This window comes from Zingiber officinale, unplaced genomic scaffold (genome assembly GCF_018446385.1).
Source record: "Zingiber officinale cultivar Zhangliang unplaced genomic scaffold, Zo_v1.1 ctg74, whole genome shotgun sequence".
Lineage (NCBI taxonomy): Eukaryota > Viridiplantae > Streptophyta > Magnoliopsida > Zingiberales > Zingiberaceae > Zingiber > Zingiber officinale.
Window position 1 is genome coordinate 1 of NW_024589970.1, and position 70,516 is coordinate 70,516.

Genomic DNA, 70,516 nt, shown 5'->3' on the forward strand with positions numbered 1-70,516 from the left:
AATGATCTTAGAACCCAACAAAGGCATCAGGTCTGTACCTTTGTTTCCTTCCTTTCTCAATAGTTTGCTTATTTCATCTGCAATTTTGTTGTATTATTGCAGTTGTTGTTGTTGTTGTTGTATTGCAGTTGGATGCATTTTCTACTGAAGGAGCAAAGGTATCTCCTACATCCGAAAACACAGCTCTTCTAAACGTGGAAGCAATTGAACGGGTTGAAGTGAAGGTTATGCTTGCTGAGTCTAGTTCTTTCAAAGAAGTGATGAAGAAGGAAACATTGCAAGATGCTTCACTAGGTTATGCTGATTCATCCAAAGAGATTCCATCTGAGTCTCCTTCCTTATGCCAAATAATTGATGGAATTGATACCAAAAGTATCAATTCTAACTCTAGGGTGGCTAACACCGTTTCAGAGGTTAGAAAAGACCGCATATTAGAAGTAGCAGTGTCTGAGCAATTTAAAGTGTCAGATGATTCATCAAAAGATCCTAATGATTTTGAAGTACTTCCTTCATCCACACATTCAAAATCTTCTGAACATGTGAATGCAGTTGCATCATCAGAACAAGAAAGCCATGTACGAAATTTTGGAAAAGTGAGATCTGGTCACTATGATAAAGTGATTGACAAACTTCTAAATGACTCCACTAGTGATGTTGGTAGTGAGATGCAGGAAGAACGGATACTAAATCTACAAAATAGGCCCACTACTGCGTATCTGGATGCGGCTGACTCCGAGACTATAATTAATTCATTGTCAACTGAACATGAAATGAAATCCGACAAAGATATTGATTTAATTGATTCTGGTGTGGCCTGCATGGAGACAGTCAATGTATGTCTTCAACCTCTTTCTGTAGAGCATAAGCCTGAGCTGAAACATTTGGATTTAAATAGTGAATGCAAGCCAGAGTCAAAACCTTTGGATTCATGTAGTGATGCATTGGTTTCTGCAACAGGCTTGGGACAAACAGAGAAACCTTTGTCAGAAATTCCAAAGCCTAAGATTAGTACTGGGAAAAAGAAAAAAAGGGAAATGCTATCTAAAGCAGATGCTGCTGACACATCTGATCTTTACACTGCATACAAGGGCCCAGAGGAAGAACATACTGCCAAAAAGTCAGAATCTATAAATAATTCAACAGTTGTAAAAAATATCACGCAGATTGGCAATCTTAGTAAGGATGCTGCTTCAAATGAGGAAGATATGCACAACAGAGCTGAGTTGGATGACTGGGAAAATGCTGCTGATATTTCAACTCCAAAACTAAAAGCAACAGATGATCAGCCTCCTATTAACGATGCAAGGAAGCAACACAAAAAGGTTGATGGTTATGAAGCCACTAGCCGAAACAAATACTCCAGGGATTTTCTAATGACCCTCTCGCAATATTTTACTCATCTTCCTATAAATTTTCAGACAGGTTCAGATATAACAGATGCATTGTTAGTCAATCTATCAGGCCATTCACCTTCTGCAAGTACAGGAAGGGTCAATGATCGGCCATCAGGTGCTTCTCGAGTAGACCGACGGATAGTTGCCTCTATGGATGATGAAAAGTGGTTGAAACCACAAGTGTCATTTGGTCGTGACAATAGGACAGATTATGGACATGGAAATGCAACTGTCAGTCTTCGTCCTGGGCAAGCTGGCAGTCATGTGATTTTGAGGACTCTTCCTCGGCAGACATCAAATCAAGGAATACTTTCAGGTCCAATGCCATCTCCGGTAGCTCAGGTAGGCTTGCCACGTGGTAATCCAGATGCAGATCGGTGGCAACGCGCAAGAGGTTTAATACCCTCTCCTCATACACCCTTACAAGTAATGCACAAAGCTGAGAAGAAGTATGAAGTGGGCAAAGTTTCTGATGAAGAAGCTGCGAAACAAAGACAACTAAAAGCTATTCTTAACAAATTGACACCTCAAAATTTTGATAAACTTTTTGACCAGGTCAGAGAGGTTAACATAGACAATGCAATGACCCTTACTGGTGTCATATCACAAATTTTTGACAAGGCTTTGATGGAACCTACCTTTTGTGAAATGTATGCTAATTTCTGTTTCCGTCTAGCAACTGTGTTACCAGATTTTAGTGAAGACAATGAAAAAATAACTTTTAAAAGGCTGCTCCTGAACAAATGCCAAGAAGAATTTGAAAGAGGAGAGAAAGAGCAAGCAGAAGCTAATAAAGATGAAGAGGAGGGTGAGACCAAACAGTTCAAAGAGGAAAGGGAAGCAAAAAGGCTCCAGGCCCGAAGGCGAATGCTGGGCAATATACGCTTGATTGGAGAATTATACAAGAAAAAGATGTTGACAGAGAGAATTATGCACGAGTGCATCAAGAAATTGTTGGGTCAATATCAAAATCCTGACGAGGAAGATATTGAAGCATTGTGCAAATTAATGAGTACAATTGGTGAGATGATAGATCACCCCAAGGCAAAGGAACATATGGATGCATACTTTGACATGATGGCCAAGCTATCAACAAGTCAAAAGTTATCCTCTCGTGTAAGATTCATGTTGAGAGATGCAATTGATCTTAGAAAGAACAAATGGCAACAGAGGAGAAAAGTTGAGGGACCAAAGAAGATTGATGAGGTTCACAGAGATGCAGCTCAAGAAAGGCAAGCTCAGTCTAGCAGATTGTCTCGTGGTCCTATCATCAGTAATGTCCCAAGACGTGGTCCAGCAGCTGACTATGGTTCCCGTGGTCCCACTCTATTAACCCCTCCTGGTATTCAGCAGCAGGTTTCTGGTATTCGTGGATTGCCATCTCAAGTTCGCGGCTATGGTATTCAAGATGTACGGTTAGAGGATCGACATCACCTTGAGGGGCGAACTATGTCTCTTCCCCTCCAACACAGATCTGCTGAGGATGATTCTATTACCCTGGGTCCTCAAGGTGGCCTGGGCAGAGATTCAAAGATCTCAGACCGTACTTTTGAGAGATCTTCTACGGCAATGCTTCCTGCTGGGCGTACCCATGGCACTTCTATGAGCAGCCAATCAACAACTCCTGAAACAAGAATATTTTCAGAAGAAGTTTTACGAGAAAAATCCATTTCAGCAATTAGAGAGTTCTACAGGTATTCTTCTTTATCATGACCCACGACAGTTATGATTATGATATGTGTTTTTAATATCTATTTACACAATTTATAATTCAAGTTGATCTAGTTTATTATTATGTCTCCCTTGTTTATTGTTAGGCAATTTAACTGTGTTGATCAATATCCAATCATTATCGCCAATATGGGGGGTGTTTGATTGCTTGTAATTAGGAACATGAAATGCAAATGCTGTAAATGGCATCTGCGTCTATGTATTTTCCCTCTTTCCAATTGCAATATTTGTTTTCGCTAATTAGTCTTTAATCAACACAAAGACAAGTCCATTATAATAGTTCCAAGTCTATAATGAAACATCAAGGGAAAATTGTCTTAAAATCCCCAATCACAACTTAAACTTTGCATGTAGTTCTCATGTCAAAAAAACTTTGTTTCCACTCCCTAACCAAGTATAATGGATACCAATTTGCCTAATTGCTCTTATTTTTTTAAGGCACAAAAAGTCCAAAATGAGACTTAGAAAATGAGGAAGAAATAATTTCTTATACAAAAGAATAGGTACACGACTTTGTTTATATAGAGAATTTACAATAGAAAGGAAACTAATGAAAAGGAAATTAAATAATAAGGAAACTAATTAAAGCTAATAATTGACAAATGATCCTTTCCTATTTTTCTTGATTTGTATATCTTTGATTTTAATGATGACAGGATTTCCAACACTCCCCCTCAAGCTGATTTGTAGATATCTTCCATAGCCAGTTTGTTAATTAGCTTATCAAATTATTTCTTGTGTTGTCCTTTCCTTAATACATCAACTAATTGTTCATTTATTGGAAGATATGTCATGCATATTACTCCAGTGTTAGATTTTCTCCTTGATGAAATGTTTATCCACCTCTATATGCTTTGTGTGATCATGAAGAACAGGATTATGAGCTATGGAAATAGCAGCTTTATTGTCACAATAAACCTTTATAGGAGTTGAAAAAGAAAACTTCAACTCCTCAAGAATTCTTTCGATCCACATTACCTCACAGATTCCATGGGCAACAACTCTGAATTCTGCTTCAGCACTACTTCTGGCTACCACATTTTGTTTTCTACTTCGCCACGTAACTAGGTTCCCACCAACAAAGGAACAGTAGCTTGATGTTGATCTCCTATTCATAACACTCCCTGCCCCGTCTGCATCTGTGTAGACTTCGACTTGAAGATGTCCATGTTTCTTGAATAATAAACCTCTTCCTGGAGTTCCTTTCAAATATCTCAATATCCTATAGACGGCCTCGAAATGTTCTGCTCCTGGTGAGTGCATGAACTGATTTACCATGCTAACTGTGAAAGCGATATCAAGCCGCGTATGAGACAAGTAAATCAATTTTCCTACGAGTCTTTGATAAAGGTCCCTGTTCTTACTTCTTCAGTTCTAGCAGCTTGTAACTTCAAGTTAGGCTCAATTGGAGTCTCAACCATTTTACATCCTAGTAAACCTGTTTCTCCAAGGAGATCAAGAATATATTTTCTTTGATTAACAAATATACCTTCCTTGGACCTTGCAAATTCCATTCCGAGGAAATACTTAAAGGCTCCTAGATCTTTAATTTGAAACTCTTTTGCAAGTCTCCTCTTTAGGTCTACTAATTCTATTTCATCATCACCGGTTAAGATAATGTCATCAACGTAAACAATTAAAACAACAACTTTACCCCTTTTTGAATGTTTATAAAATATTGTGTGATCTACTTGACTCTACAAAAAGTCATAACTAATAACAGTCTTTCCAAAGCGTTCAAACCATGCTCTTAGTGACTGTTTAAGTCCATATAATGCCTTGTTTAATTTGCACACTTCTTCACTGCCAAGTTCTTCTCAAATCCTGGCAGTAGACTCATGAACACCTCCTCTTCTAGATCACCATTGAGAAATGCGTTTTTAATATCAAATTGATGTAGAGGCCAATCTGAATTTGCTGCAAGAGATAACAGAATTCTGATAGAGTTTATCTTAGCAACTGGAGCAAAGGTCTCTTGATAGTCAATCCCATAAGTCTGAGTGAGTGAAGCCTTTAGCCACTAGTCTAGCCTTGTACCTTTCAATGCGTCCATCAGCTTTACATTTTATTGTAAACGCTCATTTACACCCAACTCGTTTCTTGCCTTTGGGTAGATCAACTATCTCCCAAGTGTCACTTCTCCTTAAAGCATTCATCTTTTCCATGACTGCTAAATTCCAACTCGGATCATCCAACGCTTCCTGTATATTCCTTGGAACAAACAAGTGTGAAATCCTAGAAGTGAAAGCTTTATGATTTTTTGACAGTCTTTGGTAGGAAAGATAATTTGCAATAGGAGGATTAGTGCAATTTCGAACACCTTTTCTAATTGCTATAGGAACATCAAGATCGAGAATAGTAGGTGAAGAATTAGACACAGTAAGAGGAATCAAAGCTGGAGTTGTGATAGGGTTACCTGAAATTTCGAAGGTACCTGAAATTTAGCTTATAGTCCGTGATTTTAGACATCGCAGGTATCCCATGTCAAATAAGAGAAGAATCCAAAGGAACATCCAAACCAACAAGTACAGACAAACCCACGTGCGCTTAGGTGCTACTTGCGTTGAGGAAAGCAGGGTGATAGGTTAAGGTTGGTGGCAAGGATCGATGGAGGCCGAGATTGGGCGACGTTGGTGATGATTATGATGACGCGTATCTGGAGAGCAACGACGGTGGTTGCCGGGGATAGGGCTAACGGAGTGGTTGCTCGGCGGTCGGAATCTAAGACGACGACATCGTGGAAGGAGAGTCAGCACCCGATGCGGTGGTGGGTTAGCACAGGAGCAACCTTGTGCGTTGTGTGCTGGGGAAGGGGAGGCACAGTATCCATCGGTGCGACGACGAGTAGCAGCTGACTTCTTGTGTGGACAGAGAAGGGAAGGAAAGAGTGTTAGTGAGGAGGTCGTGGTTGGCCGGTGGAGGCGCACATGCGCAGGTGACGGTGTAATTAGGCTACTTAATGACAATTAGTTAATTGAGAGATATATTAACTAATATATATGATAATATGGTAATTAATATATAAAGATAATAAATATAAAGTATAAAATAATTGAGTTTTTATAATTTACACTTGTAGTTACTTTACATCTTTAAAAAACAGAAAAACTAATTTGTGTATTAAATTTTTAGTTTTGTTAATTTAAGGGTGACACTACAATAGTATAATGAGATCTGAATTTTTTTTAATGAGCTGAATAGCATATTTAATTTTTTTTATATTTATATTTTAAACAAAAAAGTATGAACATGATGCTATCACCATACATTTAGATTTATTTGTTTAACTTACTTTGAATTCATTAAATTATTATTATTAAATTGTAGATATATTCTCTTCCATAGTTATTTTCTAGATTTAATATTTTCATTTTTTGTTTTTTTATGCTAATGTAACTTTGATATTGTAAATGGAAATTGTGGCCATTTGAAGTCACAATTGCCTTTGCAGCTTAAGGTCCATTTGCAAATTGACTTGTAGCTCGCTAGTCATTTCCAGTCAGCCAAACGCTTGCAATAGGCCAACTGCTGAAATGCTTTCAGCCACCTATTTGTTGACAATCAACCAACCTTTTGTGGATCCAACCATTGTATGCTATGTTCATCAGATGATTTGCTACATTGGATTACATGTTGCAGTAATGCAAGAGTTTATACGTCACTATGCTCTGTTCATCAGACAGATGATGATCCTGTATTTGGATTACTTGTTCTTTAAACTGAGCTTATCTATTTTAGCCCTACTAACATATTCAGGAAAATCAAGTTCTGGTCTATAACATGATCTCCTGATAAATCTGAAGTTACAATTTAGAAATATAGAAAAGGGAAAAAGCCATGTTGCTGCTTGCAAGTTGAGACAACATAACGGACAGAAATGTTAGAAATGAACAAGGAAACAAGAAATAGTCTTACCAGAGGTCATAGTGCCCAACAGTTTTAAGCCTTTTGCAATTTCTGTTCAACCATAGAGATAAAGGTTTGGTCAAAGTGGAGTAGTTTCTAGGTCTAGTTCTGGGACCCAATGTTAATCTAACATATCTATCTTCCCAATTATTCTTTGGAAGATAAATAATTGAATTTTCTGCTTATTTGTTTGGGGTGTTTTTTGACTTTGTTCCTTAAGCATGCCCAATTAACACATGTATCTTATTGTAACCAAATTGAAGTCAGATTGTTTGTTTTAGTCATCTATTTAGTTGGAGCAGCCTTCAATTTTTGTGTTTCCAAAAACCTACCTCTTTTAGTTCATCAATTTTCATCTTTAGAAAACTTCAGTGTTTTTAACTAGTATTGCTTATGATTTTCATTGGTTGTTCAGTGTTTGAGGTTGTTGTATTATTCCTTCAAAGGTGCCACATAGGACCGCTTGCCTTTTCTTTATCAAACTCTTTTTGATCTCGAATTACTTCTGATATAAAACACATATTTCCTGCAGTGCCGAGGATGAGAAAGAGGTTGCATTGTGCATCAAGGAATTGAATGCTCCTGACTTTTATCCTTCTATGATATCATTGTGGGTCACCGACTCCTTTGAGAAGACAAACACAGAAAGGGATCTCTTAGCAAAGCTGATTATCAACTTCTGCAAATCCAGAGATAGCTTACTTAGCCAGGCACAACTACTCCATGGGTATGAATGCAAGAATGAAAATAATTAATATGCATTTTTTAAACCTTCTTTCAGTTTTTCACAAACCATTGTACATTATCATCAGGTTTGAGTTGGTCCTTTCTTCGTTGGAAGATGCTGTTAATGACGCACCACGAGCAGCTGAATTTCTTGGTCGTTTATTTACCAAAGTTATTTTACAAAATGTGGTGACTTTGAAAGATATAGGAAAACTGATACAAGAAGGTGGTGAAGAACCAGGGCAACTGAAAGAAATTGGGCTAGCAGCTGAGGTACTTGGGAACATCCTTGAGAGCATAAGGTCAGAAAGTGGAGATGCGTTTTTGAACGAGATCCGAACAAGCTCCAATCTTCGGCTGAAAGACTTTCGACCACCTCATCCATTAAAGGCTAACAAGTTAGATGAATTTCTTTAGGTTTGTTCCTCTTAGAGTGAAAGATGATACTATGTACAAGGCAGTTGTTCATGTATGTTGTTGGAATCCTGAGTTATTATTATTATTATGATTATTATTATTTATGCATGCATTTTAGTCGTCTTCTAGACCAGTGACATTGGTCTAACCAAGGCTCTGTTTGGCATCCTCTGAGCGCCGTTGGTTCGATCATTATTTGTTAGGGATGTCCTGTGTTTCAGGTACTCATGATTATTCGATCTATTTAATGGGTTCAGGTATTCAAGTGGATTTGAATATGAAAAGTGAAAGAATTCATAGAAGTTCTGTTTTTTTAGTGCTGTTTTGCTTTCTCCGCCTCATCCAGTCATGCATTCATTCATCAGGTTTGTTTGCATATTTCTGCTAAATACTGGAGCATTTATACTTTGAGACCAATTTAGAGCATTTTCCATGCAAGTTTTTTTAAAAGTTCGTAAAGTTAAAAAAGCTCAATAAAAAAAGTTTTAATGATAAAAGGTTTGTAAAATTTTAAAAAAAAACCTCAATAAAGAAGTTTTAATAAGTGTGGAGATGAATTTTGAAGTTTGTAGTTAAAAACAGATTTTTTAAACCTGTGTTTTTTTTTTGTTTTTTTGAAGATTTAGAGATGGAGCTATTAATTATTAAAAAATTAATATTACATGTTTAATTTTTTAAATAATTAAAATATTTTATTTAATGATCAAAGTTATACGTTTTGTTTTTTTGTTAAAAAAATAAATATATTTGATAAGTTAAAAAAATATAAATGATTATAATTAAATTAAAATTCATAAGTTAATTAAATATTAAATTAAAATTATAAATTAAATTAAAAATCACAAGTTAATTAATTTATTAATTATAAATTATAAATAAATTAAATTAAACATCAGAATTAATTAAAATATTAAGTAAAAATTATATAGAAATATTAAATGAAAAAATAATAAATAAAGATATGTGATTTTTAATGTAGGACATGTAAAAAAATTGTATTATGAGTTTTTTAATTATGGAGAGAATAGTAATTTTTTCATGATATGATATATTAAAAAAAAAAAAAAAACTAATGGAAAAAATTTAACTATCTAAGATGCCATATGCATCCATCAATATCTGCTGGCATAATTACCTTCGATACTGGAGCATTTATACTTAATGAATTGAGTAGACCAAGCGGATTAAACTTTATACTTAATGAATTGAGTAGACCAAGCAGATTAAACAAACACAGTAATTCAATAACTTTAACAATTTAGTGACCAAACAAATAAGCATAGAGGGAATAAGAATATAAGATGATCAATGCCCCTCGGCCTATGGTGCGGCAAGGAACTTCCGCAGTTAACTCCTAACTGTGGCGCATAATTTGGATTTTTCTTTTTTTTTTTATGATTAGTAACTATTTTCTATTATATTTTTTTTATTTAATCCCTTATTTGGAAAGTATAATAATAGGAATTTCTCATGGTCATCTCCTTGGTTCCCAACCGCTAGTTTTGTCTCCCTTGTCCCACTTGTCCAATTCCCCACCAACCCATTGCGCTTGAAACCTACAACTAGTCAAATGCATTATCCTCCAGCAACTCTTCATATTCCCCAAAAAAAACTCGCAACTTTAGCACTCCTTTCACTTCAATTTTTATCCTTGTGAAAATTGATTGGACTCGTGAAATCACCCGTTGGAATTCATAAGTAATTAATTCATTTATGAGACCCACAAATAACAAGTTATTTCCAATTTAATTAGTCTACCTATGATAAATACTTTATTAACTTGTTTATACTTAATGTAAACAATTATGATTTTGAAAATATATGGTTAATATTGATTACATTGAATTATTAAAATACAATATTATTTGGCAAAATCAACTATTTTTAAATATAAATGACAAAATCAAATATCAACTAGATAAAACTATCTCCTAAAAAAACGGCAACATGAAAAAAAAATTGAATGTTTGATTTTTACTAATCGAAATAAAATAATTGGAAAGTGTGCGAAATTGGGAAGGAACAAAATAAAGGGACTCCTTTGCTTAATTCTCCCGACCACCATTGGTTTTATGCCTTGTGAAATATTTTCATTTTTTTTTTTTACATCGTTATGTGTAATTCCTCAAATTTAGAGGGGGCTCGACGCTTTGTTGTCCAATTTCTCGACTCTCCTTTTTAATTTGTCTCTCCAAGAAATTGAATCATTCTCTCTCTCTCTCTCTCTCTCTCTCTCTCTCTGTTCGGGTGTTGTGTTGTTGCTGCCCGCTTCGCTCGCATCTCACCGAGCGGAGACCTAAAACGGCGAGATTCCATCGCGTTCTAGCTATCAGGTGGGCGAATCGATCCGCGCACTAGTCGTCGTTTTCGATTGTAGGTTTCTGTATTGATCGTATTTTGTCGGTAAGTTTGCTGTTCGGTTGGATTTCTTGTGAGATGCGCGACAGAGGTGGAAGATTTAGGATGTGGATCTGCCGATTGTCTTTCGACGCGCTGGATTTCTAATTTAGTTTTTTGGGCGGTGATTCTTATTCAGATTTGGAGGAGGAACTGCGGCCGGGATTTATGTCCGTCAATCAATCCAGGGTTGGGAGGTCGGAGGCGCAGCATAGGAAACCCGTCCGATCGGGCAGCGCTGGCCAGCAAAAGGGATTAGTCGGTAGCGGCTGGAAGGGTGGCGATTCCGTCCCTCGGCCAGCTGTCCACTCGCCCTCATCCTATGCTCCTTCTGCTTCCTCAGTCGCGCCGCCATTGTCGACTGATCGAAGGTGACGTCCTTTTCTCCTTTTTTCTGATTAATGCTCCCAATGCTTGATGGAATCGGTGTTGTCTTTAGTTTGATGGACTGGTTGTGTAAACCTAGGGTTTTTTCCCGATGGTTTTTACGCTTTTCTTTTATTTTATCTTGATCGAGGGCCTCTGTTTCTCGATGAGATAGATAATTTTAGTTTGTGTCGAAGCACAAATTGGTGAATAGGATTTTTGACGGATTTGTTTGATTGTGATTTTTATAGCTTCAAGAAAGCAGGTAATGGACACGGCATTCAATCTGCAGTAAATGCATCCTCAAGTTCTGAATCAAGCGGTGCTGCTATTTCTCATCAAACTCCTGTTGAGAATGGCGCTTATCCTCATATACGTTCCGGTATTCTGTTCAGTTTTACTGTGTTTATATTTCTAATTGTCTAGGTCTTTTGCAGCGCCTACATCCATTTTAATTAGGTTTTTAGGGTCTGCGTGCATAGAGTGTTACGATTATAATAACTATTAATTGTTCTTACATGGCATCACATGCTGATGATGGCTCTCAGGATATTCGGAATCAACATCACCAGCTGCTACAAAACCTGCTATCCCTAAAGCTCCGTCTTCTCAATCAGCTTTTGGACCTTCAACTTCTGCACCATTGCAATCACCTAAAGGTTCATCCTTGATCTTTTGTTGAATTCTATGTATTCATTTTTGTGTAGGTTCTTAAGATAGTTTTTTGAAAGTTATGATGCTAATAATGTATTAGAGAAAACTGTCTTCCATAATGCAGAACATATATTTACTTTAATAATTTTTTTTTTTTTTATCTCCTTAGTTGATGCATCCAAGGCTTTTACTCTTCAATTTGGCTCCATAAATCCTGGATTGATGAATGGATTACAGGTAATCACTGTTGGCTGGTTCAACTGATAAATTTGATATTTTGTTTTTCTTATTTTCCTTGTGATTGATATGGACAAATGAATTTTGGTTATTCAAGATTCCTGCTCGGACTAGCTCAGCACCGCCAAATCTTGATGAGCAAAATCGCAACCAGGTATGGTTGTTTTCATGCAATCACAGAGGTCATAGTAACAAGTTTTCAGGGGTGTACACCTAACGAACATACCAATGGTGCTTATGTTAATCATTTTTATCGAATTGATATTATATTTGAGATATCTCTGTTTTGTCCCATGGTGATGATAGCATAGATTAAAATCTCGGGGTGTCTTGGTTGGCATGATTTTGGATTTTTTATTCCTTCGCCACATTGAGATGTAGAATAGGTTGTACTGACAAAGGCAAAGGCTAGAGATGCTCCCAGATCGAGGTATATACCAACCTCAGATGAGGACAACAATGACAAAGGTGTAGGTGATGCCTAGGAGAACAGTAGAACGACACATCAATGTTGAAGAAGGAGAAGGCAAGTGTGCAATTTGGTCTGATAGTGGTGCAACAAGTCACGAGAAATGCGATGGATAGAGAGAGCACGATTGAGAGTGGGACAAAGAGTGGCAAATCTATCAGAGAAGGGAAGGAGTGAAACATACTGATGGGTCGATCCAATGCTGCAACGTGATGATCGAATTAATGGCAAGTTGATCTAGATCTGCACAAGAAAAGGCATTGTGAGAAAGATCAGGTAGGAGAGAGGAATTGTGTGTGTGAGAGAGAGGATTATAAGCAGAGCAAAAGAAATAAATGAAGATCTCATGCCAAAACTCCCAACTTAACCAAAAAACATGACATTTAAACCAAAATGAGTTTACTTCTACCTTAACCTGATCAAATCGAGCTTGAATTGGACACAATTTGATTGCATTTGTCCCAAACAACAAATTCTATCCAAATGACTCAACGAAATCCCAATTAGACTCCAACAAGGTTCCCTTAAGCCTATTAAATGGTTTAGTTTTTCTTAAATAACAAATAAAATTTATAATTAAATAGCAGTGATATTTTGAACAAAAGCAAAACACAAAATATAAAAGAAGTTGGAATTGTCTACATTCAAGTAATCATTTTTGTACTGAAGGAAAAGTTTAGTGCAATCAATGGTTTAATAAATATTTATATTTGGAAGAAACAATGTGCAAATACAACCGCGTTTTCATTTTCTGGTTGATGCTTGGTATTTTTATCTTGCTCATACTAAAATTTAACTTTTTTCTTATCTTTATTGGTGGGCCCAACTATAAGTTATGCTAAATGGGATGAAAAATGACATGAAACAAGAGAGCTATGTTTCCAATTATGTATTTTAAACAAATAATGTAAATTGCATAAATTTTGCTCTAGGGCATGTATCTATATTTGAAAGCTATTTATTATTTGACATAAACAAATTATGTATTTTAACTACATGGCTCTTGGGAAGCTTGGGCTAAAGACTTGAAGATTATTTTTATTTATTTATTTTGAGGAAATGAAGCCTTTACACATAATTCTTATTCCAGACCTTTCTGATATTGAAAATGATGAAGAAAAGGTAAATGGATATTAATCTTTGTATATTGTCAAATGGTGATAACCACTAGACGAATAGGTAACAACATTTAATAGTGTTTGGTTATCAATATTTTTTTTTTATGTGAATTTTGAAAAGGTAAAAAAAGATAGATTTTTATTGATTTCTCTTTTGGTTCAAAAAGTTACAATAAAAGATTTTGGTCTCATTTTAACAATTCTCACTTTGCAAAAATAATGCAACTATTAATGCAAGCCTTAATTTAGATGAACACTATTACACTGATTTTTGATATAGAATACACATGAAATAGATGGTGAAATTCTTTCTTTAGTTAGTTGGTGGGTTCCCACCTTACAAAAAAGAAACAAGTAGAAACAATTAGCTTTCTTTTCAACCAAAAAAAATGGAAATTTTGTAATTTGTTTGTCAAAAATAGATGTTATCAAACACGATAATATTGCTTGTTGGTGTACATCTTTAAGGAAGGCTGTCGATATTCTTACAATAATTTGTAATGTATTGTTCTAATGGAAATGATTTTTTGAATTGGTATACATTTATATTTGATAAGAAGTGTCAATATTCGTACGGCATAATATGCATCATTTTGGTCAAAAATTGACACTCTAGCAACACTGTGGAATAGTAATGTGGATTCATGAGTTTGTTGCAGTACCATTACTACAAGTATACTTTGTTTCATCATTTTGATAAGGAAGCTGCTTGTCCATGTAACCAAGTCATGCCAATTAGTGAAATTTGAGCATTAGCTTTGTATCACTTGTGATTTGAAATTTGGGACTAAGGTGAGAATATGAAATCAATTTAGTTTAACATAGGAAGCGGGAGGCTTCTTATGTTGTCCAATTTAGTTTAACATAGAATGTTTGAGGCTACTTATGTTGGACGATTTAGTCTAACATAGGAAGCAGGAGGCTACTTATGTTGGTTAATGAAACTTGACGAAGTTCTAGAGTCTTAATCCTGACCTTTGTGTGAAGGGACCATTGTCATTAAGGGCCCAGTTCAGTCCAGTTATGGACGCCAATGACTTTCTTAACTTCTATGCTGTCAGCTGTGTGAATTTCAATCAGGATATTAATCAAGACTATGGGGTTTTGTTATTTTGCTTTATCAAAAATGCGGGCTATTTCTCTAGTTCATAGGTCTTAATGGGTCTATTTCCACTAAATTGCAGCTAGATATTTGTGATAATATTGTTTTATCCTGATAAAGTTAATATCAGTGTTCCATCAGGACGTGTATGGCATGACTTATATGGAATGCTTTATTCACAGTCCATCACACTGGTACTGGTTCTGAGTTCTGACAATTTTTGAACTGGTATAACATTCATTGATGCATATATCAATTAAAAAAAAAATCAAAAGAATTTATGTAATTGATAACTGATAGTTTATTCCTTTGTAAATTCCAAATGGGGAATAATGTTTCAACTACATCATAAAAAAAGAATTATAAGGTTGGCTTGAAGTATCAATTCGTGTAATTGTGTACATTATGTCTTGTCTATTTGGTGCATAATAATTTGCTTGAAATTAAAGCTAAGCTTCGATAGATAAAAAATTGCTGTGTACTTGAGGTTGATAGCCTGATGATGCTCCTTGTGGGTAACTTCTGCAGGCCCATACCAAGTCAATGGGAGCTATTTCTTCTATTTCTGTATCCTCTGCGCCTAAACCACAGAAGCATCTAGCAAACAGAAAAGATGGTGATGTTCATCAATCCAGCAGCGAGGAGTTCATCTCTGTGCCACAGATAAAGAGGGATGCTAGTGTCTCTGTCCCGTCTGCCTTTGCTGTACCTGCACCAAATTCATCTGGTCTGCCAATTGCTGGGATGCCTTTGCCCATGCACACACAATTTCAACCTCAGAAAACACAAGTTCTGCCAAAATTTGGTGTACCTAGTGTACAGATGCATCGGCCTGGTCTTGCAGCCAATTCATTGCAAATGCCAATGACATTACCCATGGGGAATAACCCTCCAGTTCCACAGCAAATTCTTGTTCCAAGTATTCAACCTCATTTTGTGCAACAACAGGCAATGATGCACCAGGGACAAGCTCTTGGGTTTGTTCGTCCAATTGGTCAACTGTTGCCTCCACAATTAGGCAGCATGGGAATTGGCATTACTACACAGTTCCCACAGCAACCAGGTAATTATGGTGGTCCACGAAAGACCACCACAGTTAAGATTACTCATCCAGATACTCATGAAGAACTGAGGCTTGACAAGAATACTGATTTGAGCAAGGATGGTGATGCTTCTGGACAAAGGCCACACCTAAATGTTATTTCTCAGCCTCATCCTTCTCCGTCATATCCTCATCAAACAAAATTTTCCCAAATACAACAAAGCTCTTATAATCAGTCTCAGATTATTTTTCCAACTTCTGTTCCTCCGGGGAGTGGACAGATACCCACAAACTTACAGACTCCAAGGTATAGTTATCCTCTCAATCAAATTGGCCCAAATTTGAACTTCTTAAACTCATCTGCAATCAACAATATTCCGAGTGGCAAAAGTCCATCTACAGCTCTGCATGACATTTCTGAAGGGCTTCAATTGGATGCATTATCAATTTCTGCCTCACTGCCCCCCACAGTCCAGGTAACTATGAAACCATCTGTTGGTTTGCAAAGTGTTAAAGCTGGTGCACCTTTGCCCTCACCTTCCGTGGTCATTACCATGCCTTCCACCAAGGTAGAACCACCTATGCTAGTGAAGACTATTGCAGATGAGATTACTCTTAATCAAAAAAGGACAGAGATCAATCCAGGTGGACCTGGCCAGCAACTTAAGTTGATTTCTGGACCATCAACCAGTATCTCTGTTCCTGTCACCAATACAAGTACCACAACTCCTGAAACACCAAACAGGGATTCTGGATCAGTTCTGGATGGAAATGATGGCAAGACAAGTGAAGATGCTCGAAGATGTGATAATTTAAAAGATAATGGGAAGACGAGCAAGGTGTGTGTTCTTGGTTCTATTGCTTTCTTGTTTGGCTGCTTATTTAACCTGTAAAAATATGTTTTAATGCTTGCAGTTAGATGCAACTTCTTCTAAAGGTGTAAAGACGCCTCCTAAATCTGAAAACATGACTCTTCCAGACATTAGACCTACTGAGCCAGTTTTTGGTAGCGGAATGCCTTTTGCATCTGTGTCCGTACCAAAAATAGCAGGTAATGCTTCATTTGGTAATGGTGACTCATCTTCTGTGGCACCTGATGTTTTCTCTGGCAAAGAAAATCTTCCTTCTCAAGCTTCTACCTCACTTAACACTATGGTTGGTGAAACTGCTATCTACAATCTGACGACTGCTAACTTGAGGGTGGGAAGCACAGGTTTGAATGCTAGGAAAGAAAAAAAATCTGAGTTAACAGAGGATAAAAGCCTTGAAGCATCAAATGATTCATTAGGAGATTGTAATGAAGCTAAAGTAGATTCATCTTCTACTATTGCAAAACCTTCTGAATTTGAGAAAGTTGTATTGACAAAACAAGATGACAAACAGGCAGATTACTTGGAAGGGATAGTTATTAAGAAAGAAGAGATAGACAAGAAACTGCTTAATGGCTCTAGTGGTGATTTTGCTGAATTGAAGGAAAGTAGAACCCAGAACCAAGAAAATAACTCTACAGATGCATCTTTAAACTCAATTGATTCTGAAACTGTAGTTGATTGTGATCTGTATGCAAAAGATGCCAATGCCCACCTCAATACCTTCTCAAGCAAACCAAAACTGAAATCCAGCAAGGAGGATGATTTAACAGATTGTAGTGGAGCACACATGGAAACAGCCCCTTCCTCTATTCCATCTGTTTCCGTGGAACACAAACGAGATCTTAAAGTTGATTTGCCTAATGATAGATTGACTTCTTCGACAATCTTGGGGAAAAAGAGTAAACCTGTGTTAGATACCATGAAGCCTAAGATTACTGCCGGTAAAAAGAAAAATAGGAGGGAAATGTTTTCTAAAGCTGATGCTGCCTGCACATCTGATCTTTACACAGCATACAAGGGCCCGGAGGTAAAAAATGAGGTGGCTGTTAAATCAGAAAGTTTACATAGTCCAACAGCTGCTCCAAATATAACACCGATAGGGTGTCCTGCTAAGGATGCGGTTTCAAGTGATGAAGATATGCAAAATAAAACTGAGTCGGATGATTGGGAAAACGTAGCTGATATATCTACTCCAAAGCTAAAAACACCAAAACATTGGCAGCATGCTGGTGAGGTAAGAAAGCAACATGATAGTGATGTTTGTGAAGCCACTACTTGGAAAAAGTACACCAGGGATTTTCTAATTAAACTCTCACAACATTTTACTCAGCTTCCTGTTGATTTTGATACTCGTATGAATATATCAGATATCTTGCTTATTCCACAAGGAAAATCATCATTGCCAAGTCCTGGGAAGAACAGTGATCGACCATCTTCTCGGGGTGATCGACGTGCTGTTGGGCCGTTGGATGATGATAAATGGACAAAATCACATGCACATGGACCTTATGGTTTTGATGGAAATGCAGCTATTAATCTTCGTCCTGGGCAAGGTGGTAGTCATGTGGTTGCAAGGAATCTACCGTGGCAGGCATCCAATCAATCTGGAGGAATTCTATCAGGATCAATGCAATCTCAAGCATCTCAGGGAGGCACACAACGGGGTAATCTTGATCCTGGAGATCGATGGCAACGAGCCAGAGGTTTGATACCCTCTCCTCAAACTCCCCTACCGGTAATGCACCGAGCTGAGAAAAGGTATGAAATTGGCAAGGTTTCTGATGAGGAAGAGGCAAAGCAAAGACAACTAAAAGGCATCCTTAACAAGCTGACTCCTCAAAATTTTGAAAAGCTCTTTGCTCAGGTTGTGGAGGTTAACATAGACAATCTTGTAACCCTTACTGGTGTCATCTCACAGATCTTTGACAAGGCTTTGACGGAACCCACTTTCTGTGAAATGTATGCTAATTTCTGTTTTCATTTAGCAAGCAAATTGCCAGATTTCAGTGAAGCCAATGAGAAAATAACTTTTAAAAGATTGCTCCTTAACAAATGCCAGGAGGAATTTGAAAGAGGGGAGAGAGAACAGGCCGAGGCTAATAATGTTGAAGATGAAGGTGAGGTCAAGCTCTCCAAAGAGGAAAAGGAAGAGAAAAGGCTCCGGGCCCGCAGACGTATGTTAGGTAATATACGTTTGATTGGAGAATTATATAAGGAGAGGATGTTAACTGAGAGAATTATGCATGAGTGTATCAAGAAATTACTGGGTCAATATCAAAATCAAAATCAAAATCCTGATGAGGAAGATATTGAAGCACTGTGCAAATTGATGAGTACAATTGGAGAAATGATAGATCACCCCAAGGCAAAGGAACACATAGATGCATATTTTGACATGATGGCCAAGCTTTCAACAAATCAACAGTTATCTTCTCGCGTTAGATTCATGTTGAGAGATGCAATTGATCTTAGAAAGAACAAATGGCAACAGAGGCGGAAAGTTGAGGGACCAAAGAAGATTGATGAGGTTCACAGAGATGCAGCACAAGAAAGGCAAGCTCAGTCTAGCAGATTATCCCGTGGCCCTGTCATTAATAGTGTCGCAAGACGTGGTCAAGCAGCTGATTATGGTTCTCGTGGTTCTGCTCCATTAAGCTCTCCAAGTCCCCAGCAGGTTGGTGGTCATCGAGCATTGCCATCTCAGGCTCGTGGCTATGGTACCCAAGATGCACGATTAGAGGATAGACATCAGATTGAAGGACGAACAGCATCACTTCCCCTCCAACATAGATCTACTGATGATGGTTCTATTACACTTGGTCCTCAAGGTGGCCTAGCACGGGGAATGTCTATCCGAGGACACTCATCAATATTGAATGTCACTTCTGAAATATCTGCAAATATTGAACATCATAGAGTGCCATCTTGTACAAACAATACTATTTATACAGCAGGAAGGTCTACTAGAGCAACATATGATCAACTAAGTCCTCAAGATCATAACAATCAGTACGGCAGCAGAGATGTAAAGATTTCAGATTGTACATTTGAGAGATCTTCAACAAGTAATCTACCTGGTGGGCAATTGCATGCCACTTCTAATAGCAGCCTAGCTCCAATTTCTGGAACAAAAACCTTTTCAAAAGAAGCTTTGCAAGAAAAATCCATTTCAGCAATTAGAGAGTACTACAGGTTCTTTCATCAATCATGTTCCTATAATTTTATAGGCTAAGCAAATTTGGATTTCTATGTTTAGTCAATAGCCTTTGTTTTTGTGTTGATATGGTATCTTATTCACATTGCTCTATTTGTGTGCCTAGTGTTTATCTATGTTCAATTTTTTCACACTTATAACCAATATTAGAAAACATCTAAAATATAAATGGATAAGTTATATGTTCTATGTTATTCATCCTTATTCTGGTTGATTATTTGTTCCACCATTAAAAGTTCTTATTTATGTTTGATTCATTTCAATCCCATGTTTAGTGGACTCTTTTAGTTGGATAACTATTAGCTGAACATCTTGTTTTCTGGTTGCACTTGCACTGATAGAGAAAAGACTCATTTCCACATGCCTGAAGTTTAGATGATTAAATATCAAGTGGGGCAGGATTTGTGTTGTTATCTTCACAAGTTCTTATTTTGTTTGGTTAGATACTAAAGTGGATGTGTGGAATCACTAGAAAGGATAAAAGGAAAAAAAAAAGTTAGGTATAACTTTCTAATGGATGATAAAATGAGAAAATAAATAGAGTATAAACATGTTGAAAGACTTCCTACAGATTCTATAGCTAGAATAATGGTATCAATTAGTGGAAAATACAAGTATAGAGGGATGCACAAATGACAAATTAGTTAGTGTAATAAAAAAAATGAAATTGAACATTGCCGTTGATATAGTTTTGCATTGAGCTCAAGAGGGATAAGATTCATGTAATTGACTCCAAACATGTAATTGACAAATTGAGCTCAAGAGGGATAGTCAATTATTCTTGTACAATTTTTGTCTGTTGACCTTCAACCTAAAAAAGGTTGTTGAATAAAAAGTATTCTAAAAGTTTCTTTCGGTATAAAAAAGTTTGTTGAATAAAAACTATTCTAAAAGTTTCTTCAAAGTTCTTGTCCCTTAGGCAATTACAAAAATGACAATTGTGATCTATGGTCTTGTAAATCAAAACAAGGCTATAAGTTTTTTTACAATTAGGTTCTTGGAGGAGAATTACTTCATTATGAAGATGAACAAATTTAGTACTAAGCAGAACCTTTGCGAAACTAAGTATTGGAAATATGTAGTTACCACGTAAAAGTTTCCCGAAATTGTGGATGAGAACCAAATGAGATTTGAGTCCAAATATTCAGGACTAGAAAATTTTCTTTTGCAAGAAATTAGGCTATTTTGATTATGATCTCATTTATAATAACTGAGTTGCTACGAATAAAGCAATCCAAGAAATAAGAAAGATGGAGCAAGAAATAGTTGCACAGAGGTTCTCTGGATATCATAGTGCATTATTCAATGCCTCTTGCTAGTTGTAGTAACCAGCATAGGGGAAAAGCACTGGGAAGGCTGCCCCTAGGTTTGAGCATAGGTCAAACTTGAGAGAATTGCAATAGTAGAATAAGTACTAGTTTAGGAGAAAACTTAAACCTAGCATCGGTTTCCCAACGTCTTTCTTGAAAGTGATGTAGGTTCTCTTTTTATTTATCAAAAGAATGTTTCCTTTGTAAGTTAAACTATTTTCAATGTTGACGATTCCTTATACCAGATTACACAATAATGTTCTTGCAAGTCCATCTTTGTCAAGTTGTGTCATGCATCTTTCTATCTTATAGCTTGTTCAGTCTTTCAAAGCCTAACAATTTCTTCAGTATGTCACATTTTGTTCACATTTTAGACATTTTTAATTTAAGAACATTAATTGTTTTCTTATATTTTGTTGGTTTTGACTTCTATCATTTGGTGGCATTTCCTGATGCCTCTTAAGTTGTTGACTTAATGATTTATGGTTGCTTGTTTTCATTTGTCAACATATTTTTAATCTTCATTTACAACTAAACCTGGTTTTTTTCTCCAGTGCCAAGGATGAGAAGGAAGTTGCATTATGCATCAAGGAATTAAATGCTCCAAGTTTTTATCCGACTATGGTATCAGTATGGATTACTGACTCCTTTGAGAGAAATAATGGGGAAAGGGATCTCCTAGTGAAGCTTATTATCAACCTCTACAAATCTAGAGATTGTTTGCTTAATCAATCGCAACTACTCCAAGGGTATGAAAGCAAGGAGGAAACTACTTGTGACGATAAAGATGCATTGTGAACTACTGGTTCAATCTTTACTGACCATTGCTCCTTTTTATTAGGTTTGAATCTGTTCTTGCTTCATTGGAGGATGCTGTAAATGATGCGCCAAGAGCGCCAGAGTTTCTTGGTCGCATCTTTGCCAAAACTATTTTGGAAGATGTGACAGCTTTGAGCGATGTAGGAAGATTGATACTTCGAGGAGGTGAAGAACCAGGCCAACTGAGAGAGGTTGGCCTAGCTGCAGAGGTGCTTGGGAACATATTGGAGACCTTAGAATTGGAAAAAGGAGTTTCCATTATGAATGAGATCCGAGTTAGTTCGAATCTCCAGCTAAATGATTTCTTACCGCCGTCTCCACTTAAAGCAAAAAAGTTGGATGCTTTTCTGTAGGTTGAATGGTGCTCTGTATAGAGCAGTATGTTCTTGTTTTTAGGCACTTTAGGAAATCGATTCATCCATCCATAAAACAGTTGCTGGGACACAACAAAGGCATTATTTATGGGATGTTTTCATATTTGCTCCTAGTCCAGTTCCAATAGGGGCTAGGGAGGCAAGCTTTTTGACCTGCAGTTGATAAAAGGTTTTGTTTGCTTTTTTTTTTTTAAGATTTAAAGTACATTAAAATCAGATTCATTCACATTCATTTTTTGAATGCTGTGATATTTTCTTTTTTAATCTTTGATTCCAGTATGGTTTCAAGCGCAACCATGGTCAGTGAGAATTCGGAGTTTTTCAACTGAGGAATGCGAGGTTAGTGACAGTGTATTGCCGGATCAACTTGGTTAATGTAGTTCTCTCTGTTCTTCTGAGTTTAACAATGCTATCTTTGACAGACAGCGATTCAGAATTTTAATATTGTTTTTTGGCTTCTCATCGAATATTATAATGTTAATTCTATTATCATCTTCACTAGTGATTTTGTCGAGTATGGATATGAAATAGGATTTGCGGTGTGTGATTGACATATGCAAAAAAGACCACTGATAATGATGAGTAATTTGATAGTATTGGAATTTTAGATGACATTATGTAGAGAAAAAGGTACAAACTAGTTAAGTTTTACTATGCATTTTGTATTTTATGATACATTAAGTATATTATCGATTTCACACTTTATATAAAGTGTTTGATCATTAGAAGAAATAAAATATATTATGTTTTAATTTTTATTAATTAAAATTTGATATATATATATATGGACTGATTATTTAGGTGAAGACCCGTGTGCTTAATATATAATACTTTTAAAGATGAAGACCCGTGTACTTTTTTGTCTTGTATTGATCTCTTTTAGGCATTTGGATCAGGATGACGTTATAATAACGCCACTTTTATCGTTTACTTCTCTTCTCATTTACCCACTGAATACTTCGACAAAACTTAGAATTGAAAGGAGAAAAAAAAAATCTCGAGGGAAAGGAGCAGAAAGATAGAAGAACGAATTGAATCACCGGGCGGCCCTTTGAAGCGACCTCGTGCGCTCAGGGTCGGCCGTGAGAGCTGACCTCCTGCACTTTGGGCGGCCGACAGCTGCTGTGTGAGGCCAACGACCGCATAAGGCGACCGCGGTGACGTGGGGTTTATTCATTTAGTAAATAAAAGGAAAAAAAATCTTTCCATCTCTTGTATGAAGTAAATAGGGAAGTCATGGACAACATGAGTTAATGAATACGCTTTCCATATCTTGTATGAAGTAAATAGGGAAGTCAGGATGACAAATTATACCTTTCGCTATCATGAATTGGAAAAAAAATTTCACTATAAAAATATCTTCACAGTTTGTATTTCCATCCTCCTAAATAAACATAGCATTAATATTACACTACATTGATGTTACAATTTGGACAAGATGCCATATATCACAATTAAATTCAATTAATGAATTTCGTAGATCCAATTCATTGAGTAAACGAAAGAAAGACATTTACAATTTGGACCCAGATGCGTACATCATATATCACAAATTCAATTAATCAATTCTTCCAACATATTTAAGTTTTTTAGAAATTAAAATCAATTTAATTTGTCCGATCTGCTTCTGTCACAGTACTAGGAATGCAGTTTCTTCTGCTTTTACTTTGGTGAAAATAAAGTGGTGTACTCGGAGGAATAATAAAAACTATTGAATTCGCGATATTCATCCCTTGTTTCTGTCCTCTCAGTCCTCTCGAGTAAACAGGCGGGGTCGGTTTAAGAGACTGCTGAACTTCCTATCACCTAAATATGCCATTCGATGCTAGTGAACACTACAATCAAGTCGAGACTCACATCATAAAATTGAAATGAAAACGGCATGGCTTAAGGTCTTGCTCATTTCTACAATCTCTCGATCAGATTCAACTGTCAACTATCCATAGGAATAAACGAAAGAGGAACGCAGAACGATTTGACCCTCAAATCGATTTCAAACAGAAACTATTCTGATCATATTCTAGCACAACGCTTAAACAATGAACAAAACCTGCAACATAAGAAACAAACATCCAATGTCTACCTGTTCATTCGTTGAAAGATCAAATTTTGTAAGAGGGTATGCACACTGTTTCATTCATATAAACCAAAGGCCTTGAATCTCAAAGAAGCTATTCCTTAAACCGAGAGTCAGTGTTGAATCTTAAAGACCAAGAGAAGCTTTTTACGAGAGTAAGTGTTGGATGAAAGAACAAGAAGAAGAAGAAAAAAAAAAAGGACATTGATATAGTGTGTTATAAGTGGGCCCAGAGGTGATGTAACGGTCAAAGTCAAGGTGAGGTAACGGTCAAAGCCATGAAGACATCCCAATTCGAGTCAGAGCACATGCAGCTGAAGCCTGGGTTGAACCCCTCAATGCTAAGGCCCGCAATATAAAGCTGGACGAACTTAAAAGACTTGTCGCTCCACTCATTGCCTAGATATACAAAATAAATCCAACTGGCCTTAATGTGTCGGTCGAGTATACCGGATAGCTCACCATTCAAAGGCAGTTTATCAACAGGAGGACGGGGTAAATCTAGTCGGGCTTAAAGTAGTCAAGACGCTCAGCATGCATCATCTCCCGGCGTATAGCCGACCGCCACGAGGGTCATACGATCTGATGGGGCATCGTCTCTCATTTCTCGACTCTCCGTTACTACAAGAATATTCAGCATGATAAAGTAACACTTAGCATATAGTCGATCACCACGAGGGCTATTCGATCTGATGGGGCATCATCTCTCATTTCTCGGCTTTTCGTTAGTACCAGAATCTTCAACATGATAAAGAAACACTCAGCGTATAGTCGATCGCCACGAGGGCCATTCGATCTGATGGGGCATTGTCTCCCATATCTCAGCTCTCCGTTACTACCAGAATCCTCAGCATGATAAAGTAATACTCAGCATATTGCTGGTCAGTCTTATTACGTCAGTCAAATGTATGAGACCCAGCTCTCCAATTCTCAATCTTCAGTACAAGGTCGATCAACCCACTTTTAGTCGGACTTATGTGGTCGAGCTTCCTTTTTCTTGAGAGTCAGTCTCTCATCATACGATCGGTCGGTCTAAGCACGAACCAGACCTATAAGACTTAGCTCATTACTTATCAGATATTCAACATCAGGGTCTACGGGCACATAGCTGACTGGCCCTATATCCGATCAGATTTATGGGCTTCAACTCCTCATCCTTATTAGTCTCTTATACATAGCCGGACGAATATGCATCCGATCGGACTACCTCCAAGGATAGTATTGTCAGAAAATCACAACAACATGTCAAGAATAACAGATATTCATCAGAGAATATTTTGATATCTAACACATACATACAACATAACCTTCTTAGGAGGGTAATTGTACAGCTCCTATCATTATTGCGGAGGTTACAAGAAATTATTCATATACATATAACAGAAGATTCCTCGGAGAAAAATTGTACACTTTCCATTATCCGACATCTTCTGATAACAAATATTCCTTGTCGCCTCATTATTGCTATGGTTGTGAGAGGTGATATAAAAGAGGGTTCTCTCTATTGGCAAGGTACGTAATATATTCTAAACCAACTTTAAATCAAGCACTCGCATTTTGCTATTGGTCTTCTCCATTTTCCGCTTGGCCACCTTAGAGCGTCGCAGGATGTACGCCAGAGATCCCTTCCCTGATTTTCACCCTAACCTTCTATTTGCTCTTTCGAGTGTGCACAGAAAGGAGTCGGCGTCATTTGCCCAGCGTCATCGTTCTTCCCTAACAGAGTCACCTCCTGGTCAACATCAACGTCATTTGTCCAGTGCGCCATCTCCACCGCTTTCAAACAGGATTGGACATATTTAAGTTTTCTAACACCTCAGAACTAAACAAGCCAAGCTGAGCCCAATTTTGTAGTGTTCAAACTTGTTTGATAAGATAATCAAGCCGAGCCGAGCCTAAAATGAACCAAGCTTTTGAAATGATTGTTCAAGCTTGGTATGGTTTCTTTTATTTTATGAACTCCAGCTTAATTCAAACTTTGTTTGAGTTTGGTTCCTGTAGGTATTATCGAAGCTTGTTTGAAACTTTTACATTTTAAGCTAGTTTAGTGGGTTATTGAGCTTGATAATACAAATTTGTTTGCTCATTTTGAAATTTTCTTTATTTATTTAGCATGTGGTTCACAGATATTATTCACGAATGTTGTTCACGAACGTTATTTATAAACATTAACGAGCTAAACACATATATGTTCAAGTTTATTTATCTAGTTTAACGAGTTATTCAAACTTATTCATTTAATTGATCTTATGTATATTGAATGAATATAAACAAACTCTTACCAAGCTAAACACTTAACAACCCTACTCAAAACTCCAAACTCCAGCAAAGAGAAGTCATGCAAAACGCTCACTATTGAAATCAAAACATTCCTTCTCTGTGCATGCGAAAAAATCAAGAAGGCGGTGCACTCTAATTGAATGATCTGAGTAGTCTTTGCATAATGCAAACAACTGAACAACTTAAGAATAGAAATTTCTACCCGTGTCTAGAAACAAACACCCAATTTAGCTTGAAAGAAGATGGACAAGATTGGAGAATGAAGCCAGAAAATTTAGATATTGTTGGATGACCACGAATTAGCAAAGCAATAAAGAGCAGAGCAAAGCAGTATTGAATAAGCTAAAAAAAGTAACACTCAAAGCCTTCTACATCAAGAAAACTAATGAAGGAGCGAGCCAGAAAGGAAGAAGGAGAAAAGACCTTATGAGTCCTCCGGCGAGACCTTAGCTCGCTTCTTTGCAGAGAAGCCCTTGAGGAAGGCATCCAGAATCCTGCGCTGTGAGTCGAGGATGAGTTCTGTGCGCTTCATCTCCATCTCCATTCTCTCTTTCTCCATCTCCCTCGCCATCTCCAGCTTCCTCTGCTCCATCCTCAGAAACCCATCGCCCAGCATCCTCACCGCCGCGACCATGTCGCTGACGGCGGTGGTCTGTTCCGTTTCCACCCGCCGCCTTCGTTTCTTCTCCAGGTTCCGTCGCATCTCCTCCATCGCGGGCTGCCGGCCGCTGCCGCCTCCGTGACCCTTGAAGAATCGGGTCGTAGGGTTAGGGCTCGTGATGTAATTCGAGGCGGACCTGTCCTCGGCCCTAGAGATCTTAGATCGCACCGCCTTCGGGATCGAGAAGGTGAGTTCGCCGATCCCTCCCCGGCCGTTGGCCATCTGGAGGTGCGCGGAGCGGCTGTTGCCCCATACGCCGGGCCCGCGGCGCGCGTCGAAGTCGTCGTCGTCGTCGTCGTTATTGTCTTCGTCTAGCTCCTCTTCGTCGTCGTCGTCGTCGGAAGGGGGTGGGGGCGCGGCAATAGAAGGAAAGGAGAGGGGGCGGCGGGGACCGCCTCCATGTTCCATGGCGTCCATCATGGGGAAGTAGACCCAGGAGGAGACTGGGGCGAGGGAAGGATCGAGGCGGAGGGACTTCTGCATCTCGCTGCGGTAGCGCTTGCGGATCTTCTCGACCTTGTGGCGGCACTGGACGGCGGTCTTGGGCGGGGAGAGGCCGCAGGGGCAGCGTCGGGCGACGTCGTCGGCGACCTCCTCCCAGTGGGGAGCGCGGAGGTTGCCGCGGCGGAGGGCGTACCACTTTTCGCGATAGGCGTCGATGAGGGCGAGGGTTTCCTCGTGGTTCCAGATGGGGGCGGCGAGGCGGCGGGAGGCGGAGGGTGCGGAGGGGGGAGGCGGAGGAGGGAGGGAGGCCGGTCGGGAGGGAGGCGAGGGAGATCTATCGGAGGAGGGGGACAGGGAGGGGGATCCAGGTTCGGTGGGGGAAGGGGGAGGATGGCTCTGGGAGGAGTTGGGAGCGGCGGCCATCACGGATGATGATGAGGAGGAAGAGGAGGAGGAGGCGGCGGCGGCGGTGGTGGTGGGGAAGACAAGGGGGCGTGATAATGAAATGGTGTGGTTTTGTTTGGTAGTGAGTCAGGGCACCGCCCGGAGATGGGCGGCTTAGGATGCGGCCCGCACGCAAGCGGAGTGGGCGTACCGCTTCCGATGAGAGAAAGTGGAGATGATCCTCGGTGATTTGATTAGCTTGGGGCGGCTGGGACTGGGAGGGCGCGGGTGGGGAGGTGGGCCGCCTCCACCGGGGCACGGGCGGTGCGCTGACCGGGGCTGCAGGGCGGTGGGGCTGACTCGGCCCTCGGCCTCGGCCTTGGGTGGAGCTGTTTGGGCTCAACGGTGATTGCGGAAGACAACAACAACCACAGCATTGAAGATTCCGTATTTACAATTAAGCCCTTCAATTTCTCATTATTCAAACCCAAGTTTTACCTTTCCAAGTCAACTACATCTGATTCAAACAAGGGACCCACATGCTAAATTTTTTTAATTTTCTTTTTTTCCTCCATTTTATTGTCACTAAATTGGAAAAAGAAAAATAAAATAAAAATGCAATAAGATGAATGAAACAGAATACTAATTAGACAGCATAATCCGTTCCTTCCGCGATAAATTTCTCCAAACATTTTGCATATTCTATAAGTCATTTGGTACTTAAGTGTTTAAACTCGGGCAATAAGAGGAGATGAGTAGAAAGGATGAAGCTACAAATGGTTAACATAGTTCACTTTGTTACATGCCATGAGCATCAATCTTGATGGCGATGAGCATTGTTTGTTTCCTGTATCGAGAAGCATAAGAACTTAGCAACAGCCAAAATGCACTCTGAGTTATTAACAACTATGTACCAGGGGCTATACAATACAGGATTAGTTAATGCCAAAGGGGAATTAGTGTTATAGTGTTCTATACTCGATCCTCTCTTCCACGCGTTACTGGAAACTCGATGATGGACCATCAGTAGTAGCTTCCTGTCGACTATCTGTTGTTGAAGCATTTAGGCTCCTTGTCCCTCTCCTTGGATGGTACAACAGTTCGGCTTCGGCGTAGTCTGCATTGGAAGGTAAATCCAGAAGCAAGTCACCCTCAGAGTAATTAGCAATGGATTGAATTGGGGTGGTAAGCATGGAGCTCCTGTCTGAAAGAGAAGGCAAAGTTGTTCTTGAGGTAAGGCAAGTCCCGTCGTGGTTAGTGAGATCATTTATGTTTGCAGTTCCTTTGAAAATTGGGTTTGAGCATTTAGAAGGAGGATTCATGACCCCAGACTCGCGCAATCTCTTGGGGGTTCTCAAAAAGGTTTTGTGATCTGCAATTCACAGCACGACAACAAATTCATGGCTTAATTCACTCGAAGAGTTATGGCCTGTTGGAAGGCGAGTTGCGCTTAAGAGAACAAATTTACAAATTCTGAAATCCTAACACCCATAGTTATGAGGTTCAAGCATAAAAAAAAAAACTTAGTATGCGAGTAGCAGAAAGGATTTTCATATATACTATAATTTGAGACATAAGATCAAAATCAAACCTAGAATGTGTTGATCTTGCTTCTCATTATCTCTTTTCAGGGATGTGAAATTTGAAAAATCAGGTATAGTTTGCCTACTTGGATTTCCATTTCCTCTGACCTTTCCAGATGCATCCTACAACAAGTGTACTCCAAATTAGTCAAACTAAATATTCCGGTGACTTTGTATTCCCAAATTAGATAACCACCCTTTTACCTCTATTTTTTCATCACACTCCTCCGACCTTTTACTGTCTGCGCGGTTAAGTAATACAAGACTCTTCGATACCCTGCATTCTTCGGCACTCACTCCTGATAAAGAGAGGTCATAAACTCCTTCGCGAAGCAGTCGCTGGAGGCAAGATAACGTATCCAAGAATTGAGGACAGGTAAACATGCTTTTTAGGCTGGTAAATCATGAAAGTAATAGAATTAGAGAGCAACTGTTATTGTACTAGAAGAATGAGCTATAAAAATGCAACAACAAACCTTTCGGGAGGTTCGGAAGTGTCTACAGCTGGTAGATATTTCATCAATAATTGTTGTTCCTCGTATGTAAAGCATTTTGTGAAACCCTCAAAGTTGATGAAAGACTACCAAAGTAAAAAACTTTTCAAATCAAACACCTTCTCGTAGACTATGTTAGAAAACACTGTTTAGCCAACAAAAGAACATGAAAGCACTACTCACATCTAAATCTGCAAAACCCAATGGAGAGCTTCTGTCTTGCAGTATCTTTAACTTCTCGTCAAAAATTTTCTCACTGCTAATGATAAAGTGTGGAGGTCGAATCATTCAATATAACTTTGCAACTATTAAAAATCTAGTGAAGAAATTACCTTTTGGCATTTTCATAATGCATTTGAGCTGTTGGCTTTATCATGCCAATACAAGAATTCATAGAAGTTATTCCTTTTCGTTCAGTGTTTATGTACAAGGGTACTGAACCTGAATAACCATTATTAGTAATGTATGATTTGTCTATAGTAAATGAGCTTGCTTCTGATTCCTCTTCTACAAATTTTGGACTTGGATGCTTGATGAGTACACCTCCATACCCAATCTCTGAACACCCAAATGGATTTCCACTTTCATAAAGCAGATCGTCTTCTGACATTCTGGACAGATTAGAAGCCTGCTCTTCAGACAATATGGAATGCAGGTCTTTCGTGAGCTTTTCAACAGGAGAAGGCTTTCGGCAGGAGACAAACATCTTTTTCTTTGATGGCTCTAGCGAATCCCATGCATTAGACTGCAGTGATCCTGCAGAAAAAAATGAAACAGTATCTCATTGATTGTCTAGTTAGAATTTCAAAGAATTATCATGTAAGACTCGCATTTCAGTGTCTAGCTACAATCCATCACAGATTAATAGGAAGAACATGAACAGCTGAAACTAATAGAATAAATAAAAGTACTATTAATATTAAGCTCAGAGGTCATAACATACACAACTCTGATAGCACTGGACTTTATATGGTTCCTCCATCCAATAAAATTTGAGCCATATATAAATTAACTCTTAAGGGTTCTATCATTTTTTTCCTCTATAGAAAAAGTATGAAGGCCAGAAGTCCTAATATTCTTTAGCTTTTAAACTGAGAGTCATTTAACTATTACAAGAAATTTGGTAAGTTAATTATGATAGATTGATAGGAAAATGTTAATAAGACTCACAAAATGACACTGTTTACCAATTACTAGTTAGACTAACTCTGATGTCTCTCTTCCAATAACAAAAACCAGCATCCAACAAGACTTGCAGATAACCACCTTAGTTGTCCCCACACAGGTGTTAATGGCATGAGAATGTAATGGAGCAAAGGCATGATTAACCATATGAACAAGGGAAAGATATCGGCCTGTCCATTGGTAAATATTACTAAGAATATATAGCATGCTATCTTGAGTTAAACAATTTCTTTTATGCCGGTATTTTATTTCACATGGTGCTTCTTGCTAAGAAACCAAAAGAATTTATATTTTATTACCAAAAAAAAGAAAGTTATCTTGTTATTGCATAAGCTAGTGAGAACAATTGATTGTATACTTTACCATAGAACTCATTGACAAATGCAAGAAAGATATCTAGATGATTATTGGAAAGATGCTAGTAACACATTCATAAAGATGCAATTGACACACCAAATATGACACAGATGCACACAGAAAGGCGGTTTAACTGTTAACATGTATGTCAATTTTACTAGAAAATTATAGCAAACAAATAGTGACCATCTTAGCAAAATCCACTTATGATCTTAAGATCATCTACCTTAAGGTGTAGTGAGCAACATCTTAGGATTGTTTCCAGATTACATTACTATACAAAAGGAGAAATTTGTTATAAGACTTCTCATTTTTATAAAATAGAATATCTCAAGGTTGATGCGGTGAGATCATTCGTAGCACAGTATCTATCAAGCTCTACATGTCCTACTGAGAAATGAAATAAGTGAGAGAAATTGAAAATGTAATTCAGTCGCTAACAACTGAGGTTTTCCTACATTTGGTACTCAGAGGATCAGAATGAATAGATGATAACCTGTTATATCACTTGCTTCGATGGTGTCAAAATGAACACAACTTTCTGAACCAGATATTTCAGATTCAGAACTGCATTGATTGCTTTGATACCCCTTAGCAACCTTGCAAAAGTTCTGGTCACAATACTGCATTTCAAATTCACTTTCCAACATATCATTTTGATGATTTCTCTTTTGCAACTTATGTTCTTTGGGCTTGAAGGATATTTTGATTTTTGGAACATTTAACTCAACTGAATTGAAAGGCTCACGAGCATGCAGTGGTGTATAGTTTATCAGCGAACCCTTAGTTCTCCACCTGGAACCACATGCATTGCATAGAACTGGCTTTTCAGGTGGTCCATTTCGCCATAGAGGAGTACCTATTAAAGGTAAGCTTCTTTCTTAGAAACACATGTTTAGCTTGCATTTATCAAGATAACAGTGACACCAACAAGTGAGCATTCTAGCCTTCCAAATTAGCAACACTGAAAATAAGGACTAACCAAATTGGAAAGATTGCGTAAAAAAAGATGTTTGACTCACTAAACGATGTTAACTATTCAGCTTACCATGTAAACAAGAAAAACTGAAGTAGGACCTTGAGTACTACTGTGCCTCCAAAAATCACTAGAAAATAGCAATATACTTAGGTAGCCATGGGAAGAATTTATACATCCCACGCAACTTATTCTTAATTTCTAGTACGAGCATGATCTTTATCATATCATCAAAATCCAAATGACAATTTCTGTTGTCTATTTTTGAACCTTTTTTATAATCAATGAAATAACTTCCATAATTTCATTAGATTTGTGAATAAAAGTGGTACAATGTGATCATTAGACAAGAAGAATCATTGAATGACAAAGTAAAACAAACAACCACATGGGTGATGCTATGTATTGATAACAGATGATCGTTTGAGTCTTCAAATCGAGTGCCTTAATAGCAGATGTTCACTATGCATAAAGACAACATACAGGGAGAACCAAATAATCAACTGCATAGAGCACCCTAACAGATGATGTTCACTAAGCAAAAAAGAAAAACCATACAGGGAGAACCAAATAATGAAATGCAATGAGCACCCTAATAGCAGCTGTTCACTACGCAAAAAGAAAATCATATAGGGAGAACCAAATGATGAAATGGATTTTCAAATTGAAATAAGACAATTCATAATATCATACTAAATTTGTAAACAGACAAAGACAATAGTTTTGTTCAGAACCAGATATAATGAATGGCAAGATAACAATTAGTAAATAATGCCTATCTGAATGAATTATTTATCAAGAAAAAAGGTATTGAAAGAGATACTTCAGAGGGCACACATTATAGTATTCTACTAGTGAATATGTAGTATAACACAAAGCTACAAAGCCACCTACTCTCACACAAGGTCAGCATATGAATCTTTCCCCTCATTACTGCATAAAATTGAAGTTAGTATTAGTGGAACTAAGATGACTTTGTTGATGGTTGATGACATTAATGGAAATGTTAGTCATGTAACTCTTGTTGCATTATGAGCTAACTATAGTTTAAATGCCTATCATCAAGAACTTAGTAGAATGGGCCAAACTTAAATCAATCTAATGAATCTGCCACTACTAGTCAGCCATTATTTACTTCATTTGGAGCAAGTAGCAAGAATGCTGCCAATGGTAAAATATATGGTCTTATCAAATATTAAAAGTTCTCTGGTAGTTCCAAACTCCCAATCAAGATGCAGGTACAACCACTCCAAACAAGTGTTATGCCTTCCTGATAGTGAACTACCGATAGATGGGTAAGAAACATAAACCATCTATCAATTAAAAACCCAAAACTAATCACAAATTTCTTCAAAAAAGGATTCAAAAGCACTCCTGCATTGTAGTCCTTTATCCTGAGGGCAATTGTTAACAGAGATATTGAGATGCTTGTAACGAGTATTCTGGATCAACAACAAACTCTCACAGGCTATTTACAGCAATTATAGAGGCAAGACTAAATATAATGAATTCAACCTTTTTTCCGCAAATAATTAACCAAAGAACAGACCCAGTGTAGACAAAGAAAACCAAACAGCTGATATTTCATCGTGCCTTAATAACGATAAAAATCTGAAACATAATCAGAAAACTGTTCTTAAGCAATTTATTCTATACCAGTTCGCACCATAAAAATGAAACAGAACAGGAGCTACAGACGAATCAGATTAGCAAGACAAAGATCCAGAACATCTCCAAAACAAGGATAAGAGCTCACTTGTAACTCCACAATGGCGGCAAGGTCCTTGCTTTTTCATTTGGAAAACTCCTTCCTTTTCCCCTTTTAATCCCAATATAAATCAGCACAAAATCATACGAAAAGTAACCGAAAACAAAAACAAAAAAGTTTTTTTATGTGAGAATTTGTCCTAAAATTAGAAGAGTTCCATGATATTCGCCGGCAGCTGCAATCCAATACGAAGTATTCTTTAAAAACTCAAAACACAGACCCAGCAAACAGCACCCCTTTCAATAACATGTAGCCCACCATTCCTTCTATCCAGTCCCAAAAAATCTAAGAGAGCGGAGTGAGAAAACACGGAGAGAAGAAGAGAGAGAACAACGAAGGAGGTGAAACTGTGGAAGACGGAAATTTACGGGTGGAGTGCGTTTCTAGGTTGGAATCTGTACAATCCAATGGAGACGAGTCCATTGGCAATCAAGTTAAATGGTAAAGAGGAAAGCAAAAGGAGAGGAGATGAATTGGAAACAAAAGGCCTTCTTTTTTTTAAAAAAAAAATTAATAAATAAATTTTAAAACTTTTTATGTCTTTTCCCTTTTTAATTTTTTTTTGTCAATACTTCATCTCTCTATTTTTTTTAGTTTTGTTTTTAATGAATATGACTTTCCACATTGATAAACAGATAAATCTAGATATTATCTCATAGTTTTATTGTGGCGATTATTTAAGAAATATTTATATATCTTACTATTTTATTAAAAATAAATATATTAAAAAAATTTCTTATTAATCAATCAGTAAATTTTTCTAATAGTTTTACCCTAAACATTCGATTGTATTTTCCAACTGAAATGGAAAATAACTACCGAAATAGAATTATACATCCAGAATAAACCTAAGAAGATATGATCTCAAGCGGATACTTGACATGGATATAATCTCAGGGGGATACTTGACATGCCCTCCCCTCCCTCCCTCCCTCCCTCCCTCTTCCAAGTCCATCACAAGGGAAACAAAAACCAAGATTTACTTTACCAGGGATCAAACGGGAACTACGAGCAAGTTCTCCTTTGTCCAACGTCTTAGGATCAAAGTATAATATTAAATTAATTTTTTATAAGGGGAGTCTGTTACAGTAGATAACTACTGGGATTCTCGAGTGTCACCCTTACATTATACTATTGCATAAGTATGACACATCCTTACTCAATTTATGGATGGTCTTTGGTTAAGATTAAGTGTAGTATTTGTTATTATTAATTTAATATATTATATAAAGAATTAAATTAATTTTTTTATGGACTTATTAAATTTTTATGAAGGATAGTACATCCTTATCCAATTTATGAGCGATCTTTTTTGGCTAAGATTAAATGTAATATTTATTCTTATCAGTTTAATATATGATATAAAGAATTAAATTAGTTTTTTTTTTTTTGAAAGTCCCAATTAATTTTTTTTTGAAGAATAGTCTTTTTACATACGTAAGGGCGACACTCAAGAATAAATCATATTATCATTAAATAATACTATTTAATTATTTGATAAAAAATATTTATTTTATAAAATTTACATGCATGCATGTATTATATTATACACGCAACGTGTATCTACGAAAATATTTAAAAACTTTGTCCAATAATAGTGATTTTGGAAAACCCGATCACCCTGATTTTGAGGAAAAAAATTAGAAAATAAAATCTCTCCTACCTAGAGAGATCACTCGATCATCATGATTTACTCCCTTTATCTTATTGTGAGACTAGCACTGAGGAGCATTTGGAATGAAGGAGTATGTTTTTGCCATATGAAATTTAAAAACTTTTAGAAATCAAAATTAATATTTTTAAATTAAATATTATTTTAAAATAATAAATAGAAATAGTTTTTCTATATATAACAAAATTCTAAAGGGTCATCATCTTAATTTTCAATTTTAAAAAATATAATGACATGAAAGTGTGAAATTAATAGGGTTGAAAAATCAATTATTGTCATTACTTTAATTTAATACAATAATAATGTTAATATCCTTACGGTGAAACAAACAGGTGAAACTAACAAGCAAATCTAACTTTCTTTATAAATTACATCCAAACTAACAAACAAACCTAATTTATTTAATAATTAAGTAATGAAAGGGGGAAAGATAAACATGTGGATTAAGTCATTCTTATTATTTTCTTGAGCTATAAAATATGAATCAACTAGTGCGATTCTTATTTTGAATTGAAAAATCACGAAATTTTGGCATTCTTCACTCAAACAATTTCTATTATAAATCTCAGTGTATCAATCAATTCTATCAAGGTCTACAATCCAACACAAGAGGACAATTATAGAAAAGCATCGAAGAGAGACCGTCGAATGGGAGAAGAATAGCAATGGGTAATGGTTAAGAGTTTGGCAGGTAAAATATCAAAGAACACGGCAGTAGAATATTTTCCGCCAATAAATCTGAAATATTAGATTACTGGGGACACCCATGGCATCGATGAAAAATTTCCATGAAAATAGATAAATTATCCCAGATTAATCGGTCTGAAAAAAATTGAATATCTAGTGTTAAGACATGAAATTTATAATATGTAATGTATACTATAAATTTTTCAATATAAACCCCTCCTCCATTATATAGGTGAGGTTTATAATTTTTTTTTATAAACCTGTATTAAAATCTTAGGACCAAATTTATAAAAAAAAAATTAGAGGAGAGAGGATAAAAAAAAATTTTAAAAGAAATGAAATTTTTAAAAAAGAAATTTTATGATAATAAAAAATAATTTTTAAAAGAAATAAAATTTTTAATTTTTGATATGATAATGATGTGACAGAACATAAATATCTTAAAGAGATTTATAACTAGGATGTCCTTGGCTAAAAAAACAAACGTTCCGAGACTCTGACCATTTCTTTGCATTATCTTTCATGGAGTGGCTTGCATACACATGAAAAGATGTCACTGCCAGAAGATTGATGAGAATGCGTGGAGAATAACTAATTATTGGGAGAACACTATTCCAGAAAACATGGACCGTGAAAGACAACTTACTATCTCAAAATGAATAACACAGAAAAATCAAAAGCAGGCATTAACAAATTTGAGCAGGAGCAATCACAAAGGAAACAGCTGAATCGATGTGTTTTGTGGCTTCCGGGACTAGAAATGTTAACTGAGAGGGTGCTAGTCAGCGAGTAAGAAGGCTGTAGGAAGGTAAATCCTCGACTCGGCAGACATCTTCCAGTAGCAACTCATGCTCCAGCTGACGACGTGTTGATTTCATAACCATCTGGGGAAACCAGGAAAAAAAATAGCCTTAAATGAATACAAATCCATAGATAGGATCGAATGAAAATGATAATATTGAACAGCACATAACATACATTGAAATCCATGTAGGAGGCCCGCATGGCAAGCCATTGCTGATCCATCAATTTGAAAGTTATGCAGTATAGTATATCAAAGGCCCGGTCATTCTCTGAGACGCAGAGATAAACGTTTGAAATTGAATTCCAATACTGATAAGCCACCATTTTCGCTGATCTAAAACTAAAATTTGAAGATGCGCCAAACTTGTTAAGCATGAAGGCTTAGCCTAAATTAAACTACAACATTCATAAAAAGTTACAAACCATCATAAAACTAGCAACCTAGATAATGAATCATAGCCAACGGATCAACTGCTTCCGGATTATTTTTTTTTTCCAAGACCATGAACATATCAAACGTCATCATCGAGCTGTGTTAGTCCCAATCATTTGGGCACAACTACAAATGCTTCTAACAAATAATCTTAAGTAAGCCTCCTGATGAGCATTGACCAAAACTAAAAGATGTAAATCTATAGGTAGTTAGCATTTTAGTCAGTCTCGTGTTGTTAGACATTTAGAGGCAGCACCAATATTGATATTGATGCCCATCTAACTTCCTATACTGACAAGCAATTCACCTTCATATAAAATTAAAATGGCATACTAACGAGTCAGGAGCAACTAATTTTAGTAACTCGATATGGACAAAGCAAATAAGAAAGACTATGTTGATAAAAACTTACCAGAAAGTAGCTTCAGAAAAATAACTCCAACAAGTGACCTTGGTTTCACTGCAGGATATCACTGTAACTTATAAGTGATACACCTTATGACATGTTGAAAAAAGTCAAGATGCAAGAAATTTTATTGGTTTTAAGACCTTATAAACATCTATATTAAACTAAACGGTTCCTAAAAAAACAGTAGAACAAAGTTTATAAAGAACAGACCAACTTGAAGATCCAGCATCTGTATAAGCATGAATGTTATATTTACACCGGCAACCGCAAAGGGGTATTCCCAAAGAGCTCTGTTACCATCCTGCTTTCTGAGAAGATCGTTGAATGATTTCTGCAGAGATTTGAAGTATTACAGTTAGCAGGTGTAAACAGTAGGGTTGACAATGATGGCTAAGGATAATCATAGTCAATTATAGCCGATGTAAATCTGTAAGTACCCTGTGACAGTTTTGATATGATCAACCAAGTAAAGTTAGGTCCTATTGGTATTTAACCCCTGTGTCTAAGTGTGCAAGAACTTAAGAGCACAGAAAGTTGAGCGAAAGACGGAGCTAGTGAGAAGAACGACATGGGAGAGAGCCGACGGGCTCCGTGCGTCCAAGGTACGAGTTGCTGTGAAAGAGTACGTGGGCGGACGAGAAGGAGGCGCGCGGCATTTCTGAGAGACGAGAAGCCGGAACAGAAGTTTGCTCGAAGACCGGAAAATGAGTTCGGGTGATTCCTATTCTAAATGACCGAAATCACCCAAGCGAGCGGAGCCGGAGCGGAAGACACGAACTAATGAGAGGAGCGGAAGGCCAGGACAAAAAGTCAACAGAATGTTGACTTTCTGAATCCAGGCGCCCAAAGCAGGATTTTATCCGGAATGCGATGTGACACGTTTCATTGCGACGGGGATAAAAGTTTATCCCCCAGACGCCTGGAATCCTTCCAGGCTTCACGATCAGGGCTATAAATACAGTCTTGGTCATAGAAGCTAAAATAGAACACTTGTAATTGATTTATTTTCAGTCTTGTTCTGTAATTGAATGCTTCAACTACTGTAAGAGGTTTCTTCGCCTGAAGGAGACATTAGTGAGCTTTTCATCTTCCGTGGATTAATAACCTTTCCGGTTGTAACCAAGTAAACCTTTTATGCCTCTTTTCCTTTCTTTATTTAGTTTTTTATTTCTTTTATGCAAGTGTTGATTCTTATAAAGCTATAAAGTTCGAGGAAAATTCGTTTTCCTTTACAAGGCTATGCACCCCCCTCTAGCTAGCCGCCAAGGATCCTACACAGTTAAGCTTTAATCCCATTTTTCCATATGATTATCAGATTGAAAATCTAAGGGATCTGCCTCCTTGTTTTGGTTGATGAATTTATAGATATTACTTAAATAAATTCTTATCAACCTGGCCGCACAAGATAGGTGAATTTATAGAGTTAGACCATTTACAAGCAAAATGTGTATAAAACCCTTTTATGCATATAGAAAATGACAAGGTTAAGAACAATTTTGAAGAGTTATCAAAATTTTGGTAATTGACTAGAGACAGTATTGGTTAAGTACTTTAAAAGAAATTTGGTTTAGGAACTATTCCAATTTGTCCAACAAGAATTCGGCAATGTTTTCTTCCATGTGGCTCTTGCATTATAGTTTCATCCAATCACATAATAAAAGGCAATGCTTCAAGTTAAATACTTCTCTTTCAGATGCCTTTTAATACAACCAGAATTGCTTGATTGCACAAGCTGAATGAAATATCATCTTCCCTCATGATGTGGCGGTAAGGAGGAGCCCACCTGGCACGGGTCAACAACCACGGTGGAGGTCAAAGTCGAAACGGTCAACGTCAAGGCTCAGAGGCTCAACCGCATCGCTCGAGAGAGAGAGGGCTACATAGGCCAATCGGAGGAACCGCTGTCCAGTCGGCTGTCTGGATGAAACAGCGTCTGGTTAGCCCGATCGACAGGAGAGCGGGTCGAGCGAGCCACTTGTCCGGCTCGGGATATGCCATTGACAATGTAATGGACCGATATAATAAAAAAGGAAATGACGGATACTTAATAAGGGGAAGAGAAAACAAAAGAGAACACTTCATCTATCATTGAATGCGGAGAAGTCAAGATAAAGATGTCTTCTGTCTGCAATTAATATCATTAAACAGGAGCATATGAAAGGTCACCAAAACAGGTATAAAAGAGTATGATAGGTATGAAAAAAGGCAAGATTGATCTCGGTCTCTAGTGTTTTCACTTTCTCTTCTTCTGTTTCTAACTTGAGCGTCAGAGGGCCAACGTCAGGGACCCCTTCCCTGTTTGATTTTGTTTTGCAGAGAGGAGCGAGGTCTTCATCAGTCAGCAGAACTGCCACCTCCCCGGCTTTCTAACTTCACGCTTTCGGACAAGAACACCTCATATTTCCAAAAATTGAATATCAAATATTAATAACCTTCTTGTGCAGCATCTCTTTCAGTAGCATTTGGTTTTGGACCCAAGTAACTATCCAAGTGAAGTCCTAAGCAATTGAGTTAACTGTTCCTGTCGGGAATCTGAGAAGATGGACCTATCGGTGTGACGTACCTGGAATGTTGACCGCATCTCCATGACCCGGATGATGAGTTGTCTTTTGTGTTGACCAAGCCGCCCGAAGCTCTCTAGCAAACAGTACTTGTATCCAGCGACCGGTCCCTGTACCCCGATGCTCGAGGCGGGTCCCACGAATGTATGAGCAATCGAATAATAGCAAAACAATGAAATAAATATAAGATGGATACGATGACGTACCCTGACCCCGGGGGGCGCCCTTGGATGGATCGGTGAGTTGGTCGCGATGCTGATTGAGTCGTCGTAATACGGAAGGGATATGAATGTGTCAACTGAGAAGCTGGATCTACCTGGAGCCGAGCGTGACCCAAGTCCGGAACACGACACGCCGGTCGAGAGATAGTAGTGACACGTAGGTCGAGAGGTGACGGTGGCATGCAAGCCGGGAGATAACAGCGGCGCGCAGGCCGGGATATAATATCGGCACGCAGGCCGAAGCACAACCATGGTGGCTCGAGGGCCAGATCAATGCCGAAAGCGCTTGTCGGCGTGGATCGGAAACCAGCTCAACGTCCAAACTGTACGGCAACGCGGATCGTGGGATGACAACAGCTATGAAATCAACAAAGGCCGTGAATCGGTCAATGGATGCCACTGGACGCGACGGTCGAAAGGGGGACGAGGACGAGAAACGCAATTTGGCAGCCGACAAAGGCGGCGGAGTGGCTGGCCAGGAGTGGTGTTGATGGTCGGAGGTTACCCGTCGGAGGCTGTAGAGAGGGCAACAGCGTTAGGAGGCAGAGGCGTGGCCGGCGGCGGCGCCCGATGGCATTGCCCGCTGGAGGTGGAGGCGGAAGTGCCTGTTGGAGGTGGTGCCCTCTGAAGGTGATGGCTGCGGGAGGCGCCAGCCACCGGAGGCGGCTGCGGTAGCTGCTAGAAGCGGCGGCAGCGGTGGCAATACTCCTTGGCGACGTCTACGCCAGAGAAGAAGGGGGAAGCGGCTGCCCAGTGCGCCCTTGACCAATGACGACGATGGTTTGCGTGGGGCGTAAGAGAAAAGGGGGCGGCGGTAGACATTAAGGACTGACTACGTCGAAGGAGGCCGGCAGCCGACCCTGGTGGCCTCCTGTGCTCGGCGGCAGTCCTCCCCAAAACCACGAAGCTCCCTCTCCTCCAAACCTGGCGGCGCTCCCCCTCCTCGAACCACGAAGAACAGGGCCCCCTATAAACCCACACGCCCTAATAGTAAAAAGACCCAAACGCCCCTCTCTTCCTCCTTATTTACTCCTATGCCCTAAACTACGTTCGCATCACTAACCATTTTGTTCCAAATTGGGAATTCGTTTCTTAGGAGCAACGTGAGCTATCCATTAAGACAGGTGAAAAAGGTAACTCCACCATGAACAGAAAAACGTAAATCCTTCAAGTGATTGGCTTTCATGAAGACAAAAAGGACAGAAGTGGGAAGCTAGTTTGCATATAGTTTCAGATAAATCCCACATTTGGCACGATGATTGATATAAGGGTGTTATATCTATAAATTAATGTTGGTAAAGAGACAATCAGGAAGTGAAATAAACTCTACAAGGGAAATTTCAGTCATATCAATGTTAATATACAAATACACACGGCGAGAAATCAAAAATATAATTTACCTTATCATGGACCAAAAATTACGAATATTCTTTATGCAGTAATTGTCAACTAATTCAGAAAGACAAAAGAGGAAAAACAACTTACAGGATAATTCCTGGCAAAGAATAATAGGTTTTCCAAGGATATGAAACCACCACCCCTGCAACACAACAGAATGGGCAATTACTGGTTTGCCTACCAATGGAAGGTAAAATATCTCAACAAAGATTCCACTGTTAAGTTTAAAGAACCACCAATACCTAAAATCTGTAGAAGGATCCTTTCCCTGCCATCCCATTTCCTTCCACTGTTCGGATATTATATCACGAAGTTCAACTTCAGGATAAGCAGTGTACCAGAGGCCCCTCAAGGCTTCCTAGGCAAAATTTAGTGGCCAAAATAAGATCATGAACAAATGCTTCAAAATCAAAGGTTTCTTGGTCAAACTACAAGATAGAAGCAAGGATCAGACACCAAATGTTTTTATTAACCCTCTTAAGATTAATGTTTACTATTATATCTTGACTTGTTCTTCTGATACATACTGTATCATAAAATTATACCAAACAAAAAGTGAACCTTAAGGATTCCTTCAGAAATATTCCAGCAAAATGAAATTATAATAATTAATAGATTAATAGTCATTGCATGAAAAACATCTATCAAAGCTATAACATTAGAAACCATAAGAGAAGAGCTGTTATAAGACTAGTACCTGGTGCTCTTGTTTGGATCCATCATAGGTAATGTCAATTCTGTTTTGTAATCTGTGCAAGCATTCCTCCTGCAAATATATGAAATCATGAAATATTTTCTTTTCATGATCGCAATGTCTAACAGAAGAAGAAAATGTATGACATGTTGGACAATGTTCCATAATGAAGATTGCTAGCCGGAGATTACAAGGATAGTTGCTAAATTGAAATATACTAAAAAATATAACTTTAGACCTGTTGAGATGACCTGAGTAGATAATCTCAGACTAGCCAGCAAGAAGGTAAAGCTGTTAGGAAAAAATGGGTTGCCTGGAAGACTTGACCGAGATGTCCAGCCGAGACCGAGATGCCGAGATACGAGGTCGAGACCCGAGATGGAAGTAAGAGTTGTTGATGCCTGCGTAACGTAGTTTCTTTAAAACAGATTCGTCCTCCTCCGATTGTGCTTCGAGGTTATTATGAATTTTTGTTTCCCAGGATATAATGGCAGAACCACGTACACAACCAAGCACGGGTTGTTCGTGGCAAACTAAGAAAATACCTGATTGCTATCATGGGCAAACCACCGAGCAGAAATGCACGGTGGAGAGAAGATCTAGGGGAACGACGGTGGAGGAAAATCTTTGCTATGACTCTCTCTCTTGTGCTCTTGGTCACAACCTCCTTATATAGGAGCGTAAACCATTGCAGTATTCAATGGCCGAATTAAAGCCATTTATTGTCCATTAACCCATCCAACTCAAGCATTTCGAGGTTCCAGATTCTTCATTAATCATCGATTAATACTTCTGTTACGTTTGAGCAACAAGCAAAAATATTTGGATGGCAATTCGCTTGGGCAAATTTTTCTCTGATCGCTTTGGCATCAATGCACATAGATCGCACATGAGTCAACTTGGTTCAGTACAAATCCGGTCCCTAGATTTGTACCCCTGCGCACCCATGCGTGGGAGAGAGTCTCTCCCCATGCATTTGTTCACATCATACATGCATGTACAACAATATAAATCAACCAATATGTCTTGAAACTCCCAATGAAGCTTCTTTCCTCTCCACCACTTTTTCCATTCACATCTCTAACATGATATTGATTGTAGAAATCCTCATCTTTTTTTGGATAATCTGGTGAGGTATTCCAAATCATAAAAAAGAAGATATTCCAAATTAGATACTGATTTCTAGGATGCAATTGTCATTGTGCGTTTATTTTTTAGAAAATAGATATTATCAGATATTTTATTTTTTAATTAATTTGTTCTATGAGAGGAAAATCATTCCACAAAAACTAGTTTCAAGGTATCAGAGCCTTGCCCCCCCATTAGCATAACCCAGTCTCAAGTGATATCAGAGACTTTCATCAGTAAGTAGTCAAACCAGTCCATATCTGTCACGCCCCGGGGTGTAATTCCCACACATCGGGAGGTACCCCACTCAGTGACAATATAATAAAGAAACCCTATAAATCATCTATTTTATATTATTTTCAGAATTGAACGATATCACTCAACTGAACTTGATGAGTTTATTTCAAAGAAGGGAATAGTCATGCAAGATGTTCGATGTAATCCTGGTTTTGTTCACAATGTGGCTTATTTTCCTCATCTCTGTAAGCTTCTATTTGGTTTAATTAATCCTGAGCGAACTATTGCTCACTCATCTTGTTTCCAAAAAAAAAAAAGAAAAGAATGTTACAGGTGATATCAATCAGGCATGATCAGTTTATTTAACAAGGGAATAGTCATGCAAGATGTTCTTTTAAATAACAGTCTGACAAAATTTCAATAAAAATATAATAAATATTTATAAGATCTCACCTGTGAGGGTGTTAGGTCAAATGACAAACGAACATCATTTTCTCTTCTTTGAGCACAAACACATGAAAAGCCTCTTCCAATCCAGGCAGTAGATCCTGTGATAATCTCTACAAATAACAGATAATTACAAATGAAACATGAACTTCAGATTGAAAGAACTGTGATAATGCATATTATTTGAATAGGTACACGTATATGATCAATTCTCTCCACTTATTGAGGAAAAGAAGCATGAATCTTGAAAAGATTGCAATGTGTGAAAGCAGAAATAAGATAAGAGAAAATAATACAAAAACAAGCACAAGGCATATGAAAAGGATTTGTAGGTTATTACACAATTGACTTAAATGTAGATGTGAACACAACTAGTTGACCCAAAACTGTGAAATTTCAAGGATTTTTTTTCTGCATGTCTATTCAAGGAACAGCTATGGTAGACTGTCTACCTAGTTATGTAATCATATAATGCCTAAATTTTGTTGGTTTTGTGAGGGATTTCAACTAACATCATTCAAGGTTTTGTTTGATCGCACTTCTAGTAGTAGAGGAGATATATAGAGGTTTATAAAGAATCTTCTTCACTAACTTTTTGCACAAGGTATACGTTTGTATAGGTGTGAATTGACTTGATTTAGCCATACAAGCAAACATGTGGAGCACGGATGTTATATCTCCAAAAAAAATTCAAACATTACCAAGTGATAAAATCATGTTTGGAATCAAATTGGGGTAGTGTCAAAACAAGTCTAGCTCGTGCAAGGCATGACATCGGGCCTAAGTACAAGCATGTCGCTTTTTGCATTTGACAGATCATACTGAGTATACTGAGTGATTGGTTTACTTGTATTATGTATTTCTATTTTAATTTGAAATGTTAAATTGTTGAGTAATATTATATTTAATAGAGTTGGAATGAAGTTCTCTACCTATTAAGCTATGGAACCAACTATTCCTTGGAATGGGTCATTCCATCTCCAGTTGTCCCTCCAAACATTGGAATAAATCATAGGAGGAATAAAACATTTTCATTCCATTGCATTCCATCCTACTGAACACACAGTTATGCCAAAGGTCATTCTTGTTTATTTGAACTTCGACAAAGTTCAGATGCTAGATTCGTAAACCTAAGCCCAATCTTGTTACAAAATCTATAACAATTACCCAAGGAGCAAACTAAAATTAAAAAAGGTAGAAGTCGTAACTAGCCCCTGATTTCTTACCTCATCAATATAAGACGTGAACCAAATCATAAGCCTATTCATGTTTAGGTTCACAAAAAGACAGCAAATTAATGTCTTCCTTCTAAAGGTTCAACCACCAATGGAAAAGGTATTACCAAGAAGAAAGATATCTTGTTCCAAGAAGTTTTGCTTCTAAACTTGTTATCTTTTATGGAAGATCATTTTAAGGTACAGTTTGAAGCCTAGGATCCATGCTTGTTTCAACATGTCATAGGTTAGACATCCCTGAGGTGTCTTCATCCTGTATGCAGAAAACCTACTCCGGCAGGTTACAACTTTTTTTATTCCTAGTGTTTTACACTGAACTGAAAAAATATGCTTTGGATGCAATGAAAACTAGTTCTTGTCAGTCAAGCTAAAGCACCAGTACACTTTCATCATCGCAGCTATAATGAGTTTATTATCTATCCGTATTCAACTACTTTCATCTATTCAGAGCACTAAAAATAATTACTTTTAGTAATTCAGGATCGTCTCACTTACTATGGGATGGTCTAATATTACGTGCAGCAGAGCAAGCTCGTCATGATATGCACATCATGACAGACACTTGGAGCTAACTAATTTGGAACATCATTAACAGACCTCGGTAGAAAATCTAAAATGGACAAATTGAAGATTATCATGGATTTTTTTCCGTAAAAAATTGATTATGGACGAAGAAAAATACTATTGTGAAGTCTAAAATTTTGAATCCACATCATCTTTACTAGTCAAACATCATAAACGATCCTTCGGAAGTTAATTACTTAATGCTACCGATAACAGTAGCAGACTACTTCAAACCGAATTGTAATATTCACTTGAAAGCGAGGGAGAGAACATTATTTCATCAGACGAGAAAAGAAAGGGGGAAATAAGTAGGAAGGAACTGCACATACCAGGTGACGAGTGGTAGACGCTCCCTCGATCCGGCGCCTGAGATATTCTCCTCACCTCTACAAAAGACCCGCCACTCTCATCCATCTCCCCTCTCGCTCAGGTACCTCAGCCCACCCAAATGTTCCGCATCAGGTGCATAAAATCCTCCAACCAAGAGACCGAAGAAACAAAACCCCGCCTTTCTCACAAACCAAGTCCCATACACAACCTTACCAATTCATCAACTCAAAACCCCTCTCAGAAACCACGCCAATGCAGCAAACCGAGGTCTCCCCGGCTCAAAAACGACCAAACAAACGGAGCAGGAGAAGCACAGAAGACAACAATTCTTCTGCCAGCCACAGTCGATCCGGCGAAATGGAAAATTCGAACGACTAGTCGCGGCCAGGGCGCCGACCGAAGCGCGAACAGAACCGCTGCCGACGAAGAGAAATCCAAATGGAAGGCGCAGGGCAGAGGCTCGGGAGATAATCGAAGAAGATACAATCCGAGAGCGGAGCTGTGGAATCCCGCACCTCTCCTTCCCTTCGCCCTTGCTCTGGCCTCTACCTCGCTATCTCCTCTCTCTCTCTCTCTCTCTCTCTCTCGCCGTCGTCTTCTCTTCCTCTCTTTCTCGCGGCCGCTTTCGCTAGCTCTCTCCAGATATACAGCTTTCTTATTCTCCTTTCTCTCTCAACTTTTCTCCCTAATATCCTCGCTCCAGCCTCGCATATTTAATTAATTAATTAAATTAGTTTATTCAAATCCTGCGACTGCGTCCGCGGCGAGATTGACGAGAGTCAATTAGTTTGGGAGCTTGCCTCTAAATCTCATTTAATTTTGCATTAATTCACTTCTCGATGATAATTAAATCTAAAACCTCCCCAAAACAAAAATTATCAGCAGTAATCATAATCTAGGTTTAATATTTTTAGATAATTTTAAATTTTAGATAACTCTTTCTATTGCCGACGACATCGATGCATCAGGGGCCCAGCGGGGCGCACATTGAACTTAATCTGTTCCGCTTTTAGGTGTCCTTTTGCGTCAACTTTTCCCACGTGTGGCCCAAAAGTGTGTTAATTATGGGTCTCAGGGATTAGATTGACAGCTACTGAAAATTACGAGACCAAAGTGAACTTTCAGCCATTAATAAAGGGCAAATTAAAAAGACGTCCGAATTATTTTTTTTCAAGACAAGTCAAAATGCATCCTTATATGATTTTAGCTAAATTTAAATAATTCTAACTGACTTAAAAAAGTATTTTTTTAATATAAAAAGCTCTATATATAATATTATTATCAAATTAAATTAAATTATAACGTGTCCAACTTGCTGTCGAAAGAGCATTAAAATAAGAATATTGTTATTGAAAAATATAATAAAATCCTTTTTTATAATAATCCTGGTGTCGCCGTTCGGCCGGTGCCAGAGTTAATTAATGGGGTGAGCGTGGTTAGTGGCTGATGGCTCCAAGATTGGAGATTTAAATTAAGGTTAATCTTAGCCTTTTGGAAATTAGGCAAAAATTAAAGGGTTTTTATTAGAATCATTAGAGGACAGCTTCTTTTTTATTTTTTATTTTATCAAAAAAATATTTCATCCCATCTGCTTCATTTTATAAAATTACACAACAATCAATTTTAATTTTTTTGGCATGTCGATTTCAAAATTAAATGATTGATAAATTCGAATTATAATAATTATTAAATTATAGTTATTATAATATAAATATTATTGAACATAACAACTTCATATTATAATAACTATAATTATTATAATATGAATGTTAAATGAGATGAAATACGAATTGTAATAGCTATAAATTATAATGATTACAACAGAAATGTATTGGATATGTCACGTTTAATAATTATGAAATTATAATTATTGTAAATATAAATTTTATAATAACTATAAAATTGTAATTATTATGATGTGATTTGTAACTGATTTACTAAAAAATTAAAATCAACTAAATAATATACTTAGAATCACTATATTTGCAATTAAAAAAAAATCATAATCTTGATGGCTCTCCGAGATGATCCTTTACCGTTTGGATGCGAGATAAATCATGGGGCATATATAAGAAAAGATTGAAACAACTAATGGGATCTTCTATACCAGCTAAGAAATGACGTTAAAGCTATTGACAACGAATCAAATCTAAAGTGGTTAGAATCGCGATATGATTTTACTAGAGATTAATGGAATGGGGTGTTTTTATAAAAAAAAACTTTTAAAAAAATTGGAAAAAGAATACCCTTTATTCTTGATAAATCTAATTAATTTTATTGACTAATTTTAAATGATCGATCCGATCCTATAAAAAATTTTCATCTGTCAATAAGAAGCGTGCATAAGAGGTAGCCCAGAAACCTTAGTTTGGTTGCCAGTCAGTCGTTGATCCTGAACGTTAAAGTAAGGTTAAAGTAACTGTAGCATTGTATCAATTGCAGTTAAATTAATGAGATAAGGAAAAGATGGGTGGTCCTTGCGCAGCTTCAGATCCAAACCCCCAGTTGCCTTCGAAAAGAAGGTTGGTAGGAGCAGTGGAGGTGACAGTTTAATCAGTTGGATTTGATTCTTCCAGCCCATCTTCAATCACTCTCTTACATTTGAATGAGATTTCAAGTTAGATTGTTTTTTTAAATGAGAGATTTCAAACAACGGCTCTATCTTTCTAAGAATTTATATATCTAGAATATGAGTAAATTTTTAGTTTGAATATTTTTTTATACTCAATATTATAAATCAATTTCTAAATTTTTAGGATAAAATTTTAAATAAATATATCCGTAAGTTAAAAAAATAAATAAAAAAACACGGCCACGGGTCGAAATCTATAATGCTACTCCTCAATAATTAGTATTGTTTAAAAAAATAAGATTTTGTTTTCCACTTGCTACTTTTAGAAAAGAATTGAATGGTAGATATGCATGCAGCACGGACCACAAAAGGCTCCCTTTCCTAATTCTAATCCTGAAAAAACAAATGAAACACAAATAATCCTGCATTTACATTCGATGCCTACCGCACTCGCGTTGCGGCAACAGGAAGCAACCCGAAAGGTTTCGGCTCCACAGAATTGGTATTGTCTGTGGAGACGACCGTGGCTTTAATGCTTTCTTAGTTGGGCTGATTGAGATGTTAGCTGTTTTGTTTTTCAAATATTTTTTTCAGAAAGAAAAAGAAAAATATATATAATTTCTTTGAAAATTCAGAAACAATTTTAATTATGAGATTTAAATGAAGAGTATTGAATCATATATCCTGTTGGATTTATATTGTTGATGGAAATGAAGAGTATTGAATTATTTAGAATTTAATTGGTTCGGTTGAGTCTTTGTCAAGTAATATTTATTTATGTCATTTGATTTTTTTTTTTGGACTTATTAAAAATATATTTAAATCCTTGAAATTATTTTTACTGATCCATTTTTGTTTTTGAGTTTTTCTTAAATTGGGGGGATTGAAATATTTTTTTATATTTCTGATAATTATTTAATTTGAAACTTTTTAAAAGGTCGATCTAATAATGACTCATTATTGCTTTTTAAATGGATTTAAAATATTTTGAGTGGCTGAAAATTATTGTCCAGTTTAAAAACTAATTATTTGATTTTTTTTGAAATGCTAAATGTTTTCGTAATCGTATTATTATTATTATTATTATTATTATTATTAACTAAGAATCGGGACGTTTAATAATTAGTTTGGATGAATTTTAAAATTAAATTAGGTTAGTGTCTTTTAATTTTTTTCACTCTAAAAATAATTTTAATGTAGGGTTTATTTGTGATTTTCTATTTTTTTATATAAAAAATATATACGGTATAGTTTTCTTTAATCTCACATTTTATAACATTACGAGAAATTTTTATAAATATCTTGAGTTGATGATTTTAAAAAACATATTTTTCTCAACCTTTTAGCTAAGATCAAATGTAGTATTTGTTCTTGTCAGTTTAATATCTGATATAAAAAATTAAATTAATTTTTTTTTGTGAGAGAGTATTGTAGGTCCCTTTATAGTGTGACCAACAAGAAGAGATGAATTATCTTGAAAATATAGAGACTTTCTCGAACTTTTGAATTAAGTTAAATAAACACTTATATAAAAAGAAATAATAAGTTAATTGATGAAAAAAAAGAGGCACGGAATTTAGTTGATTTGTAATCAGAGGATTGTTAATCTAAGACTATGAAAAACTCACTAAATTCTCCTTCTGACAGAGTAGTCTCTTACCGCATTGACCACTCACAATCAAAGTAGTAGAACATAAGAGAAAATGAATGTGTGTACAAGTGATGATCTAAACTACTGAGACCAGTGCTCTATTTATAGTTTGTTGGTTGAAGTTGACCATTTGTTGGCATGGCGGCTCCAGGCGTTTGGGTATAGATAAAACTTTATCTACGTCGCAACGGTTCGTAACGGCTCACAGTTGATAAACTTTTCCTTGTCTGGGTGCCTGGATTGCTCCGAGCGCCCGGACCATGCTAACGTGGCTCATTCAAAGCTTATCAAGAGAGGTGCCCCCTAGGCTACCTCAGGGGGTCTGGGCGCTTAGACTTGGTTCGGGCACTCAGACAGTTAACTTGAAGTTGATCGTCTGATTTCTCCTCCATTTTGGCTCCTATCGCTTGGGTGATTTTGTTCATCCGGAATATATAAGGTTTAGGGTTTAGAGAAAGTTTCCGCTCCGGCTTCTCATCCCTCGAAAACGCTGCGCTTCCTTCTCGTCTACTAGCATGTGTTGTTCCGCAGTACCTCGTCCCTCAGACGCACCGAGCCTATCGACTCTCTCTCATGCCATCCATCTCATTAGTTGCATCTTTCGTTCGACTTCCTGGGCTCCAAAGTTCCTACACACTTAGACACAATGCATCAAATACACACAGGACTTAACTTATCTCAGTTGACCACATCAAAACTACCTCGAGTACCTACAAGTATGTTATAGTAGCTTGCTACAGACTTTCTCGAGTGGCGCCTACCAAGTTCAACTTAGGTACTAATTTATGTGAATTCATGCATTATATTACACATGTAACATGTGTGTTCAATGACTAGTTAAAGTTAAATTTGTTGAATATATGCGAATTGAAAAAAGGTGTTGAGAAAAGATGCTTTATTGTAAATGAGACTTCTCATATTAAAAAGTTTCAAGGTATTTTTGTTGGTTTATATTGATTCATAGATGTCGTGAACAAATACATAAGGAGAAGCTCTCTCTCACGCGTGGCCCCGCATAGGTGCAAATCTAGTGCCTGAATTATATTGAACTAAGTTGACTGGTATGCGATCATCGAATATCAGACTAGTCTGGGCAAAATTTGCCCAAGCAAATGAATAAATATTTTACCACCTGAATTTTTTTATTTGATGCTCAAACGTAATGACTGCATTAATTGATGGTTAATGATGAATCTATAATCGTGGATTTAAAATAGACACTGTTGATGGCCAAGCAGTTGGAGGCCATGAATGACTATTATATTAAGCCATTAAGTGCAGTGAAGACATGAAGCTCCTATAAGAGGTGGCACAACAAATGGATGTAAGAGCAAAAAGAGAATCCTCCATCTTCGCTTATTATCTTTATTTTCTATCGAAAATTTCGATCGGTAGTCTTTCGATGATAGCACTCGGGTACATTCTTAGTTCACCATGAACAATCTATGATAGATTGCAATCGTGATTTTTCCGTTATATCTTGGGAGACAGACACCCATTATAACCTCAAAACACTGGGGGGGGGCATATTTGTTTTAAGAAAACTACGTCAAACACAAGACTTGATATCTTCCTTTTAGCCTCAGGTCTCGACAGACATCTTGGCCTTGGGTCTCAACGAATATCTCAGCCTCAGGTCTCAGCCAAGGGAGTAGCTAAGTGGAGAAGAGGAGGTACGACCGCCCCTCTCGTATTTGATTAAAAAAATATTATATATTTGAAAGCTTTCACCATCACTCTGATGGGTTAATTCATCTAGATTCATTGTCGAAAACTAAAATTAATGATATATTCAGAAAATTCACGACCTAAACTGTTCATTGGTACTATTTTTATTAGAAAAATATCACGACTTGAATATTTAATATTGAATTTTAAAATAAAATATATAATAATAAATGAATAAACTAAATTGTAGTGATACGGTGCATGAGAAGGGGGTCCGGCGGATGACGTGGTCAAATGTCAAGCCCATAGGATGGTCAGAAGTCTAGCCCCTGTGGCGGTCAGAAGTCAAGCTTGTGTGACCATGGTCAAAGCCTTGGCTGACGGGGCAGTCAAAAGATAAGATTACAAGTTGGACAAGATCCAGCCTCGATGGCAATTAAAGGCAAGGCCCACAAGCCAGGTAAAGGCGAGGAAGGAAAGACCTCTAGCGTAGAACAAACCTGGCGTACAGGTCGGAACGTACAAGCCATGGATAATAGCAGACAGAAGCAGGTCGGAATACAGACCTGGCGTACAGGTCGGAACGTACAAGCCATGGATAATAGCAGACAGAAACAGGTCGAAATACAGACCTGGCGTACAGGTCGAGACGTACTAGCCAGAGATTACAGAAGACAGAAGTAGGTCGGAATACAGACCTGGCATACAGGTCAGAACGTACGAGACATGGATTACAGAGGACAGAAGCAGGTCGGAATATAGATCTGGCGTACAAGTCGGAACGTACAAGCCATGGATTACAGAGGACAGAAGCAGGTCGAAATACAAACTGGGCGTACAGGTCGGAACGTACAAGTCATGGATAATAGCAGACAGAAACATGTCAGAATACAGACCTGGGGTACAGGTCGGAACGTACGAGTCATGGATTATAGCAGACAGCAGGTCGGAATACAGACCTGGCGTACAGGTCGGGACGTACAAACCATGGATTATAGAAAACAGAAGCAGGTCGGTATATAGACCGGGTGTACAGGTCGGGACGTACGAACCAGGGATTACAAAGGACAAAAGCAAGTCGGAATACAGATCTGGCGTATAAGTCGGAACATGTAAGCCATGGATTATAGAGGACAAAAGCAGATCAGAATACAGACCGGGCGTGTAGGTCGGAACGTACAAGCCATGAATAATAACAGACAGAAGCAGGTCGGAATACAGACCTGCCGTACAAGTCGAAACGTATGAGCCATGGATTATAGCAGACATAAGCAAGTCGGAATACAGACCTGAAGTACAGGTCGAGACGTACAAACCATGGATTATAGAAAACAGAAGCAGGTCGGTATATAGACCGGGCGTACAGGTCGGGACATACGAACCAGGGATTACAGAGGACAGAAGCAGGTTGGTATACAGACTAGGCGTACAGGTCAGGGTTTATAGCCTTATGGCTCAGGATACTTGGATCGATGAAACGAGTAGGTCGTGATGTGCTCGCTAAAGATGCAGGTCAGGATTCATAGCCTCCTGGTCTAAGGTAAACAGAATTGGATGCAGTATATAGGTCGTGTCGGATGAAGTCAGACGTACAGCTTTGGAGTCGGGATAAACAGAACCGAATTAAGGTCGGGAGGCGATATCAGATCGGGGTCAGCAAGATATCAGATCAGGGTTAGCAAGCGCAAAGACCCAGCTTAGCGATCACGAGCAGAGGATACTAGGCACTACATGATAAGCAAGCAAGAGAATCGTAACTACATGTCAGAGAATAATCAGAGTGTCAGGGAATATGCCAACAGTTGGGGCTCATTACCCCTTTGGTCATGCCGCCGACCTATGAGAAGATGCTGCGTGTCATTCATCACCAGACAAAGCCTGACAGCCGACAATCTCTGACACCTGCTAAACTCCAAAAACATCTGTTGCAGTATAAAAAGGGATGCTTTGTCTCTTATGCAGGTACACTCACTCGTCATTTTTTACTCGTCTTTACTTTTCGTCCTTTCTCTGTGCTTCTGGGGAAAAAGTACCTGACTTGAGCGTCGGAAGGCTTGACCCGGGGACTTTTTTTCCTGGTTTCTGGTCTCTAACGACTCGTGGGCTCATCTGAGTGTGCGCAGAGCCCTAACGCCATCATCCTGGTCATCACCCCTTCGTCATCCGCCCGTGGGAACCCTTCCGGAGAGTGCCAGATAGATCGGACGCAGCAGCGACTTTCCGTCAACCTCCAATACATCGAAGTTCACCTTCATCTGACTCAGCTTCCGGACGGGATTATGTAGGATACGAAGTGACGACATTAAATTAAAATTGAATCAAATTTGAATTAAATCCAACGAGTAGGTGCGAAGATAAGGATTATGTTGGTTCAAATTGAGATTAATTTGAAGTTTGATTTGGTTAAATTATGGCCGAACCAATTATAAGATTTAAACAGGTTCAATCGATTTAAAATAAATTAAGATATTTTTTGAGGAAATCTTCTATTTCATTTATTTTTCTCTTTATTTTCTCTATACACACACAATGCAATCCTGCCGTACCATTGACATCCCTTTACCCATCTCTCTTTTATTTTTCCCTTACCCTTCTCTATTTTGCTTTTCTACTTTTCTTCTCTAATGATAGTAAATCTATAATTTTTCTAATAGAACTGATGCACCTCAGACAGTAGCATACTTCTCAATCGATGCTCAGGCATCCCATACATAGCCACCTAACAACCATTCCTTATACTGAGTTCTCTTAGGTGCCAACTCCTTTTTTTCGCAATAATCTAAAAAGGTTCATGACCATCGATCGGTCAGAAGGTTAAGAGTGAGATATATTACTTATGTTCAAAGTCAAGCGCTTCCTTGTATCCCACTTGGCAGTACATAAGGGGAAATACGAGAATAGACCTCAAAAAGCGGCTCTTTTGGTTTTTTTCTTTGGGTATGGTTGCCTTGATTAGAGGGTCTCCTCTTCTCAAGCACAAGAATTTTCTTTTCTTATCCTTTATATTTTCCAACAAACAAAAAACGTAGCATTTGCCCTCTTCCAATAATAAGAATATCTCTCCATCTTTGCATCTTCTTTTATTGACACTATAAGAATAATCATATTTTATTTTATCATGCTCTTTTGAGTCCTTGTCGAGCTCACCAAAATTAATTGAGATTGTTAACAAAGAATATAAAATTTTCCTCTTTTGCCTCCCGATATTTTCTATCTATATTTTTTTTTTTTTTCAAAAACAATGGTATTCCAAGAAGAATAAGTTTTGAGTTGTAAAGTATATAAAATTTAAAATAAATTTGTAAACGGTCTCCATCGCAATACGAGGATTTTTCAGAAGCCGCCAGTGCCGGTCCCTTGCATCTTCTGTCGCGCGGGTCGATGCAATCGCCGACCTTGCCGCTTCCTTAATTGCGAGCAGCCCCCTCTGCTCCGGCGAGAAACGGTAAGCGCAATCGTCAGCACCCCTATGCTCCAGTGACAAAGCGCAATAGATGCTGCTGCTTCCTCCGTATTTTCCCCGCATGCTTCCTCCAGGACCAAATTCTCTGCTGTAAAGATACCGAGACCTGGGGTTTCTGACAGAGGCAACTCCGCACCTCCCAAATGTCGTGCTGCCTCCCCTGCTGAGCCATTCGGAGACGAAGATAAGATCAACAAAACTGTCGGCGTTCTTGCCGATGAGATAGTCGCCAACAAACAAGCCGTTGATGGTTACTCCCTCCCGGCCACACTCCGAGGGGATAAGCAGGTGATCTGTGGCTTTTTAAATTTGTTCAAATTCATTCCTAGTCATTCATATAATTCTTGTTCGGTTTTCATTACCGATAGAGCAGGCCATCACTGGGAGTGTATATAATAGAAAATTCTGTTTTAACATTAATTAGCTAGCTCTTTTGTTTACTTAAAAGAAATTTTTTTAAGCCATTTGTATAGTCCTCTAATCATTAAACATTCTGTTTTAACCTCCAGCTTATTCATGTTAATACTATGGATGCTGAAGTTGGAGCCCTCCTTCCTGAACAACATTGGAGCTTTAATATATTTATCTTCACATTTCATTATGTAGTTTTCATTTAATTGCATGCTAAATTTGTTTCTGGTGGTGGTCTTACTTACAGGCTTACAATTCACAGACAAAAACTCAATAATCAATATATAGTAGAAGACATAAGAGGGCAAGTTTATACTACTGTTGCCTCCCGTGGATTAGTTTTTGCTGGTATTCAGGTATTTTCAATCACATTTTAATATAATTTTTAAATTATTTGGCGTAGTTTTTCATGTAATAAGTCTCATTTTGGATTTGCTGTTACAGGATGGATCCATTTTAGCTTGGCAATCCAATTCAGAAGAATTAATTTCATCACAACCGATAACATCTCTTGATGGGCATCTGCTTCCAGTGGTGTCACTGCTTGTGGAAGGAGACAAGCTCTATTCCGCTTCCATGGATCACACAATTAAGCAGATTGCTTTCCAGTGTTTTGCTACTAGCAAACCTTCAACCCTGCACCACTCGCCGTGAACATTTGAATTGGATGCACAAAAATTCAGGTTGGTAGTTTAATCCCATACAAATTTTTGGTTACCTAGATGTTTCACATTCAAGATTATTTATATCACTTTAAACATTGCAATTCAAAAAGTTCTTGTTGATATATCAAACCTGCAGGTTAAGTTTTTTGATGTCATGACCATCAAAATGGGATAAATTTCTGTTTGCCTTTTCTGAGTCATTTTGACACGCTCTCTAATATTATAGGCAAAATTACAATGATCAGAGAATCTATTTTATGAAATTCCTCATTGGCTCAGGAGGCTCTGTAGAGGAAAAAAGTTTATGATTTTTAGTAATGTATGCATGGAACAAGAAGTTTAATACTATTGAGGAATCACTTATCATCATGCAATGATGATTAATCTGTCAAAACTATAATTTCATCGACGTATACATCTAATTGAAGTATTCAATCACTTATAGCTTTAGGACATTGATGATTATGCTTAAGCCTAGTAATACAAATTATCTCATTTAAATAGTTGCTTTTGTAAGAACCAGTGTAAGCTGAAATATTTTCCTTCAACTTGTTGGCTGATCATATTGGAGAAAGATCAAGAGAGCTCCAAAGTAACAATTCGCTTTCACTGCTCGAATTCAAAGTTGAAGAAGGAAATGGCAGTGATACTGGTGATGTTGATGATGAGGAAGAGAAAGTGGCATTACTGTAAGTTGATGAATAAGCTGAGTAAGAGAAATTTTGAATCTCTACTTCAACTCCTCTTTCTGCCAACTTTGTGCCAGTCCCTTTTTGTTCCCTGCATGCGTTTCTAAGACCAGACAGATGATCTTCCATTTTTCCTCCTTTTCTTTCTCCTAGCTGTAGCTTCAAGTACTCAGATATGCCATTTAGAGCATACAGGGATGCTGAGACCTTCCTCTCATACTTCATCCTCTTCATTGTTGCTCTGATCATTGATGGTTCATCACTGCAGCTCTCTTGTTCTAGTGGCTCCTCAATCTCCCCCATGATCTCAAATGGCGAATAGAGGTATGACGGCTCCTGAATCTCATCCATGAAACCGAAGTCCATGGCACCCACATCAAGGCTCCCCTCTTCTCCGGAACTGCTAAATTCTGCAGATGCACTTAATTCATAGTCAGGAGCAAAATCTATTTGATTGCCTTCTTTGCTGGTGGAGCTATCTTGAGTACTGTCATACATATAATCACTGCTATCCTCTCCTACATGCAGAAGAGGAATTATGGAATTTGAAGCATCATTCACAAAGTCAGAAAAATAGTTTTCCTCTCCCTCTGGATCTTCATGTTGTGTCTGCTGCTCTTGTTCTCCTGGTTGTTGCTGCTGCAAGATTAGTTGCTGTTGGCTTTCAGCCAACAAAGCTTGATTTTTGGCCTTGAGCCTCATCAGGAGGAGATTAGTGATCTTTGGTGGCAGCACCGATGGCCGTGATGGCTGCAGAGAGGAGCAAGGCCAGAAATTGGTGCGAGTATTGGCGCCGCGAAGAATGCAAGCAGCCTCATCGTAGGCCCTCGCAGCTTCTTCAGCTGTGTCAAATGTGCCCAACCACATCCTTATCTTCTGTATGGTGTCTTTGATCTCTGCCACCCATCTACCAGATGGTCTTTGTCGAACACCAACAAAGCCCTTGTGTGCACGTCGGGCACAACCAGCTGCATCAGTAGCCATAGTGATAGAAAGCCCTTTGCCTTCTACTGCATCACTGCATTTCCTCTTCCTCGCCATCTCCTTTGTTAAGCTTTGCAAAAAATGCTGTCCCTACTACTATATTTTACAATTGTACTTTGCACTTGGAGAAAGATAAGAGGAGGTACGAGATATATAATGGCTACAGGGAGATGCTGAAAAACGAGATGACATTGTTGCTTGATGCCATTTGGACTTTGTGCTGTCAAGATTGTTGCAAAAGTTTAATTCTCCCTTGAATTGGTCTCTGCGAGCTGTTCACAATGCACTAATATTTGTATGCATATGAAGTTCTTTAAACAATATATTTCCAGGTTTGAATCAGTCATCTGCTGATCAATTTACCAATTTTTAAATTTGCAGGGATGGAGACTTTGTCTTTGGCTTGTCATCTCCCTGGGGTTACTGCTTACAAGGCAAAGAAGACTGATTCCTTCAAGCTTTGATGAAAAGGTTCACAACAGTTAAAATATGTTCTGACTAGTTTGCTTTCACACCATAGGAGATTTTTTGCTATGTGATTTTTTTTAAAATATTATTCAAATTCAAATTGTGTTTATCCCAAGTATTCGAGGTTTTTCCCTCTTAACCTCCTCCTCCTCCATTGAGCTTTAGGAGATTTATATTTATAAAAATGCTGCGTTTGCTCAATTTTTATATGGAAAGAAAGGGATAGAATTAAGAATTTGTTGCTTGCTATGACATGATATATCTTATGTTTCTTGACAGGCAAATGAATTGGGAAACGACAGCCACTTTGAAAATGCAGCCGTTGGTTATATCAGGAAGATGTGACAAATGGAGCCCTGTTTTCTTGTCAATGAACAATGGTAAGAAACTATGATCGATTCCAAGCCATGTCGCTATCAGTTTAATATCATTCTCATTGTAATGAAACACTACTTCAATTTTAATGTTCAGGGTGCAAATAAATCCTCACAAGGTAATTAGATATATTGGAGCCAGTGTAGAATTGAATGTAGTTTTTGCTGTTCTCTCTGACAAACATCATACAGATGAGGGAAATTAATCACAAAGAACATATCAAGTGACAAATAAAAAAAATATGGAGCTTGAAAGATCTTATCAGAAAACTTGTCCACAACAGCAAAGATGATTGGTAATGTGAACTATAGGTAAAGACTTCAAGTTCGCATCAGAATTTAAATATACAGCAATTTCAACTTTTCTTTGATCCAAGCATCATCACAGAGGAATTTTATATTTTCCTTCAAAGTAGTGGAATACTATAATGGTTTGATAAACATGAGAACATACAAAGAAAAGGTATCTCCAAAATGCAGACAAAATATAACTTTTCATACTCTTTCTTTCCTTGATTCTGCCATGGATTTGTATAATGGTTAGGTGAGAAGTCATAAGGGAGGAAGAATAATTCTGAACAAGTATGATTGAAAATGTAAATTTGCATGAATATGACTCTAAAGAAAGCATCTGAAACTAAATGAAAATTAAACGATGGCTTTAGATGCGGACAAACTTTAACTTTTTTTCTTATTTAATTCATGCATGCATCATCATATAGTAACTAATAGTTTTTTGGAAGAATAGTTTTGAATAAACATGGTTGATAATGTCCATCTACATAAATATGGCTCGAAAGAAAGTACCTGAAATTTAGATGCAGACAAACTCTCACTTTTCTGCTTTCTTATTTTGGTCCATGCATGCATCATAGTTTATAAATTTAATCAAGAAATACTAATGATCATAATCTATCTCCAAGTGGCTGAGCAGTTGTTAAACGGTAAGGGGGCATGCTGACACTTGGAGGCTAATCCAAGTTTCAAAATTTTGTAGGTTGCTGCATCGTTTGATTTGAACAGCAGTGTTAAAAGAACATAAAACAAGTAACTTGGAGAACTAACATATGTAGTAAGTGAAAAGGATGCATTTTTTTTCCTAGTTCATGTTTAATAACGCAATTGTTTAAAGCCATACAGATTTAAACTCACATTTACATTGTTTGAGCAACTCTTACAGATTTGGAAATTGTAGTGGTTTGAAAAGCCCAAATGAGGAAAAAGTCATGGACCAATATCCAATGCTATCACTTGCAGGCAAAGTTATTTTGGGCAAGTCTATGGTGAATGCAAATACTAACCTTTCAGATGCAAGCAGCCAGAGCACCTATGAAAGTTTGAGTAAAGATGGAAAGATTATGCAGAGGATTTGTATGGGAAGGCACTGGCAATACAGATAGGTGGTCTTAGTGTGCACCATTTCCAGGGTCACAATACTACGAAAGTACAGTGAGGTTATAGTGCCTTGATGGAGGAATGACTCAACTTTATCCTAGTTTTACTGAGGGAGCAATCCCTTTTTCACCTTGAATTGGTCAAAATACACAGAATTTCTGACTTTTTTGGAGGATTATGACGGAGAACTTTAGGAATCATTCTAGTTTATGCGACCAAATTAAACAAGATGATTCTTCACACAGGATTAGGATGATTTAGGATCGTGAAGAACTGAAGATCCTAGGTTTTCAATGCCTAATTTCAACTATTATACCTCATTTTTGCTAAACCTAATGCAAAACCTTTGCATATTAACCAAACCCGTTGAAAAACAAATGCTATAAACTCGACAACGATGATAAAATCTTTGGCTCTGACACCACTTGACGGCAAACTTTAGGAATCATTCTAGTTTATATGACCAAATTAAACAAGATGATTCTACACAAAGAATTGTGATATTATCTAAGATTCATAGCAAGAAGACATTAAAACCAGCAAATGTGGAAATTCATAAACTAAATCTGAATTCAATGATTTTGCCATAGTCTTGTTTTCATTTTTGGATGTCGTAGATGATGAAGATGCAGCAGATGAGACCTTCCAGGAGTTATGGCAGAGGTTTCTTGAATCTCTCTTGGATGGGATGATATGAGATTCCACTTCTCTTTAGGGGTGTAATTGAACCGAGCCGAACAGTAAGAGGTTCTAACTCGGCTCGATTGGTTTTTTCTTAAGCTCGAGCTCAGCCCAAGTTTGATTTGAGCTTAAGCTCAAGCTCGGTTTGTACTGAAATTAAATAGTTTGCAAATGACTCGAGCTCGGTTTAAAAATAGCTCGTTTAAAAGTTAAACAAGTTTAGTTTGAGCTCGACTTGTTAACGTACATATCATTTTCAGATCGTTAAACAAGCTTGAGTTCTAGCTCGTTAGACACAATCAATTTCGAGTTAATGGTGTTGTTTTGCTTTTAAGTTATATGATCCGGTGATAAGGATCAGGGGCCCACATGGGAAGGGGTCAACGACATGGGAGAGTCAAAGTCCCGGTTGAGCAAGGAAAGTCACCTGGCCGACCGGCCGGAGTAAATCCCGGGCCAGCGCGAAGATAGCTCGACCTCGGGTCGAGCTTTCGACGCTCGCGAGTTCCCTTATAGAGGAACCGTTGTGCCGCTCGGAAAACCGCTCGGCCGAAACGCAGATCAACCAGCTCGTACTCCCGTCCGAGTATGTGACCGAGCGGCCTTCTCGCCCGGTCCGATACGTATACACACCCGAGCGCCCTGGAGGCCGAGCGGCCATCCCGTCCGGCCCAGTAAGAGACAAAAGACTTAGAAGAGGACAAAAAGGGCAGCTAGTGATATCATTCTCGAGACACTGGCCGCTGACAAATAGCATGGTCGGCGGTCAGGCCGTACCGAGGATCGTACGGTAGAAGTTTCCACTGTCGTGACAGAGATATGCTCGGACAGTTGCGGTATGGCGTCAGACACACTTTTCTAACACAACCATTCTGAGGTATGCTTTGAGGAGCGTGCACGCCTTGAGAAGCGTGCACGCCTTGAGAAGCGTGCATGCGCCTCTTCGGGGTCTTATATAAGGACTAGGGGTGTCAAAAATGAACCCGACCCGACGACCCAACCCGAGTCGACCCGAAAAAAATCGGGTTCGGGTTGGAGGGTTGGAGAGTAAAAAAATTTCGGGTTGGGTCGGGTTGGGTTCGGGTTGACCCGGGTTGACCCGGGTTGGCTTAAATATAGGGTTTTGTGGGTTTTTTTAGAGTTAAATCAAATTTTATTTTAAAAATTTAGATGTTTTTATGTATATTAATATCATGTTTGTATGATAATGATGGAATATTGAGATAAAAGTGAAGAATTATAGGGAAAATAGCCCAAAAAAGTCGTTTTGAATCGGATTTTCGGGTTATATGGGTCGGGTTCGGGTTGATCGGGTTGGTCGGGTTCGGGTTCGGGTTGAGGTGTTTTGGGTTGAACTCGGGTTCGGGTCGGGTTTTGCCTCTGCTTCATCTCGCCGTTGCCTGACTTGAGCGTCGGACGGTCGTCACCGGGAACCCCTTCCCGGCCCGGCTTTGTTGCAGGTTCACCGGAGGTCCACGTCATTGCGGAGATCACCCGAAGGCAGCAGAGAGCACCACGTCTCCAGTTTTCATCTACTCAGCGCTCGGACAAGATCAAATTGGCGCCGTCTGTGGGAAAACACCTGAAGCCGAGTAGAGAAGATGGAAGGAGCTGGACGATCGCACACCGTGGCGCTCTCTCAGGAGGAACTCGACGCTCTAATCGAGGCACGAGCGACCAAGATCGTGGAACAACAACAGCAAAAGGCGCTAGCTGAGCGGCTAGCACAGCAGGCGACATCAGTATCGGGCGGCTGAGCAGCGCGAGAGGACCGACCGGAGCAGCTCTCAGTATGGGGGCAGTACAAAGGCCCGATCAGTACTCAAGTAGAAGCGCTACCCGCCCCGATACCTTTCCATCGGGCCTTGTTTCAAACGCCATCAGAAGTCATGCAAGCCAATCTCGACCGGGGGTCTTCATCCAACGAGGCACCCGTTCGTGACGCAAGGAAGGGCAAGGCACCTCGAACGGAGTCATCCCCCGAGAGGATCAACCGTCAGTTCTTCGAAGCCATCTTACGAGACCCGCTGCCAAAGCATTACACGCCCCCGGTGATCGGAGAATACAACGGGACCACCGACCCGGATGACCATCTGGGTAAGTTCGACAACACAGCCACTTTACATCAGTATACAGATGGTGTGAAGTGCCGGGTGTTCCTCACCACCCTCTCTGGATCGGCACAACGGTGGTTTCGGAGGCTGCCGGACGGATCAATCATGAGCTTCAGAGAGTTCCGCACGGCTTTCCTTCACCATTTCGCGAGCAGCAGGCGTCACCAGAAGACCAACGTCAACCTGTTCGCCATAAAACAAGGCTCGAGGGAGACGCTCCGAGCTTACATCCAGCGCTTCAACCAGGTGGTCATGGATATTCCGACAGTCACCTCGGAGACTATGATGAATGCGTTCACACAAGGGCTCGTGGACGGCGACTTCTTCCGCTCGCTCATACGAAAGTCGCCCCGTAACTACGACCACATGCTGAACAAGGCCAGTGAGTACATCAACGTAGAGGAAGCCCAGGTGGCTAGAAGAAAAGAAGCGCCACCCGAGCCACCGGCCACTGCCGAGCGAAGGCCGCCCACCAGCTATCAACCACCGAGAGGACCCCGCGCGGAAGTAGCACGCCCTCATCAGGGAGCAAGGCCGCACGCCATCCAACACGTGTCAGCCGATTGGCCCAAGCCGAAAGGAAAGGTATGGACTCCCATGTTTTGTTCGCTCTATCAGTCAGCAACCCACAACACGCGTGATTGTCGGAGCCTCCCCCCGATCGCTCACCCTATGCCACGAAGCTATCGCCGCCGATCACCTTTGCCGGATCGACGACACCGACAACAAAGCCCCGGTCGGCGTGGCGTCAGAGAGTCACCTGAGCGGCATCATCATCGTCAGCCAAGGGTTAATCCCTGAGCATCGCAGGAACGGGCAAGGCTTTCTGCTCGGGAGGAGGAGAATAAAAACAATGCAGCTAGAGGCGAGATCAGTATCATTGTTGGCGGACCTACAGGCAGTGACTCGTACCGAGCTAGGAAGTCACATGCTTGGCAGTTCAGGATCCATGTGGTCGGCTGCAGTCAGGAGCGGGCGAGTGGGCCTGAGATCAACTTTGGGCCTAGAGACCTCGAGGGGTCGAAGTCCCGCACGATGACGCCCTCATCATTCGAGCGGTAATAGCTAACTACACTATCCACCGCATATTTATTGATACAGGCAGCTCGGTTAACATTAATTTCAAGAAGGCATTCGACCAACTTAAAATTGACCAAGCAGAGCTACTGCCAATGAAGACCCCATTATACGGGTTCACTGGCAATGAGGTTCTGCCGATCGGGCAGACCAGATTGGCTATCTCGCTAGGAGAGGAGCCGCTCAGGAGAACGTGGACAACCAACTTCATCGTGGTCGACGCCCTCTCCGCATACAATGTGATCTTGGGGCGACCAGCTCTCAACGAGTTCCGAGCGGTCGTCTCAATTTTTTGCCAAAAAATCAAATTCCCTGTTGAAGATCGGGTGGGAGAAGTCCGAGGAGATCAAATGGCAGCTCGGCGATGTTATGTGGAGATGGTCCGAGCCGAAGCAAAGGCCGCTCGGAAAACACCACGCATCGAGGTAAACGCTATAACCGAAAAGCCCCCTACTTTAGTTTATGAAGAAAAGAAGGAGGTACAGATCCACCCGGCCCGACCGGAGGCCACGACGTTCATAGCCTCCGACCTGGAGGCAAGCTAGAAGGCGGAGCTGACCAGATGTCTCCAACAAAACCGCGATGTCTTCGCTTGGTCAACTCATGAGCTGCCGGGAGTCTCGCCGAGCGTGGCGCAGCACAAGATTCATGTCCGGCCGGACGCTCGGCCTGTGAAGCAAAGGAAGAGGGACTTCAGTGCCGAACAGAATGTCATCATCCGCGCTGAAGTCGAGAAGCTTCTGGAGGTCGGCCATATACGGGAGGTGCAATTCCCGAGCTGGCTCGCAAATGTGGTGCTAGTCTCCAAGCCTGGTAACAAATGGAGAGTCTGCATCGACTTCCGTGATCTGAACAAGGCGTGTCCGAAGGATTTTTACCCGCTGCCCCGAATTGACCAAATGGTGGACTCGACCGCCGGGTGCGAACTGATATGCATGCTGGATGCTTATCAAGGTTATCACCAAGTGCCGCTAGCCCGAGAAGACGAAGAGAAATTCAGCTTCATTACGGTGGACGGTACCTACTGCTACAACGTGATGCCATTCGAACTGAAGAATGTCGGAGCTACGTACCAGCGGCTCATAAACAAGGTGTTCCGAAATCAGATCGGGCGGAACTTGGAGGTATACGTAGATGACATACTTATTAAATCACTTCGAGCGGTCGACCTGCAAATATAGAAGAAACCTTCCGGACGCTGAGAATGTACGGAGTCAAGCTGAACCCCAGAAGTGCCTATTCGGAGCCAAGAGCGGACGCTTCCTGGGATATATCGTTACCAAGCGTGGCATCGAGGCGAACCCTAGCAAGGTGAAGGCATTGCAGGATATGCTGCCACCCAGAAATCTCAAGGAAGTTCAGCGTCTTACCGGTCGGATAACAGCATTGTCGCGATTCATCTCCCGAACAGCCGACCGAGCCTTGCCCTTCTTCAAGATTCTGCGCCGAGCTACCAAGTTCCAGTGGGATGAAGAATGTGACCGGGCGTTCGAAGCTTTGAAGGTTTATCTGAACTCTCTGCCTGTATTAGCCAAGCCAATTACCGGCGAGCCGCTCCGCGTCTATTTATCATCAACCGAGCATGTTGTTGGCTCGACATTGGTACGGCCGGACGGCGAAGAACAGCTGGTGTATTTTCTAAGTCACCTTCTAAAGGATGCCGAATCCCGCTACACTGGTCTCGAGAAGCTTGCTTTGGCGTTAGTCCTAGCTGCTCGGAGGCTCCGGCCTTATTTCTCGGCGCACACGATAATCGTTATGACGAACAACCCTCTAGGGAGAGTCCTCCTCAACCCAGAGGCGTCCGGACGGCTGATCAAATGGACAACCGAGCTCAGTGAATTCGATATACAGTACCAGCCCCGAACAGCAATTAAGGCGCAGTCCTTAGCAGATTTCATAACCGAAGTACAGAATCCCGAGCCCGCAGCTTTATGAAAAATATTTGTGGACGACTCATCCACTCGGCTCGGAAGTGGAATCAGTATCTTACTGTTTTCTCCTCAAGAAGAGCGGATGCATCTGTCTGTCCGGCTGGATTACCAGGCGACAAATAATGAGGCTGAGTATGAGGCCCTCATGGCCGGCCTGCAGGCTGCTCGACATGTGGGGGCCGGTCGGGTGATCCTCTACTAGGACTCTCAGCTCGCAGCCCAGTAGCTTTCAGGAACTTTTGAAATAAACAACGCACGGCTCAGGCTCTATGCGGACGCCTTCGAGAAGCTCAAAACCAACTTTGAGGAAGTTGACATACAGAAGATTCCCCGAACGGAGAACCAGGCGGTAGACGAATTAGCTAAATTCGCGAGTTCAATATCGTCGGTCGTCATCCAACAACCGATCGAGCATGTATCTTTGATGGCACACATCGACAGAATGGAGGGCCTCACGCTTCCGAGCGATTGGAGAACGGGCATAATGGAATTTTTGAGCTTTGGAACTACATCGTCCGATCGGGAGGAAGCCCAGCTGCTGAAAAGAAGAGCCGGTCGGTTCACCCTCATAGGGGACCAGCTCTACAAGAAGGCTTTCTCCCGACCGTTGCTAAAGTGTGTCAGCTCAGAGGCCGCGGAATATATATTGAAGGAAGTGCATCAGGGATCTTGCGGAGGACATCCGGGCGATCGCTCACTGGCGAGGAAAATCCTGTTAGCGGGGTACTTTTGGCCGACCCTTCAAGAGGATGCTGCCCGAACCATCGCCAATTGCCTTTCCTGCCAGAAACACCACTGCTTCTCCCATCGGTAAACGGAGGAGATGAAGGCATCTGCGGTATCCTGCCCGTTCGACCAATGGGGTATGGATATTGTAGGGTCTTTTCCCATGGCGACCGGACAGCGGAAGTTCTTATTGGTAGCGGTAGATTATTTCTCAAAATGGGTCGAGGCCGAGCCACTGGCGAGAATAACCGAGCAGATGATCAAGAAGTTCATCTGGCAACATATAATATGTCGGTTCGGCATTCCCCACTGGTTCGTGTCCGACAATGGGCGGCAGTTCGTCGGCTAAGAGCTCCAAGCATGGTGCGAAGGGTACGGTATCCAGTAACACTTTACTTCCGTAGAGTATCCCCTGAGCAATGGGCAGGCCGAGGTCGCCAATCGGGAGATCCTTCGGATTCTTCGCGTTCGGCTCGATTATATAGGAGGAAGCTGGGTGGATGAATTGTCGGGCGTGTTATGGGCCATCCGCACGACCCCAAAGGAGGGAACAGGCGTTACTCCGTTTCACTTAGTATATGGAGGAGAGGCGGTCGTACTAGTCGAGGTCGGCGTGGAGTCCGAGCGGGTATTGGGCTACGACAAGGACAACACCGAACGGAAGCAGCTAGAGCTGGATTTGATTGACGAGGAATGAGCCAAAGCAGCCGTCTGGCTAATGACATACCGACAAAGGATGAAGCAGAATTATAACAAGTGAGTAATCCCCAGAGCGTTCCCGGTCGGCGACCTGGTGTGGAAGAAAGTAAAGCCGGTCGGCGATGTGAGTAAGCTGGAGGCCCCATGGACTGGTCCCTTTAAGGTCATCGAGAAGCTCCGATCAGGCGCCTACTACCTCGAAGATCAAGACGGACGACGGATGGAGCGGCCATGGAGCGCTAATCATCTCCAGCCGTGCCGAGCTAGATGAAAGATGCGCCATTATAATCATTTAAGCGTGTTTTCATTTTCCTGTACCCTTTGGCTGCAGGAATGGAATCACAAAACACAAGGGTATACCGATTTCCACCGAACGACCGAGCTCTATCAAACCATCGAGCGGCGACGTTAAACTCTAGGGTCGAAGCGGCGATCATAAATACCCCGCTCGGAAGACCGTCGAGTGGCGACGTTAAACTCTAGGGTCGAAGCGACGTTCATAAATACCCCACTCGGAAGACCGTCGAGCGGCGACGTTAAACTCTAGGGTCGAAGCGGCGACCATAAATACCCCACTCGGAAGACCGTCGAGCAGCGACGTTAAACTCTAGGGTCGAAGCGGCGACCATAAATACCCCGCTCGGAAGATCGTCGAGCGGCGATGTTAAACTCTAGGGTCGAAGCGACGACCATAAATACCCCGCTCGGAAGACCCCAATGGCAACATTGAAGCCCAACGCCCAACGAGAGACGAGCGGCGATTATTAAAGGCCAGGATAAGGAGGAAATCGACCTACTGAAGTGTAGTCCGCTCGGGATGCATGATTATTTATGTTGACCAGAGAAAGTGAACCAGCAAAACACGAGAAAATTTTCATTAAACAAAAAGGGGTCTTCAGACCAATCGGTAGGATTACAAAGAAACACTTCATTCAAGAAAGTTAAAAATATCCTTGGGCATGCCGCTGAGGAGCGCCGCGTGTTCCCGGACGGGAATAGTCAAGGACTCCGGAAGGTGGCCCTTAGCCTTCAAATAATCCGTCGTGGCGGTTATAGCCAATTCAAAGGCGTGAACGAGCCGGTGGCAGACCTTTTCAACAAATTCATTCGAGCGGATGTACTTTTGACTCAGCACGGCGAATCAGCTCGGCTCGGCCTCCTGGTACTCCTTGAAAGCAGCACGGGAAGCATCGAGGGCCTCCTAGAGGGCCTTCAGCTCGTCCTTGGCAACCGCCACCTCCACCGAACGACCCTTCTTCTCGCTGTCCAGCAGCTCGGCTAATTCCTACACCGCTGCGCCAAGGCCCGAGCCTCAACATTCTTCGCGTCCAGATCAGCGATAGCGCGATTCTTCCGAGTGGTCGCCAGATCTATCTTGTGGTCATAGGTTTTGACTTGCTTTTCAAGCTGGCCTAACATGAACGCCTGATCAGCAGATTTCTTCTACTCGGGCTCAAGCAACATTCTTCGCCAGTTCCTTCTGCAGCTCGGCATATGATGGTGCCTGGGAAGAGGATGGCCCGCCAGAAATTTTGAGCTTCTTCAGCTCTTCTTTTAACATCGCCAAGCGGCCGGAGATAGCCACGCTTTCCACCCAGTTCTGATAAAAGGCCAAAGTTGTTAAGCACCGAGCGGAAAAGTCATGCGAATAAATTGCAAGAGACTCACCCTGATGGCATGCTGCAGGAAGCTGTTGCCCAGCTAACCGAGAGACATCGCGGCAGCGCGAGCGCGCGCATCCTCCCATACCTTGGCGAACGGCCCACGA

At 39.5% G+C, this 70,516-nt stretch overlaps 6 protein-coding genes and 1 pseudogene across 10 annotated transcripts; 3 read left to right on the forward strand and 4 right to left on the reverse strand.

The window, feature by feature from the left end:
• The first annotated feature begins 6 nt into the window (after positions 1-6).
• Positions 7-8,282, forward strand: LOC122037748 (eukaryotic translation initiation factor 4G-like). Its single transcript, XM_042597193.1, has 4 exons — positions 7-30; positions 129-3,088; positions 7,564-7,758; positions 7,844-8,282. Exons 2-4 carry the CDS (start codon positions 228-230, stop codon positions 8,172-8,174), a joined length of 3,387 nt encoding a protein of 1,128 aa, XP_042453127.1. The 5' UTR covers positions 7-30; positions 129-227; the 3' UTR covers positions 8,175-8,282.
• Positions 8,283-10,380: 2,098 nt separating this feature from the next.
• Positions 10,381-22,646, forward strand: LOC122037745 (eukaryotic translation initiation factor 4G-like). 2 transcript variants are annotated; one of them, XR_006127733.1, is made up of 11 exons: positions 10,381-10,507; positions 10,711-10,942; positions 11,189-11,319; positions 11,486-11,596; positions 11,761-11,828; positions 11,926-11,982; positions 15,046-16,398; positions 16,475-19,623; positions 21,510-21,704; positions 21,797-22,317; positions 22,426-22,646. XR_006127733.1 is itself a non-coding variant. In XM_042597191.1 (10 exons), exons 2-10 carry the CDS (start codon positions 10,740-10,742, stop codon positions 22,125-22,127), a joined length of 5,598 nt encoding a protein of 1,865 aa, XP_042453125.1. In that variant the 5' UTR covers positions 10,381-10,507; positions 10,711-10,739; the 3' UTR covers positions 22,128-22,646. The 2 variants fall into 2 exon arrangements, 1 of the variants encoding a protein (XP_042453125.1); XM_042597191.1 differs by having other exon boundaries at positions 21,797-22,646.
• Positions 22,647-26,804: 4,158 nt separating this feature from the next.
• LOC122037742 (trihelix transcription factor ASIL2-like) lies at positions 26,805-28,395 on the reverse strand. The gene has a single exon (XM_042597187.1). The coding sequence runs from the start codon at positions 28,031-28,033 to the stop codon at positions 26,930-26,932; it is 1,104 nt and encodes a 367-aa protein (XP_042453121.1). The 5' UTR covers positions 28,034-28,395; the 3' UTR covers positions 26,805-26,929.
• A 351-nt stretch (positions 28,396-28,746) lies between these two features.
• On the reverse strand, positions 28,747-34,812 carry LOC122037741 (GATA transcription factor 26-like). 2 transcript variants are annotated; one of them, XM_042597185.1, is made up of 8 exons: positions 34,346-34,812; positions 32,110-32,472; positions 30,404-30,827; positions 30,255-30,327; positions 30,054-30,157; positions 29,782-29,971; positions 29,586-29,700; positions 28,747-29,366 (listed from the first exon to the last, which is right to left on the reverse strand). In XM_042597185.1, the coding sequence occupies exons 1-8, from the start codon at positions 34,383-34,385 to the stop codon at positions 28,993-28,995; spliced, it is 1,683 nt and encodes a 560-aa protein (XP_042453119.1). In that variant the 5' UTR covers positions 34,386-34,812; the 3' UTR covers positions 28,747-28,992. The 2 variants fall into 2 exon arrangements, with proteins under 2 accessions (XP_042453119.1, XP_042453118.1); XM_042597184.1 differs by having other exon boundaries at positions 30,255-30,330.
• A 2,471-nt stretch (positions 34,813-37,283) lies between these two features.
• Positions 37,284-47,861, reverse strand: LOC122037744 (ELMO domain-containing protein A-like). 3 transcript variants are annotated; one of them, XR_006127732.1, is made up of 9 exons: positions 47,177-47,861; positions 45,055-45,161; positions 43,240-43,308; positions 42,785-42,900; positions 42,630-42,684; positions 38,573-38,693; positions 38,366-38,413; positions 37,695-37,860; positions 37,284-37,600 (listed from the first exon to the last, which is right to left on the reverse strand). XR_006127732.1 is itself a non-coding variant. In XM_042597190.1 (9 exons), the coding sequence occupies exons 1-9, from the start codon at positions 47,259-47,261 to the stop codon at positions 37,499-37,501; spliced, it is 786 nt and encodes a 261-aa protein (XP_042453124.1). In that variant the 5' UTR covers positions 47,262-47,861; the 3' UTR covers positions 37,284-37,498. The 3 variants fall into 3 exon arrangements, 2 of the variants coding, with proteins under 2 accessions (XP_042453124.1, XP_042453123.1); XM_042597190.1 differs by having other exon boundaries at positions 37,695-37,789; positions 45,055-45,149; XM_042597189.1 differs by having other exon boundaries at positions 37,695-37,789.
• A 3,213-nt stretch (positions 47,862-51,074) lies between these two features.
• LOC122037749 lies at positions 51,075-51,206 on the forward strand (annotated as a pseudogene).
• Positions 51,207-58,062: 6,856 nt separating this feature from the next.
• On the reverse strand, positions 58,063-59,341 carry LOC122037740 (ethylene-responsive transcription factor ERN1-like). Its single transcript, XM_042597183.1, has one exon. The coding sequence runs from the start codon at positions 59,335-59,337 to the stop codon at positions 58,168-58,170; it is 1,170 nt and encodes a 389-aa protein (XP_042453117.1). The 5' UTR covers positions 59,338-59,341; the 3' UTR covers positions 58,063-58,167.
• Positions 59,342-70,516: the final 11,175 nt, after the last annotated feature.

Bases quoted from the DNA above. Each gene is read 5' to 3' on its own strand.
- LOC122037748 (XM_042597193.1), top strand. From the start codon at position 228: ATGCTTGCTGAGTCTAGTTCTTTCAAAGAAGTGATGAAGAAGGAAACA. The intron at 3,089-7,563 runs GTATTCTTCTTT...TATTTCCTGCAG, and splicing joins GCAATTAGAGAGTTCTACAG to TGCCGAGGATGAGAAAGAGG. The intron at 7,759-7,843 runs GTATGAATGCAA...CATTATCATCAG, and splicing joins CAGGCACAACTACTCCATGG to GTTTGAGTTGGTCCTTTCTT.
- LOC122037745 (XM_042597191.1), top strand. From the start codon at position 10,740: ATGTCCGTCAATCAATCCAGGGTTGGGAGGTCGGAGGCGCAGCATAGG. The intron at 10,943-11,188 runs GTGACGTCCTTT...TGATTTTTATAG, and splicing joins CCATTGTCGACTGATCGAAG to CTTCAAGAAAGCAGGTAATG. The intron at 11,320-11,485 runs GTATTCTGTTCA...GATGGCTCTCAG, and splicing joins TTATCCTCATATACGTTCCG to GATATTCGGAATCAACATCA.
- LOC122037742 (XM_042597187.1), bottom strand. From the start codon at position 28,033: ATGGCCGCCGCTCCCAACTCCTCCCAGAGCCATCCTCCCCCTTCCCCC.
- LOC122037741 (XM_042597184.1), bottom strand. From the start codon at position 34,385: ATGAAAAAGCAAGGACCTTGCCGCCATTGTGGAGTTACAA. The intron at 30,828-32,109 runs GTTATCATCTAT...TTTTTTCTGCAG, and splicing joins CGAAGCAAGTGATATAACAG to GATCACTGCAGTCTAATGCA. The intron at 29,367-29,585 runs GTTTGATTTTGA...TGTGAATTGCAG, and splicing joins GCAAGATCAACACATTCTAG to ATCACAAAACCTTTTTGAGA.
- LOC122037744 (XM_042597189.1), bottom strand. From the start codon at position 47,261: ATGGATGAGAGTGGCGGGTCTTTTGTAGAGGTGAGGAGAATATCTCAG. The intron at 42,901-43,239 runs GTACTAGTCTTA...AATTTTGCCTAG, and splicing joins GATCCAAACAAGAGCACCAG to GAAGCCTTGAGGGGCCTCTG. The intron at 38,414-38,572 runs GTCTGTTCTTTA...GATATCCTGCAG, and splicing joins GATGCTGGATCTTCAAGTTG to TGAAACCAAGGTCACTTGTT.
- LOC122037740 (XM_042597183.1), bottom strand. From the start codon at position 59,337: ATGGCGAGGAAGAGGAAATGCAGTGATGCAGTAGAAGGCAAAGGGCTT.